The sequence below is a fragment of the Adiantum capillus-veneris genome, chromosome 3 (assembly GCF_014529385.1).
Source record: "Adiantum capillus-veneris isolate H3 chromosome 3, ASM1452938v2, whole genome shotgun sequence".
Lineage (NCBI taxonomy): Eukaryota > Viridiplantae > Streptophyta > Polypodiopsida > Polypodiales > Pteridaceae > Adiantum > Adiantum capillus-veneris.
Genome location: NC_140933.1, coordinates 31,639,763 through 31,711,851, shown reverse-complemented (window position 1 = coordinate 31,711,851; position 72,089 = coordinate 31,639,763).

Here is a 72,089-nt window from a genome sequence, read left to right as displayed (position 1 = left end):
CTGCCTACCGTATCCAATTCACCGGCCTTTAATGGTAGGGAGGTGCTTCTCAGTTTTGGAGGGTGGTTGAAACACTCTCCACCTCAGAGGTGAAACCTTTCTCTTAGCAGTGACCTCATTGGTGTATGGGATCTACGTTTCATTTTGGATGGCCTTCCAAAACCAGTGATAGAGCTCGGATAGGCTCTATAAGTGCACCATTAAAAGGGCTAGGTCACGTGAGGCTTCTCTGTAATTCTCTTGCCCAATTAACAGAATGTCAAGCACGCTGTCATGCCGTGGCACGTCCATGATGTGAAATGATGTGTATGATATCATTTAGTATGGATTTAGATGCACGGGACCAAGTGCCACAGAGTACTTGATGTACATATGCTTCTACATGGTAGCCATTACATGAACATATCTTATTGGGGAGTTGGAGCCCTGGTGCAGTTCTCTTTATGATAAATGCTTCTAGAATGTGCATAATGTGGGTTTAGAGTATGGCAAGTGTGTTTGGATCGTCATAGTGTACATACATCACCTACAAGCTCTATGTGGGGAAAAACTGCCAAAACTAGCAGTTGATGGGTGTCATCGTGGAATTGCATGGAGAGTGACCCAAATCGAATTTTGATGAAAACTAATGTATATCTATGCTTCTTATGCTTATGCAAGTGATCCCCAAATTTGAGGTATTTTTGTGATTCCGTTTGGGATTTTCTACATTAAAAATTGGCCTTTGGGGGTTAAAATGAACAGAAAATGACCTAGTTTTGGTCCAAAGTGGGAAAGTGGCCCAAAGATTAACACATGAACTCATATTGCTAAATGATTCTATGAAAGAGGTTTGGGTTTTGAATGGGATTTGTGCTTGTAAGAGAGTTGACATTTCATGGCTAAAACTTTAGTGCTTTTAATTTCTCTTTTTAAGTAAAATTGGATGTGAATTGGTGATCCTTCCATCATGAACTCACGTCCAAAACATGAACTCACGTCCAAAAACAAGACAATTCCAAGCACAATAGGAAAGAGGGTTTGTGATTGTTTTGTCACAACCGCTCTTAGACCTTAAACCATATTTAGGAAGAGGGTTAGTGATTTTCCATAAACACTTTTTCACAAAGTGTTTGTGATTCTCATCACAAGGCTCTCATAGCCAAAGGTTATGTACCGTCTCAACTAGATCACACACTTCTTGACATTTCTAGTGAACCCGATGTGAAGCTCCTTGGGTGAAGGTTTGTGAATTGATCTACACATTTTATGAAAACCTAGAGACATGTGGGATGCACTTTGATCCTACAGTCATGTAGATGTTTTAAGAATTTTCCATGTATACGTAGCAACAATAATCGGCAGAAAGAAGCCAAATTTCAACCATCAAAGCACTCTAGTCCGTTGTGAAGATATTTGATGAGTTTGATGGCAAGAACATCACAAAGTATCTACGGGATTATACAAAGGAAAGAGGAAGACATGGTCCAAAAGTTTCAAGCTAGTTTGTGTCCTAGAGATCAAAGACCGTATTAGGGGAATCCAAAATGCTGTTGGAAGAAATTGGGAGGAATTGAAGAATTCTCTAAAAGAAGACTACTTTATGGAGGACCCTGAGGGGGTGACCAAAGTAACTTTTTTAGACTGGGTCGCAAAGCCTAAAGAAGGATTTTTTTGCTATAGAGCTTCTCAGAGAGTTTGAGCGGCACTTCGCTCAGATATCACAAACTGAACAAGCTTTCTTGGATAGGGAGAAGGTAGAACTCTTCCTACAAGTAGCATGCAAAGAAAATTTAGAGCTTCTCTTGGAAGACAAATATACAAAGCAAGGTTTGAAGACGCGGTGAAATGATGTACAAGATTCAGTCTTCCTATTGGCAAAGAGGTAGTGAAGAAGACACAAGATGGTGGTGAGCAACGGTACTCCAGTTTCTGCTATTTTTGAAAGCTAGCCAAAACCTACTATTGTAGCTTCTAAGGATGATGGATCTATGCTTCTGAGAACTTGTAAAGGGCATGCTTAAGCAGAAATTAAAGCTAGCAAGGCTTGAGGGGAAAGGAAAAACATTTGGACAATTGTCAAGTCAAAGACCTCAAAAAGAAGAGAGAGGTTTGTAAATGGGTGCATATGGTGTGACATCCCAAACCATCCAAGTGGGTATTGTGAAAGCTTTGAAGATGCCTTGGGGAAAAGATCTTGTCTTCTTCAAAGAGGGAAAGATACATCTTAGTGAAATAGGAGAGCCCTTGGCAACCAACTTTGGCAAAGGAGGGATGGAAAGGCTAGTTGAGGACATGGAAACTAGTCATGCCATCTCAATGGTTAAAGCAGTAGCATTTGACTTGAAGGCCCATCAAGTCATGCTCAAAGGATCAAAATTTATTGAAGATGTGAATGAGGATGGTGAAGATGTATGGCCATCTGCGATGGAGTTAGCTACAAAGGGAAAGTTAACTAAAGAAATCTTGCACGAAGCTGGAGATTGTATCCGTCTTGAGACTGGGTGGAATGAACTTGTAGATGCCTTGTCAGTGCATGCCTATATTGCAAAGTGTCAAACCAACAAGGCACCTATTGAAGAAAAATACAACAGAGAAAACGGGGATGAAGGTCCCTCAAAGTGGGCTACTAGAGTTAGAGGAAGAAAGGATCCGTGTCCATCTTAGGAGTCCCTGTCAAGGGAACCCCCATTACAAGAAGTACCAATGAGGGATGTTGTACCAAAGGAAAAGAAAGATAAAGAAAAGAGCAAAGGAAAGAGCCCATCATACAACCTATACTAATTAGATGTTGAAGCTGCCACAGATCTAAAGAAACTTTTAGATGAAAGAATCTTAAATAACATTGGGAGAAGTCCTTGGCATTGGGAGAAGGCCTTGGCAACTCTCCAACAACAAATACATGAAAAATATTTCCACATTATGAAGCTTGAAACACCATCACACATTTCAAAGAAACACCCCTCAATGCAAGAGAATGCAAGCGCATGTTTTCATTCATTGAAACACTTGCACATACAGGTGGAGCACACAAATGACAAGTGACAACCACACGGTGACTTGTTCTTCACTTGCAAGAGACATTTCTACTTCACACTAATCATTAATATTTATATTTTTGGTTGCTAGAAACTTTATTCAGTGGTGGAACAAGCCAACATGATCAAGTCAACCTTCTCAATAGTTGTCTTGATACCCATGATGTGATTTCTATCTCACATTCACATGGGGGGAAGCGCATTAGTGATGCAATCACCAAAGACCTTATGCAAAAATTGACAAATGTGGTTAGTGAAGATGACCTGTGACAAGCTTGTGGTGAGGTCGGGATAAGTACTAAAGCCTACAAGACTATTTGTCAACTCCTAAAGGATGCCTTATGGTAGCATGGAATTGTGGAGAACTTGTTTTCGAGGGGGTCACTATGTATAAATTGTGTATATCGTGTGCATTCAAGGACTATTTTTAAAACTCCTTATCTGTAATTTTTTGACAGTTAAAATACACCCTAAGATCAAAGGTTAGAGAGGTTAAGTGTCCCTCTAATGAATGAAGCCATGTTGCAAACAAAGCGAAGGGATTCAATCAAGCCATCTCCCTGCACCCTGTCTTTTAATATGCAATCAGAGAAAGACATTTGGTGGTTAGGTTCTACTAAGGTTCCCAAAGAGACCAATGAGCGGTTCAATGATTCCATGGCAAGAGGATGGAGACAGAGCATTTGACAATTTCGATGTCAGAGATAAAGGTAGAAAATAGGAAGCGTCTAAAATGAGATGCCCCATGCTCAATGCCCCAGATCATGCACTAAAGGACAAGGCATAGAATCCCATCTTTCCATTTTCTCTATCTATTGTACATTGCACGTATTCATGTGCATTTTTGATAGACTACTGAAGCTCCACATTGACTTTGCTTTTACAATGAAGTCATTGCAAAAGTCCCAGGAGACGATCATTAGGTTGGAGGCACTTTTCAATTCCATTGAGTGTCACGATGAAAATGTGTCAGTTTGCAAAGAACACAGGGGAGGCCCATGAGATCGCTCAACAAGTGTCAATGAGTGGATAAAAATTTAGAAACTTCTTGAAGAAAGCAATGCAACGAAACCCATGCCAAGATGATGCTCAAATAGCTGCAATTACAAGGCAGCTAAGGCTTTGGGAGCTCTGGAAGGAATTATGCAAAGCTACTACTCACAATGACTCAATCGGGAGCTTGCAAACAAGCGCAATCAAGTTTGGGCGACTTTTGATAGAATGGTCAAGATGAGAGTTGAGGTTATACGGCTGAAAGTTTAGTGTTTTTAATTGCTCTTTTTAAGTAAAATTGGATGTGAATTGGTGATCCTACCATCACGAACTCGCTTCCAAAAACAAGCAAATTCCAAGCACAATAGTAAAGAGGGTTTGTGACTGTTTTGTCATGAACGCTCTTAGACTTTAAACCATCTTCAGGAAGAGGGTTGGTTATTTTTCATAGTGTTTGTGATTCTCATTGCGAATTCTCACAACCAAAGGTTACACACCTTTCTAGCCTGCTAGACCACACACTTCCCGACAATGCAAGATAGCGGCGATGAAAGAGAAGTCAGCTTGATTAATTTAGAAGGCGGCTGCTTCATTGAGGCCAAAAACAACAAACCTCTTTACGGTACTCATGAGTAAAAGTGGGACTTAAAGCTGATTTGATGCAATGCTCCTAGTGAAGCTTACCCACGGGCAAAAGGCACGAAGAGGCTGCCATGAGACCTACCCCAAACTCTTCCTACTGGTATTTACACTTAAATATTTAAATTTTTTGAGTATTTTTCAAGGGAATCCCATAAACTTATTAGATAATGGGTTGCATGATATTAAAATCATACATTAGTGAGATCCCCCCTCTTCCCCTCTACAAGATCAAAATCCATGTCAGCCTTCTATGCCCCGCTCTCTGCTCGCCCTCATGCTTCCATCCCCTCTGCCTGCACCATAGCTGCATGAGAAAGACCTTTGTCTCCTGCACACACACACACACACACACACACACACACACACACACACACACACACACACAGACAGAGAGAGAGAGAGAGAGAGAGAGAGAGAGAGAGAGAGAGAGAGAGAGAGAGAGAGAGAGAGCAGACAATCTCAAAATCGAGAAAACACAGAGAATCTCCTTGGGCATCTTAAATGGTGCTCCTAATTCAAAGATTCCACCTAAAAACAAAAAAAATGATGCATTAATCTATAGCATGTAATGACAAGCAATGACGAAGCACATAGATTTGCAACAATATTACCTAAGAAGATGAATACAACATTAAGAGAGAGAGAGAGAGAGAGAGAGAGAGAGAGAGAACGCTAAAGAGAACTTAGAAGAAAACGCTAAAGGAAAAATGAAAGAGCAGAGAAACACCTATTTATATGGACACAAAAGGTCTTTTGACTTTCCATCTTCATCTCTCTTTTGACTTTCCACGTTCATTCGTCTTTTGACTTTCCACCGTCATCTGTCTTTCATTTTTTAAACTCACCCTTCACTTTTGCACTTAATATGTTTTGAATGAATTTTTATTTTTCTAAGAGTGGAGAGACCTAGTCGGTCGAACCTGCCAAGATATTACAATTTTGAACCAGCAGGTTTTTTGCGAGCACACGATCTTTCCCTAATTGAAAATTGGCACGATCGCATCCCAAATTCCAAGGATAGAGGACTCAAGGAGGCCAAGCCTCATGACTAAGTAACACATAGAATTAAAGGGGGGGGGGGGGGGGTAAGGGGATCGAGGGCAAAGAAGTGCGCGTACAGAAATCAGGGAGATCACAACCGTATATATACACTTAAAAACTAAATCCGGTCACAAATTAAACCCGAGCAGCGCTTATGTTTTAATAATAAAACCCAATAAAAACGGTCCATGGTAACAACATGTGTGCACGGGTGAGATGGTTAGCCCATGAGTCTCAATATAGGCAACGAGGCCCTGGGTTCAAATCGAGTTGACATCTGGTCTTTTTTTCGCGTTGACCTGTCCCCATTTTGCCTCTCTTCTCGCTCGTCCGGGTTTAATCCGTCTCGGGCTTCCTGCGTCCACTTCTGGGCCGTCGATCACCTTACCTCCCCCTCTTTAATGCTATGTGTTAGGCCCCTGTCACACATGGCCGACGGCCATGACTGAACTGACAGCCTCTGGGCGGTAGTCCTTTCTCTTACGTAGATGGACAGTCAGGGATGCAATTCACACACACGCGACAACCATAGCCTGCACAACCAATCAGCAGTGATCTCAGAAGCGATTCTAGCTTTAGACGTGAGGAGGGCGGTGTGGGGGGGTCACTCATCATTCTTGAACAACGGTCATGAGTTGGCAAGCCAGCTCAGCTTTGCTGTGTGCATCCACCGGATGCATGTGACTGTAGTTCGACCATGGCGCCTATATTTATTGGTCCAACTCAGCTTTCGCAATGTCCATCCGCCTATGTGCGATAGGGTCTTTTACTTAGTGTTGTGGGAGGCCAAGCGAATCTAGCTGAGAGGTGACCATCGTGAAATATTTTACGAACTCGGTATTAATCCTACCTCCATTCAATAGGAGATTTCTGCACTAGTCTCACGTAACAGAGCCATCGCACTTGCTGACATTACTAACAGTAGCAATATGGCTCACAACCCTGCGCACGCAGCTAGCTCACCAGCCTTGCTGCAGGAGATAGCCCGCCCTAGCGAGCAGCTTGCTAATGCTTTCCTGAATCTGGCACCCGCGCCGCTGCAGTTCATCTCCCTGCCTCCCCATCAAGCCCACAAGCATACACTAAGCTTCACTGGTCCGTCCTCTGTTATTGTTAATGATGATGGTGATGATGATGATGATGATGGTGATGATAATGATGCCGGCGACGTCGACGAGGTATCTCACGATTGGCTTCCACCGTACGGAATTCCGGCCACTTCTATTCCGGCAGTGGAGGTGCCCAAAGTGGTGTTAGAATACCCCGTCCCGGGCACCCGCGAGACGCATGAAATGATCGCTGTGGGTAACGATCTGCTCTTGGTTACCCAGCAGGGCAGCAGCACTCTTATCAAAATCCAGCTCAGCCCCACCACCGGCCGCCCCCTCTCTTGTGCCCGCTTCCTCGTGGACGACTTCTGGCCGGCCTTCATGGCCTCGCCGTCTCTCAGATCTACCCAAACCAGGTCTGGGCGTCGCTGCAATTTAAGTCTCTCATCCTTCGCATGGAGCCGACCCTCACTTCGTCTGTGGATGGGCCGCATTGTGTCTGCGAGTGCGGCCCGGATGTGGCTGCAAGGATAGCTGTCATATTGTGCGCCTGGGCCATTCCGACCCTGTCAACGACTACTCAATCTATCCCTGCAGCTCCCGCCCTATTTTCATGGCTAGGCACCCTGCCATGTATGCAAGCCTGGACTCCAGCAGCAAGATCTGGCGCCTTGTGCGCTCCACTGGCCAGACCGAAGAGCTCGAGATCCCGGAAGAATACGGCGCACCACGCCGATCGGACTGGTGGCCGGCACGGACGGAGATGTGTGGTTCACGCTTCTGGGCGGCAGCTCCGGCGGCAACGGCAGATTTGCCCGCATCTTGCCCTCGGGGAAGTTTCAATGGTTTACTCTCACCACGCCAGTGGCCACAAACGCTGGCCTTATCCACCTTGCCTTCAATCTGTGGGAAAGGAAGGCCAGGGGGCCTCCCACTATCAGAGGCGCAGAAAGAGAACATTATAACTGTGTGTGTATTACATCGTGCACAGAAGGTGATGCAGGCAGTGTGTGTGTAAGAGAGAGAGAGAGAGAGAGAGAGAGAGAGAGAGAGAGAGAGACAGTACACGACGATGTAGGTGGGTAGGCGGTTATTGGATTGCTCTGATTGTAGCGTGATTACATGGGTGATTATAAAGGCTGGGAATAGCGGATTTAAACGGGTGTTGGTGCCTCTTGGTTTCTCGAGGCATGACAGCTGGAGTTAATTACTTTTGAATTCCAATATCCCCCCTCAGTTGAATGCCGAGAGAAGATTTTATTGTGCATGAGAAGTGCTTAGATGAGCTGGAAATTAGTGCTTTCTGTTTTTTTTTTTTTTTTTTGTGATTGAAGAAAGAGAAAACAAATGTTGGGTAACTGCTTGGGATACCATGCAAATTGAGGATTCTCTAGCTCGTTTAGAGCTCTGCATGTCAGAAGCCCTTTCTTTGGATGACATCATCCACATCTCAAAGACGTGCAAAAAATCCAAAAACGCTTTGTTCACCAGACATTTGCAAACACAACTTTCTTCCCATGGGCTCGAAACTTATGGATCACTTGGAAACTATCTTGTCCCAGTTTTTGTGCAGTGTGGAGTTGTTCCTGATGCATAACAGGCCTTTTATAAGATATCGGAACCAAATGACTATTCTTGGTTTTCTCTTCTTCTTCTTCTTCTTGTTCAAGGGTATGTTGAGAGCTATTAATTTACCGAGGCCTTTGATTTGTATGGGGAGATGAAGACAAACCACATTTATCCAGACAAGTATGCTTCAGTGGCTTTACTAAAAGCTTATGCCAAGCTGAAGTACACTGAAAGAGGGCAAGAATTATATGGGAAAATTGTTAAAATGGGGTGTGATGATGACCTATTTTTTTATAATAGTCTTTCGGATATGTGCGCCACAAGTGTGCGACTTGCGGAAGTACATGATTTATTCGATATATTGCCAACCCAAGACATTGTATCTTGGAATTGTTTGGTATCATGATACCTTGAACATGGACTTGGCGAGGAAGCTTTAAGTTCTTATGAGAAGATGCAAGAAAAAAATTTGGATCCCACACCTGTTGCATTCGTGTGCAGATTGAAAGCTTCCAGCAACATGAATGCCATTAGGAAGGGCTAAACGATACACTTTGAGATAGTTAAAGATGTTTATGAGCAGAACATCTTTATGTTGGAATAAATAAATAATCCAACTGTCATGCCTCGAGAAACCAAGAGGCACCAGCACCCGTTCAAATCCGCTATTCCCAGCCTTTATAATGACCCCATGTAATCATGCTAAAATCAGAACAATCCAATAACTGCCTACCCACCTACATCGTGTGTACTGTCTGTCTCTCCCTCTGTGTAATCTCTCTTTCTCTAATGCCTTACCACGCTGTCTCTGATAATGGACGCCCTCCTGGGCCATCCTGTCAACATGGTATTAGAGCTAGAAACCTGCCACGCACCTTGCCCCTGCGAATTAACCACTGCTATGAAGGAGAATCGATCATGCTGCCCCCACCTCCTCAAATCACATTACCCTACCCCTGCTGATCGCTTGACGACACCCTCCCTACTGACAATGGTCCTTTTGGAGACACCCGAGCCCGCGGCAGGTGTGCTGCTCGTGCAACCCCAATTCTAGTGTTGCCTAATTGGTCCATGGATACACCTGCACAAAATTATTATTAATTAGAACAAAATATCACAATTGGACAATACATTGAGCCAAAAATAGAGGATACTAATGGAGGAGTTGGCGGCATTTCACGTGGAACTCCTTGACTCTGCAAAACCATAAAAAAGAAACAATTAACACTTTGTTATTTTATATTTGATATAAAATCAACAATTTGATTATTTAGATAAGATTAAACTTACATGTTGCAGACTTCTGCACGCATTTTCGAACTCCTCTCGAGAGATCATTTGATTTTCAAACAACCAACACCAAGTTTGATACTCCGTATGGTTCTCTCTATATCTCTGCACATCTCTGGTCGGGCGACTCATGGTAATGTTATACTGACAAAAAATAGCAACCAATTAATTAAATGAAAAACATTAGATTTTTTACAATAAAACTAATATTTTTACTTACATATTTGTCTTTCCAAGCCGTTTTTCCTCCCGAACCATAATGCGTAGGAGTCTGATGGGATCTGGCCTCAACTTGACGCGTATACATCCTTGCACCCGTTGCCCTTTCATCCTCTTTCTCGCCCATAGCGGTCTCCCACTCCACATCATGGACATTTCCTGGCCAATAGCTATGCTCTGGAGACTCCATTGTCTTCTTTGCTGCTCTCCTCACACTAGATTTTTTGTCCTTCAGAAATTTACACATTGATTTTTTTCAAACATTGGAATTTTTAACATTGGATTCTCTATAGTATCCAATGTTGAAAGAATCCAATGTGGAAAGAATCCAATGTGTGTCTACAACCTATAAAAGAGTCTTGCAAAGCCTTGAGTGCTAATAAGATATTAGTGTGTGTATTGACTAGTAAGAGATTATTGTGTTTATGATTAGTGTGACCGATTGCGCGATCACTTGGACGGTCATTGGGGCCTAATACATCACCTATGACTTAATCATGGAAGTATGTTTCTGTTTTTGTATTGATTGTTGTTTAATTTAACATAATTAGTGTGTGTTTTAGTGCTGGCTTGTTTAATTGGCTTGTACCCACACTAATTAGTGTGTGTTAACATACACTAATTAGTGTGTGCATTGGCTTGTGTAATTGGCTTGTGCACACACTAATTAGTGTGTTTTAACATACACTAATTAGTGTGTGCATTGAATAATTGTGCACACACTAATTAGTGTGTGTTAACATATATACACTAATTAGTGTGTGCATTAGTGCATGCACACACTAATTAGTGTGTGCATTGGCTTGTGCACACACTAATTAGTGTGTTTTAACACACACTAATGTGTGCACACACTAATTAGTGTGTGCCACTACAAGAGGTTGTGTGCTCTTGTGACGCTGTTAGCGACGGAAATACACTGGGTTTTTATAACCCCCGGCGTCGCTAAAACCGTCGCTACGAGCGTCGCTATAGGCGTCGCTATATGCGTCGCTATGAGCGTCGCTATATAGCGACGCCTATAGCGACGCTCTCACAGAAGACTATAGCGACGCTCATAGCGACGCTACAGAGCCATAAATAGCGACGCTTATAGCGACGCCCGAGAGAATATTTTTTTGGTGGCAGGGGCATGAATGCCCTGCCACCCATCAACCATATTGTACTTGATTCACTTTTTAAAAAAAGTGCAAAGGTAGCCCACTGGTGTTTCAAGGTAAAGGTAAGGCATGGGTTTCATGGTATGAAAGTTGTAGGCAGGTAGAAATGGATTGGTGTTCAAGATGATTTTCTTCACAGGTTTCAAAGGGTGGTGTCAGCTATTGAAGTGAATACAAGGATCAAAGGGCTAGGATAGGATATAAGTGAAGATTTTTATACTTTTGAGTCACCCACAAGACGCATTGTTTGCAAAATTGACAATTGTACACATCATAGGCAAAATGAATTGATTGGCAAATGTAATAATGACAATTGTACAACATCATAGGCATAAAGAATTGATTGGCAAAAGGAACTGCGGTGACAAATGTAATAATATACATGGTTCAAAAAGACGTATAAAATCCGTCGCTTGATACATAAGCTATGAGAAACCCTAAACTAATGCTATCTAGCTACGCCTAAACTGACGTCGTCTAGTCAGACGTCTCATCGCGTCCAAGCGGCATATCTGTCGGATTCTGCAAAAAAAGACAATAAGACAGTTTTCAGTAAATATAAACATATAACGACATTTATAAAACAATACAAAAAATAAAAAAGAGTAAACCCTAATACTAACCATGCCGCCGCGAGAACTGAGAATGTCCATCAGGGCGTTTAAGCCCTTCCTGCCTGCGTACTCGCGCTCGTACGGTGTGGGATCACGTCCTGTCATCGACCACTGTCAAAACATATAAAGATTTCATTATGTTAGAACTAAAAAACTCATAAACCCTAAACTATTGAACATGCATAAAGAGCAATGTGAAAAGACTTACAAAATCGGCCTCAAATGATGCCCATCCACCGCTCCCCAAGTGGTGCGAGCTCCCTGCCTCTACTCGCGCTCTGGCTGCATCCTTTTGTTGCTTCCACTTGTCGGGATTCTCGCGCGCTGCTTTCTTCGCATTCTTCCAATCTTCTTTGGCCAGCTAATCTGGCCTATTCCACCCATTCTTGATTGCTTTTTGCACTTCGGAACGCTTGTGTTTGCAGTATTCGTGCATTCGAATCTTCATCAGGTCTTCATTGAAGCGCTGATCCCGTGTTGGAACGGGAAACTCATCATGAAGTATGCTGATGACTCTGTTTTTTAAATCACTTGGTACTTCACTCCATTTGTTTAGTATATAGTGTCTAAACAGCTGAGAGCAAAGACCACGCATGCGCAAGATCACCTTCTTGCCGTCATCATCCATGATGATACCGCCGCTGATGTCGACGGAGTAAGGCAAGCCCTCTGGCCGGTGACGCGTGAACCTGGGTGTCCCGGCAGGGGTCTCTAGCGGCGTGTCGATGGGGGTACGGACGTCAGGTGTCTCCACCCGCGTCTGGGCCCCGAAGCGAGGAGTGTCGAGTGGGGTGGCTCCTGGCGGAGTAGGTAGAGGTGTGTAGCTTCTAGGAACAGTCAGCCGTGCAAAACCTGGCGTAGATGGCGATGCTGTGGCTGGTGTGGGGACGGGCAAAGAAGGGGAGGGTAAAGAGCCTCGTCGAACACGAGGCGGTGTGGAGGCTTCGGTAACGGAATCCCCACAACAACGGCCACCGCCACCACTAGAGCGCCGGTGTCTAGACGAGTGTGACGCTCGTCTCGTCGACGCCGAAGCTTCGGAGCGCGCCGAATGCTCCGAAAGAGAGGGAGATGCGGATGGTGTAGGAACGCGCGATGATGTGCCAGAGCGATGACACTCCACGTACCACTGTCTCTGCTGCGGTGACAAAGAAGAAAGAAACTCCTCATCATCCATACCTGCATTAAACACACGATTATTTAAACTTAATATTGAATGAATAGAGTAGACAATGACGCAAAGACCATTAAATACAATGACGTAATGACGCATATAAATACAATGACGTAATGAATCGAGTGATAGAAGAGGCAAGTAGAAAACTCAGAATTTTCAATCAAAAGATGTGAGCGCGAGTAGAAAAGAGTGTTATACACCATGGAAGCTACTTAGAGAGCCAGAGCTTTTACAACACGGAGCAAATTTGTTCAAATACAATATTTGTGGCTTTAAGAGATCTCTCTCTCATCCTCGCATAACATCCTATATCTATATAGAGCTCTCCGTTTAAACACATATCCTCTGTTTCATTTTGTAGCTCCTCTGCATGCACCCCATATAGAGTAGTAGCATCTTGATGCTCGTCTGGCACCACCGCAGCGGCTTCTGATTGAACATCTTCTCTGATCTCCTCCATTGATGCCGTTGTGATTGGCACATGGTAGCCTTCATACGTCCTTGCACTACGAGGGGCTACCTCTATGACCTACCACCAGTTTGATGTAGACTTTGTAGGATGAAATACTACCTGCCAGAGCCACATAACTTACATGAGAGCTTTCAAGCACATAACTTGTAAAAGGGGGATGTTAACTATTTATATACTTACTTGTTCACAATGCTCGGGTAGTACGAAAGTGTCTCTTAGGTCAGTCCATTTCTTAGTAGAATCCACCTCAAGAAAACCAGACTCTCCTCTACGCACAGTAGCGTTGCGACCCTCCATGATTATCTTGAACCATTGCACGTCGAACAAGTCGACAAAAAATCCTCTGTAATCGATCCTGAAAATCTCTTGCAGCGTGCCGAAGTAAGTGAGTTCCGCCACCAAAGGATCTGCATCAGAGGAACGTCGTCGACTAGACTGTTCAAATTTTGCCATGATTCCACAATCTTGAGTAAAACGCTTTTTGTCGATTCGTTCCACCCTAAAATGTCGACCTTTACACCATGCTGCTGTGTATGACTTATACTACAACGAACAAAGATTATGAGTGGCCGTTCAAACGTTTATAAATAAAGTCACTTGCTAGTCGTACATTGCAAACTTACCTTGGTCGCGCAACCCCGAGAGTACTCCCACTCTTCTTCAGTCACTTCGTCACCGCATTGTTGTGCGCTTTTCAATTGGTTGTGCAACCATCTTAAGCTCATGAAGGTTGGTAGGCTCTCCAGAACCGCTGGATAGTGCATCGGTGGTCGTCTTCCCCATCTCCACTCGATTCGTGCCCTTTGTCGCTCTTGCTTTGCATCCTCATATTGTGAAATCCACTTTTGCATCACTGGATTGTGAAGCATGCAAAATCGGTTGATTTTAGCCTCTAGATCTTCCGTCATCTTGTTCTCAACACCGAGATTGCACATGACAATCCCAGATATGCGCTCATCATCTATGGTTCGCCATAGCGTGTCCCGGGATTTATCAAATCCGTCTAGCCACTCTCCAATGTACACTAGGCACTCTGATACCAACCAACCTTCTGCCATGCTACCCTCCGGACGTGCCTTTTGACGCACATATCCCTTAAGCGTTTTCATGAAACGCTCTAAGAAGAACATCCATCTGGAATGAACTGTGCCAGCTATTTCCACCTCATCAACTATGTGAACAAGAAGATGCACCTGAATGGTTAGCATTGTAGTAGGAAAATGTTTCTCAAACATGCACACAAGCTCCGCAGCATTTAGTTTGGAGAATGGTATGGAGTCTACGTCGATCTCCTTTTGTGAGATCCATTGCACCAGCTTTGCAAGTTTGTAGATTGTGTTACGGATGTCGAGAGACAAACATCCCTCAATGGCAACCGATAAAATAAACTGTAAAGTATGTGCAGCAATGATATTAAAGTCCACATTTTATGCAATGATATTAAAGTCCACTATGAACGTACCTGACACATTTTATGCCAATCGTGTGACTTCAAACCGGTAAGCTTTCCTTCTTTAGTAAAACACGTTCGGAGCGAGTGCATTACGCCAGTGGGGGTCCGCAAAGATCGAATGGCCTCTTTTACTTTGCGTTCTTGGGCTCCTGTGAAAATCCATGGTGCTTTAGGAAGTTTTATCGATCCATCAGACGCTGTTTGCGGCCTATATTGCTCCATACGATCCACATTTCTAAGGTCAACTCTGGCTCCCAAAGTATCTTTCTTGCCGGTCAAATGGTCCCATAGTAGATTACCCACATTCTTGAATATGTGCATTGGATCGAGCAAGTGATTGATCACGAGTCGGGGCCAGTATGGTAACTCGTACCATAGAGATAGTCTCTTCATCCCTGGAGGCAATCCGTCATCGCACATCTCCTTCTGCTCTAACCATGCTTGTGCAGACATCCTTGGTGGCTCTCTTCCCAAAAAGCCGTCGCGTAACACATGATTCTCTGGAAGATACGCTTGATGACCTTCGTAGATTTGCTTCTTCAGTGAGGGTGCCCTACGTGCATTCAGTCTAGGTCCACATGTGACACATGCTCTGTATCCGCTTGTTTGAAGCCCTGCATGTATACACATGATAATAGATCAACTATGGGAAAAAACAAGATTTACAGTGTCTGAGTGAGGAGTGTCAATAGATCACCTGAGCATTCTGTTAGCCCGGGATAGTCATGCATGGTCTACATTAGAATACCTCTGATCAAAGCATTCCGTCGTCCTGTGTGTCGGCTCATATCCACCACCTCTATGCCAATCCACAATTGTTGTAGCTCTTCCAATAGTCGACGAAGATACACATCCATATTCCCCACTTTATATCGCCCTGGCACAATCAAGCTTAGCCATAGGTGCCCCTTCTTCGTAGTCAACCACGGGGGAATGTTGTAGTTGACGATGACAACGGGCCATACACTGTAAGATGTTGATCTTTGACCAAATGGATTTACGCCATCCATAGCCAGGCCTAAGCGCAAATTTCGAGCTTCCCTGGCAAAATCCGACCATGTTCCATCTATATGTTTCCAGGCTGCGCAATCTGCAGGAATTCGTAGCACACCATTCGAAGATTTATTCTCCTCATGCCATGATGCTAGGGCGGCCATGGACTTACATTCGAAGAAATGATTGATGCGAGGAAGCAAAGGAAAATGTCGCAAAACCTTTTGTGGAATTTTTGTCCCGTGGAGATCTACTCGATATCTTTCGGAATCACATTTCGGACACTTCTCCATGTCTGTGTATTCCCCTCTGAAAAGAATGGAGTCATTAGGACAAGCGTGTATAGAATTGTAATCCATCCCCAAGTTTCGCAAAATCTTTCTTGCTTCATCTCGGGAATCTGGCATCACATTGTCAGCTGGTAGTATGTGCTCTTTCAGCAATCTACACAACATAAAAATATGATACAGTCGTGTAAAAATCTATCAGATCATTATACATTTAGAGTTCTATTAAAGTAAACTAATTGTAATAGATCACCTGAAAAGCGCTGTGACGATAGTGTCACTCCATCCAAACTTTGCCTGCATGTTGAGAAGAACCAGGAGTGCTTTCAATCTAGACATACGTGCTCCATTATACAATGACGTATCGGCTTCACTTTTCATATCATCATAGATAAGCCTTTCTGAATCCATGATCGTCTCGATCATTTCATCAATCTCGGGCTCAAACATTGCCTCGTTGGGAATGTGCTCTGCATGATCATCCCCCGAGCTGTCAGAGGCTACATCTTGTGGCCTCACATATGCTGCTTGACCAAAGCGCCTGCGAATACGTCTATTGGGTTGCAAGATTGCTGCTTGTTTGCCAGCGTCAGAGTCCGACGAGTTATAATTGGCAACAACTCGATCTATAATAGATGGATCGAACTCGCCAAATTCGCGAACGTGCTGCAAAGAAACACGTCTTGTCCGTCGCACAGCATGCTTGCATTGATTACAAGGACATAAGACCCTCGTTGAGAGATAGGTGTTTCGGTTGGACGGTCCCACATCCTCGTCGCTACTCATAATGAGGATAAAAAACTTATAACCTGGACAACAAATTTAATATTCTATTGGCATTCTTCGTCTTATCTCTCTCTCTCTCTCTCTCTTTACCTCACATTCTCTAGTCATGTCCAATCCGCGCACACCTCGGTCTAGAGGTGCACGGAGATCAGAACCACCGGGTTATAATCTCGTCTTTATTGGTCAATACCTATATTTGTGGGTACAAGAAATCTACACACCCACGTCTACATGATACTGCATGTAGTGGACAAAATCCCTTTGCCTCTTCTCTAGCTGTAGCACTTCACTTCATCTTAACATCTTTTCACAGTAGATCTTTTCACTGTTCGTCTAACTCTAAACCCTAAACCGTAAGTAATTCTTGCGTGGACTCGATCTAACGTAAATAAGCGTAAATCTAAATAAACGTAAATCTAACTAAAAATAAAGCTAAATCTAATTTAACGTAAGTCTAATGACTAGAGGTTGTTTAGATGGTCATTGTGTCGGGGATGTAGTGACTCTTGCCGCCCTGAAGATCCACCTTCTTCCCTATCTTCTGAAGACATTTCACTAGTACTTTTGGATCGACGGAGCCCACCATGAGTGAAGGCAGCAATACCCTATATTCCATTGAGGGCTTTCTTCACCCGCTTCATGCAGGCATCGCAGTCTATGGAGACCTAAATCTAATCTAATATAACGTAAATCTAAATCTAGCTTAAATAAACGTAAATCTAGTTAAAAATAAACCTAAATCTAATTTAATGTAAGTCTACATATAACCTAATCTTTAACGTCTTTTAAGATAGTTTCCTACGACGTTATAACTCTCTTCTTCTTCTGTGTGTGCGCGTGTGTGGATGTGTGTGCCAATAAAAAGAGATAAATGGTATAACCTTTCTATCACCCATGCCAAGTATGATAGATTGATTATGCCATTTCCCTCTTGAATAATAGGTCTTCAGTTCAACTCCTCGTCGGCTAGATCTTTAGGTCTTTTAATTTTAATTAGTTTCCTACGACGTTAAATTAGTTTCTCTCTCTTTCTCTCTCAATGTGTGTGCGTTTTTTTGGATCGTATGCATGTTTTCTCTCTCTTTTCCTCTCTCAATGTGTGCGTTTTTTGTTTATGCATGTTGTCTCTCTCTTTTCCTCTCTCAATGCGTGCGTTTTTTGTTTATGCATGCTCTCTCTCTCTTTTTCTCTCTCAATGTGTGTGTGCATTCTTTGTTTATGTATGTGTGTGTGCGTTTTTGTTTTTGTTTGTACTCTCTCTCTCTCTCTCTCTCTCTCTCTCTCTCTCTCTCTCTCACAAACACTATGTGTGTGTGTGTGTATGTGTGTGTGAGAGAGAGAGAGAGAGGGAGAGAGGAGAGGAAGGGAACATGAGAATGAGGAGAGGGAAGGAGCATACCTGGCTCTCCTTCCTCTCCTCGTGTGTGTGTGTGTGTGTGGAGAAGAAAAAGAGAGAGAGAGAGAGAGAGAGAGAGAGAGAGTGAGGGAGAGCGTTACCTGCTTCTTGCTTGAGGGCGCCGAAAAACTCAGATCTGAGATCTGAGTTTTTGGGCGCGCTCGGTTATTTTTTTTACCCCAGCTGGCGTCGCTATGAGCATCGCTATAAGCGTCGCTATGAGCGTCGCAAATTTACAAATAAATTTGCGACGCTCATAGCGACGCCGGGAATTTTTTTTTTGAGCGTCGCTGTGTGAGCGTCGCTAATATGAAGAGCCTCTTGTAGTGTGCACACACTAATTAGTGTGTGCATTGGCTTGTGTAATTGGACTAATCACACACTAATTAGTGTGTCCAGTGGCCAATTCCATTGGTCAATGCACACACTAATCACACACTAAATAGTGTGTGTATATTGGCCAATCCAATTGGCTTGTACACACACTAATCACACACTAAATAATGTGTGTATTGGCCAATCCAATTGACCAATGCACACACTAATCCCAAACTAATTAATGTGCGCATTGACCAATCACATTGGCCAATGCACACACTAATCACAAACTAATTAGTGTGTGCATTGAGCAATCACATTGGCCAATGCACACACTAATCACACACAAATTAGTGTGTGTTAACACATACTAATTAGTGTGTGAATTGGCCAATCCCATTGACCAATGCACACACTAATCACACACTAATTAGTGTGTACATCGACCAATCACATTGGCCAATGCACACACTAATCACACACTAATTAGTGTGTGCATGGCCAATCCCAAATTTAACATATTAGGTTATGCAAGTAATAAATTTAACAAATTTCATAAATCTAACAAATTTAGATTTTGCAAGTAACTAATAATTAACAAATTTAAGTTTTGGTGTGTCTTTACTTACACTAATTAGTGTGTGTAAAGAACACATGCACTAATTAGTGTGTAAAGAACGTACACGTGCACTAATTAGTGTGTGTGTATGCATGTGTGTGCATGCGTGTGTATGAGTGTTAGTGTGTAAAGAACGTACATGTGCACTAATTAGTGTGTGTGTATGCATGTGTGTGCATGCGTGTGTATGAGTGTATGCATGTGTGTATGCGTGTGTGTATGCATGTGTGTGTATGCGTGTGAAAAACTCAAAAAACATAACAACAAAACTTACATAGAATTGAAGCGCTTGTTGGGAGAGGGTAGGAGAGTGGAAGAGTAGAGATGGTGGAGAGTAGAAGAGTAGAGATGGAGGTAGAGCTCAAGGTTGTGAGGTTTGCGCTCTCGGCTTCTGTGGAGAAGACGATGAAATTCGAATTTTAGGGCTTTGAACTTCGTGGGGCACGCGGGTGTCCCTATTTATAAGAAAATTTGAAATTTGTTTTTTCGCTCCTATTACCGCGAGCATTACTGCGTGCCTTGCCGCGCTTATTACCGCACCTATTACCGTGGCGCAAATTCGAGCCATATAAACAGATGGCCACGTTCTGACATTATTACTATTGATCCTCAAAATCTATTGGTACTATGTTTTTTATAAAATATATATAAAATGAAAGTATTCCTAGTACTTTGAAATGACATTTTTACCTAAAAGCTTAATTTTTACTTTTTACTGATATTTTATTAACATTCTTTGGTAATTTGATTTTAATTAGTGTATGTAATTTATTAATGTAGGTTGCTTGGGATGATTTTGGCCCGTCCACTGAACCGGATAGATCACGGTGGTTGGCCGAGCGATTACCATGCCCATGCGTGCGGTGCAAATGCGCCATTACTCGACTTCGACGGATATGCTTGAGCCATGTAGAAGATTATGGACTATGGGATGATCCTCACAAGCGTGCACGGATGAAAACAAACGATCCGCGAATTGTAGCGGCTATTGACGTCACCCCTCATTGGCGTGTGGTTGGTGGAGGAGGGGAAAGGAGGGTGGAAGAGTGCATGCGCCAAGAATCCATTAGAGAGGGAGGAAGCACATCAAATAAGCCAAGTACTGCTGCTTCCTCTTATCCGAATGACCACATCCCATCTCCTTACGTGGATGTAGAAGACGACCATTTGCATAGAATGGTTAAGGATCTCTTTGCACGAGAGGAGGAGCATGAACCAGAGTGTGCATGCGAAGAAGCTTCCGAGCGAACGAGGAGTGAGCTACTCAATTCGGCACACACCGCACTATATGATAGATGCTCTTACTCCATTTTAAGGGCATCTCTCGAAGTCCTTAACCTTCAGGCGATGTTTGGATGGAGCAATGCTAGTGTCGACGCACTTTTGAGGTATGTATACAGATTGTGAAGGATGCTTGTGGAGTGCATAAATTAGCTTCTAATGTACTTTCTTCTTGTGATAGATTGCTAGGAAAGATACTGCCAGCTGGCAATCACATGCCAGAGAACAGACGAAAAGCCCGCGAAGTGGTGACCGCATCAGGGATGGATTATGATCGCATTCATGCTTGCGTGAACGATTGTGTGCTCTTTCGTAATGAGCATGCCGATTGTGACACATGTCCATCGTGCGGGGAGCCTAGGTTCAAAGAAGGAATGCAGAGCAACAAAATTCCACGTAAAGTTTTGCGGCATTTTCCACTCATCCCTCGCATCCAACACATGTTTAGATCGAAGGGTATGAGCGAGCTTTTGAGTTGGCATGCAAAAAATCGCTCCACAGATGGTATTATGAGAGTGCCAGCTGACTCACCAGCGTGGAAGGACATAGAGGACACATGGCCAGAGTTCAGGGATGAGCCTCGTCACTTGAGAATTGGGTTAGCTAGTGATGGAGTGAATCCATTTGGGCACTGCTCTACTTCATGGAGCACTTGGCCGGTGGTTGTTGTAAACTACAATATTCCGCTTTGGGAGGCAACAAAAAAGGGAAACATTTTACTATCACTTCTCATTCCAGGAAAGCACAAGGTGAAAAACATGGATGTATATCTGCAGCCTCTTATTGATGAGCTTCAAGAACTATGGAGAGGCATAGATGTCATTGACATTTCACAGCCACCACGAGACCGCAAAGCCATCATCAAGTGCATCCTCATGTGGACCATGCATGATTACCCAGGATTTGGAGAGGTATCTGGTAAGTATGCCCATGTTAATTGTACTCTTTGCTTTAGGTTTATCGTTTCATGTGTAACGTTTGTTTACCTCTTGGCAGGATTGGCAACATCTGGACTTAGTGCGTGTCCCACTTGTGGCCCTTCCCTTGTGACAGAGAGACCTCCTCTTCTTGGGAAGGTGATCTATCCCAACAACCATCGCTTCCTACCTCCTTCACATCGTAGATATGCTCCCCCTATCAATGGAGTGCAGCCATTCCATTGGAACATGGCTGATTGGGCGAAGCATTGGGAGGAGCATCATGGTACCTCACCGCCTCCCAATGGGTTGCCAAAGGGTATGTCGAGGTACTCAATCTTCTTGTCGCTCCCCTATTGAGCTTCGTTGAAAATTCAGCACTTATTGGACCCTATGCATGTATTCAAAAATGTTGGGCAAGCTATATGGGATCACATAATTGGCAAGAAGGATTCATTGGGTGCTAGGGAAGATTTAAGAGCCATTAGACGTCTCCCCCCTTCAGCCACGCCCCGCATAGGGGAGCGGGGAAAGATGATTCTCCCAAAAGCATCGTGGATAATTTCAAAGGCAGACCAAGAGCGGACAAAGCAAGTTATTGCATCCATCAGAACTCCAACGGGATATATGCGGTCAGTCAAAGGTGCTTTCACAAAAACCAAAAAGGCCAGGTGGCTCTACTCAATTGTATGGATTGAAATCCCATGATTGGCATAAAATCCTTCAGGTAAGAGTAGAACAGTTTGTGGTGTCTATGTGTCCTTATATATAGGTTGACATTCACTAAGATGTTTTATTGCTTGTAGTTTGTACTTCCCATAACTATTAGTGGTTATGGGGACACTAAGGTGAAGGCTGCAATATTCAAAGTGGGTGAGATTGTGAGGTAATGGGTTTTTCTCAAGTACTATATCATGTTGTGCATGCATGAACTTTGGAATTTTTTTTCATCTACTACATAACGTTTGCCCTGTAGATTTGTGAGCTCCAAGGAGATAGAAGTAGAAGCCATACCAGTAGCCCATTAGCTAGCAGTAGAGGCAGTGTGTGCTATTGAGGATGCATTCCCACGTACAATCCTTGTTAGCCAAATACACCTATTGCTTCACCTTGTTGAGGAGATTGCCATTTGTGGGGTGGTTCACTCTAGACGGATGTTCTTCTTGGAGAGATTCTTGAAGACTTTAAAGAATTTTGTTAGATTGAGGTCACAACCGGAGGTATGCAAAATAAATACAATATAGATAGCATTTATACGCTATGGAGTTACTAATAAAAATATGTGGTTTTAATGTTTTCAGGCGAGCATGGCAGAAGGTTGGGTGGTGCAAGAGGCATTTGTGTATGTCTCACAGTATCTCATCACAGTGGATCCATCATTGCCTCGTCTGTGGAGTGAAGAAGAGGATCCTAGGAAGCACTCAACCATTCCCAGTGGAAAAGGCTCACTCTTGGTCATGGATAGAGAGTTTCATGCCATAGTAAACAACTACTCTTTACTCAATGCCCCTATCATGACCAAATGGGTCAATATGTACTTGGAAGCCCGCGCAGCTAGAGAAAGGGATAGAGATGCATGGAAGAGGTCCCATGGAGGTAGACGTGCACCTCCTTTTCCTAAAGAGCTTGCAAAATATCCTGACTTGATTCAAGTAGAGTGGATCCATAATGCCATGACCAATGCCAAAGCACAAGGAGAATAAATAAGCCCTAAAGAATGGGAGTATGCGCGAGGATGCTTGCGCAAGGTGAGTGTGTATATGTTATGTATGCATGTATGCAAATCACTTAATGAAATGCGATGTAACCTCTTATGCATTGTGATTGTAGGGTCTCATTTTCAACTCCATTTGGTCCGAAGGCCGACATTTTCGCACCTGCAAGATAGATGAGCGTGGGACCACTAATGATTGTGGCGTGATGGGAAACTTTGACACAACAACAGATGAGGTCAGATATTGTGGTACTATAGAGAGAATAATCAAAGTGGATTTCAGATCTTTTCACAAATTCCTCTTTGAGTGTCGATGGTTTGCGGGTGAGGTCAAAAGACATGAAAATGGGCTCATTATGGTGGATATCACCCAATTCCATCGGGGAAAAACTAACAACTTGGTGTATCCTAGTAGTTGCGAGCAGGTAATTTAGGCTATGTGCAATTAACTCAAATTAAAAATTTAAGTTATGTATATCAGCTTATTCTTAGTGTGTGACGTACAGGTCTTTTATGTGCCATGTATATATCAAAGAAGACTTTGGTATGTCATTCCAGTCACGCCGCGGGGTAGATCTATCTTTGCAGAGACGGACATTGAGCCAATAATTGATCCCATCATACCATCACCGCAAGATGCAGAGGAAGATGTAGTAGAAGTTGAAGAAGGTCAGCCAAGCCTTGCAAATAGTCATCTTGAGGAGGAGGAAGAGGGACAAAGAGATGATGATTATACAGGAGGTGATGGAGAGGAGGAAGAATCTCTAAATTTGTTTATTGATTTGAATACTATGGGTCTAAATATGGATCCTAGTGCTTGTAGAGATCTTATACAAGATGAGAATTAATAAAGCTCTCCATTCTTTCACTTGGTGTAGTATATGATTAATTTGCAAATGTTTCGTTACGTGCTTATGAATAGTATTTGTAATGGTTTTGTTGTGAGTTCAATGATTTATGTATAGAATTTTTAGAGTGAAAGAGAGATTAAGTGAAGTGAGCAAGCATTCTGGAGAGTGTAGGAGTTGTATTGGATTTAAATGGAACCCGCGGGAGAGGGAGGGGGAAGGGGGCCAGCCTATCTTAGCGGTAATGTGAGCGGCAATAATCACGGAAATTTACGTAGTAATATTTGCGATAAAGTGCCGCTTCAACATCAAAAGGATTCTCTCTCCTCATTTTGAATTCCTCTCTCTTGTTTTGCGGTAATGGCCTGCGGTAAACACCACGATCTCTCATAGTGGTTCTTGGCGAAATTAATGAAGCGGCCAAGATCTTGTTGCCCCCTCAAACTGATGGCGCATATCAGTACCTCTCTTGCCCACTAGAAGACGCTTTCCATGCTCCATTTCCAGATGATGGACCAGCCGTGTAGTTGCCCTTAATAGACCAAGACCGAGTCTGTGAAACCACAGAAGTTCCAACGCTTCTTGGGTCGCACCAATGCGATGATGCCATCAATGAAGAGGCGGACATTATCTCTGCATTTCTTGGTGCCTTGGGATCAGATTCTGACGATGCTCCTGTATTTGCAGTCGAGCCTTTGCCCTCTTCATGGATGCACCATCTGCAATGCCTTGCATCGGGCAACTATCAGGTCTTATTAAAGGAAGCAGCGACGAAGATGAAGCAGACCAATGAAGGTGAAGCAGTGATTGCGAGTCCTTTCACTAAGATTTCGTCTTTGATGCAGTTGACACCAAGCCCTCCTGCTGCCATAAGGACGACCTTGTTGCTGACAAAAACCATCTTCTCATTGCTCATGCAGCGTTTAAATCTTGTTGATGGCCTGCCTGGTCTCCCAACTCTTGGGGATGTTCTCATTTCGGCAGATGACACCGGCCAATGCCTGCCTATTTTGATCCCTGCACTGGATATAGTGCAGATGACAAAGCCCCAATTTTTTGCTGGTCATGATGCTGCAGCTATTCATTCTGTATACCATGGAACCCATGATGATGACGCCATCCTTGCAGCCAAAAGTATGGCCAACACACTTGCTGTGGACAATACTGCAGCCAACTCTCTTCAATCAAACCCTGTCGAAGTCAAGCATGCTACACTCGTTGCCACAGTTGCTACTGCAACAAATGTTGCCCAGATTGCTGCTGAAACAGAGGCCGAACCTGATCTAGAAGTCGTTGAAGATGAAGACAAACTGAGTTTGACCTGTTGCTACAACAAGCCAAATCATGCTAGTTTTTCCTTATTGGCAGTCGATGTTCAAATCTGGCTCCTGTACGAGCCTAATCCCGACGCCATGCATGCAATCAATGATGCCGCCACTCCAGCAGATGACGCAAATAACTTGCAGCTTCAAATCCAGCACTTTGGTGCACCACCTGCTGAAGAATTCATTTTGACCCATAAATGTGGGCCTGTAGAGACACTATCACTGGTGGTAGACGATGGCCTTTATGGTAACCGTCTGCAAAGTGATAGCCTCCATGAAAATGTAGCAGTACAGATTTCAAAGGTAGATGTTCTTGAATGCTATAACAGTGTCTCCTTTTGCAAATACTGTAGTCAAGCTCCTCGCAAACGAAAACCAACCTTGTACCGCAATTTTGGAATTCAAAATCATTGGCGTGAAGATCCGTTCAATGATGGTGTTGCTCTTTCACTCGGATACAATTTCAACATGATGGAACTTTACAATGCTTGTGACGGTTTATGCTATGCTCTTCTACTCTTACTTTTGCATACTCTTGCCGATGAGTATGGACGCTCATGTCAAGTTCGAAAGGGGGGGAGTAATGCTAATGAAGTGGTTCGACCTCAACATTCGCAAGTTATCAAGTCATGCACATTTGAAATGAAGCCACGATGGAAGATGAAACCTCACCATCGACTTTTCACATTCAACAACTTCTTGATTGATCCCGGATGACACCAAATCCGAGATACAAACCCAAAATTTGTTTTCTCCTTCTTGCACTGATTGCTTTTGCAATCACAAAAAAACAGAAAGCACGATCATCTCATATAGGCACTCCTACATGCACTTGTATTAGGATTGAGATGTAATCAACACCTCTCTCTCGGCATTCAGCTGAGGGGGGATGTTGGAATAAATAAATAATCCAACTGTCATGCCTCGAGAAACCAAGAGGCACCAGCACCCGTTCAAATCCGCTATTCCCAGCCTTTATAATCACCCCATGTAATCACGCTAAAATCAGAGCAATCCAATAACCGCCTACCCACCTACATCGTCGTGTACTGTCTGTCTCTCCCTATGTGTAATCTCTCTTTCTCTAATGCCTTACCACGTTGTCTCTGATAGTGGACGCCCTCCTGGGCCATCCTGTCAACACTTTATTGGTAGCACAATTATTGACATGTATTCAAAGTGTGGGTCACTTGAAGAAGCCAAGGATGTGTTTGATGAGTTGCTGGTAAAAGACGACGTTGCATGGATTGCATGATAATTATCTTATCTGCAGGTTCAGTCTTTGCAAGTCTGAATGAAGGTGAAGGTAGGCGAGTGAGCCTCACCGGAAGGGATTCAACATTCCAGTTATGCCATGTATGTGTATGGCAGCCATGGCATGCAGATCATTAATGTCGCCGTGCGCTTCATTGGTATGCAGCAGTACTACATGTCAGCCAGCCTCTGGTGAGGCCCGTCGTCAAAGCTCACCACCAGCCATATTCGACGACAGCCGGTGGGGGTGGTGGCGATGGCTGAAATGGAGGTTATGTTAGAACTGGTGGGTGTGATGTATATATATATATATACCTCAGAGAATGACCATGTCCTCTAAACTCAGCCCAACTGATGCGAAGTTGTTCACGAGTTGCTTGATGTCGAAATTGGCACTAGGGAGGCGCCCTGCAAGTTTGCAACAGACCCTGTGCTGGACACTCTAGTTACTGTGAGCACACAACGCTGCTTGCCCAAGTACATGCATGTACGTGCGTTAGCACACATGGAAACATCTTTGAGCGGCTGGAGGTGAGCCACTGACCCGAACAAATTTGCCGGCCACCCATTCTGTTACACACTCCCGCCTTGCAACGGGTATCTTTAATAGCCGTTATCCTCCCATGCAGGCTATATAAAGCCTTGTAGGCTACTGTACATGAGTGATGCGAACAAAGACCTGAGCAGATGTGTGCACACTTGCAGCAGTCAGGTAAATTCCATCTGTGTACACATCTGCAAACAGTCAGGTAAATTCCATCCGTGTACACATCTGCAGCAGACGATTGAATTGCAGTTGTACTGTGCTTATGTCAAATTGGGTGAAATCATGTTTAGATAGTACCACTTTTTGCACCTTTTGGTGGTACCACCAATAACACCTAGGTGAAGGAAAATTCAACGCTTTTCAAATTTGAAAAAAGAGGGAGTGGGAAATTCTAATTTGCATCCAATATAATTTATGTACCTATAGTTTAGATGCATGCGAGCCATTATGGCGTGGAGTGGGTCCTCTTTTTTTGAACTTACAGTCATCATTGCCTAAACACTCCTTGTCCTCTTTCTCCTTTCCTCTCACGCAACTAGCTTATCACTCAGACGCCTGCCTGTACCTGTGTGCTCGCTCTACTCCCATAGCTCGTGCTCCCCCCATTGCATGATGTAGCCGTCACGCTCTGCCATAGCCCTAGTTGAGCTCTATCCCCATTGCCCTCGGCACGGAAGCATAAACGCTACAGCAGCACCCTCTGCAGAGATGACTCCCAAGAAGAACACTCCCTGCAGGAAGCGCAAAAACCCGACTCAGAGCACGGAGGTGGTACAGCAGGCGGCCCCTGCAACAAACACCACAACACAACAGACCCTCACAACAGCCACGACACAGAAGACCCTCGCAACACATTTGACATAGCAGACGCCTTCAATAACCACGACACAACACTCCTCTGCAACCAACACGACGCTGCAAACCGCAACAACAAACACGACCGCCGAAACTTCCCTCTCCAAAAGCATGTTGTTGGCTGAAAAATATGCTCAGAAAGGTGAGTTCTACATTGTGTTTTGGTAGTGTCTATGAGCCTCGTGGCAATGCATGGCAAAAAACCTATTTTTTAGCATTGGCTGCAAATTATTTCTCTCCATGGCTTTGCTTGCTGTATCGGTGGAGTATCCGGTACTTTCCAAGTTTTGCTATTCTGCATTGTAGTTGCATGGGGAATATGGATTGAGCATGGAGGGCAAGCTGCCCAAGGATTTAATAGACAAGGACCTGCCACCTGTACAATGGTCAATAGTGTTCAAGGTGCCAGAGAAGAAGAAGACTAAGATCTTCCTCCACCAGGTGCATGACCACCCTTATGATGCATGCATGCTTCTATATTAGAAGGTCTACTAGGCTGCCCCCTCCAACGGTGAGCTCATGATGAGGTTTACGAGGGGGTTTGCATATGAATACTACGATGATGCCAAAGCACACTACAAGAGGTTGTGTGCTCTTGTGACGCTGTTAGCGACTGAAATACACTGGGTTTTTATAATCCCCGGCGTCGCTAAAACCGTCGCTATATGCGTCGTTATATAGCGACGCCTATAGCGACGGTTATAGCGACGTTTAAACAAAAGTTTATAGCGACGTTACAGAGCCATAAATAGCGACGGTTATAGCGACGCCCGAGAGAATTTTCTTTTGGTGACAGGGCATTGAATGCCCTGCCACCCATCAACCATATTGTACTTGATTCACGTTTTACAAAAAGTGCAAGGGTAGATAATAGACCCAAAATAGTCACCCACAAGACGCATTGTTTGCAAAATTGACAAGCGTAAAATTGACAATTGTACACATCATAGGCAAAATGAATTGATTGGAAAATGTAATAATGACAATTGTACAACATCATATGCATAAAGAATTGATTGGCAAAATGAACTACGGTGACAAATGTAATAATATACATGGTTCAAAAAGACGTATAAAATCCGTCTCATGATACATAAGCTATGAGAAACCCTAAACTAATGCTATCTAGCTACGGCTAAACTGACGTCGTCTAGTCAGACGTCTCATCGCGTCCAAGCGGCGTATCTGTCGGATTCTGCAAAAAAAGACAATAAGATAGCTTTCAGTAAGTATAAACATATAACGACATTTATAAAACAATACAAAAAATAGAAAAGAGTAAACCCTAATACTAACCATGCTGCCGCGAGAACTGAGAATGTCCATTAGGGAGTTTAAGCCCTTCCTGCCTGCGTACTCGCGCTCGTACGGTGTGGGATCACGTCCTGTCATCGACCACTGTCAAAACATACAAAGATTTCATTATGTTAGAATTAAAAAACTCATAAACCCTAAACTATCAAACATAAAGAGCAATGCGAAAACACTTAATAAATCGGCCTCAAATGATGCCCATCCACCGCTCCCCAAGTGGTGCGAGCTCCCTGCCTCTACTCGCGCTCTGGCTGCATCCTTTTGTTGCTTCCACTTGTCGGGATTCTCGCGCGCTGATTTCTTCGCATTCTTCCAATCTTCTTTGGCCAGCTAATCTGGCCTGTTCCACCCATGCTTGATTGCTTTTTGCACTTCGGAACGCTTGTGTTTGCAGTATTCGCGCATTCGAATCTTCATCAGATCTTCATTGAAGCGCTGATCCCGTGTTGGAACGGGAAACTCATCATGAAGTATGCTGATGACTCTATTTTTTAAATCACTTGGTACTTCACTCCATTTTTTTAGTATGTAGTGTCTAAACAGCTGAGAGCAAAGACCACGCATGCGCGAGATCACCTTCTTGCCGTCATCATCCATGATGATGCCGTCGCTGAAGTCGACGGAGTAAGGCAAGCCCTCTGGCCGATGACGCGTGAACCTGGGTGTCCCGGCAGGGGTCTCTAGCGGCGTGTCGATGGGGGTACGGACGTCAGGTGTCTCCAATGGCGTCTGTGCCCCGAAGCGAGGAGTGTCGAGTGGGGTGGCTCCTGGCGGAGTAGGTAGAGGTGTGTAGCTGCTAGGAACAGTCAGCCGCTCAAAACCTGGCGTAGATGGCGATGCTGTGGCTGGTGTGGGGGCGGGCAAAGAAGGGGAGGGTAAAGAGCCTCGTCGAACACGAGGCGGTGTGGAGGCATCGGCGGCGGAATCCCCACAACAACCGCCACCGCCACCACTAGAGCGCCGGTGTCTAGACGAGTGTGAAGCTCGTCTCGTCGATGCCGAAGCTTCGGAGCGCGCCGAATGCTCCGAAAGAGAGGGAGATGCGGATGGAGTAGGAACGCGCGATGATGCGCCAGAGCGATGACGCTCCACGTACCACTGTCTCTGTTGCGGTGACAAAGAAGAAAGAAACTCCTCATCATCCATACCTGCATTAAACACACGAATATTTAAACTTAATATTGAATGAATAGAGTAGACAATGACGCAAAGACCATTAAATACAATGACGTAATGACGCATATAAATACAATGACGCAATGAATTGAGTGATAGAAGAGACAAGTCGAAAACTCAGAATTTTCAATCAAAAGATGTGAGCGCGAGTAGAAAAGAGTGTTATACACCATGGAAGGTACTTAGAGAGCCAGATCCTTTACAACACGGAGCAAAATTGTTCAAATACAATATTTGTGGCTTTAAGAGATCTCTCTCTCATCCTCGCATAACTTCCTATATCTATATAGAGCTCTCCGTTTAAACACATATCCTCTGTTTCATTTTGTAGCTCCTCTGCATGCACCCCATATAGAGTAGTAGCATCTTGCTGCTCGTTTGGCACCACCGTAGCGGCTTCTGATTGAGCATCTTCTCTGATCTCCTCCATTGATGCCGTTGTGATTGGCACATGGTAGCCTTCATACGTCCTTGCACTACGAGGGGCTACCTCTATGACGTACCACCAGTTTGATGTAGACTTTGTAGGATGAAATATTACCTGCCAGAGCCATATAACTTACATGAGAGCTTTCAAGCACATAACTTGTAAAAGGGGGATGTTAACTATTTACATACTTACTTGTTCACAATGCTCGGGTAGTACGAAAGTGTCTCTTAGGTCAGTCCATTTCTTAGTAGAATCCACCTCAAGAAAACCAGACTCTCCTCTACGCACAGTAGCGTTGCGACCCTCCATGATTATCTTGAACCATTGCACGTCGAACAAGTCGACAAAAAAAATCCTCTGTAATCGATCCTCAAAATCTCTTGTAGTGTGCCGAAGTAAGTGAGTTCCGCCACCACAGGATCTGCATCAGAGGAACGTCGTCAACTAGACTGTTCAAATTTTGCCATGATTCCACAATCTTGAGTAAAACGCTTTTTGTCGATCCGTTCCACCCTAAAATGTCGACCTTTACACCATGCTGCTGTGTATGACTTATACTACAACGAACAAAGATTATGAGTGGCCGTTCAAACGTTTAGAAATAAAGTCACTAGCTAGTCGTACATTGCAAACTTACCTTGGTCGCGCAACCCCGAGAGTACTCCCACTCTTCCTCAGTCACTTCGTCACCGCATTGTTGTGCGCTTTTCAATTGGTTGTGAAACCATCTTAAGCCCATGAATGTTGGTAGGCTCTCCAGAACCGTCGGATAGTGCATCGGTGGTCGTCTTCCTCGTCTCCACTCGATTCGTGCCCTTTGTCGCTCTTGCTTTGCATCCTCATATTGTGAAATCCACTTTTGCATCACTGGATTGTGAAGCATGCAAAATCGGTTGATTTTAGCCTCTAGATCTTCCGTCATCTTCTTCTCAACACCGAGATTGCACATGACAATCCCAGATATGCGCTCATCATCTATGGTTCGCCATAGCGTGTCCCGGGCTTTATCAAATTCGTTTAGCCACTCTTTAATGTACACTAGGGACTCTGATACCAACCAACCTTCTGCCATGCTACCCTCCGGACGTGCCTTTTGACGCACATATCCCTTAAGCGTTTTCATGAAACGTTCTAAGAAGAACATCCATCTGGAATGAACTGTGCCAGCTATTTCCACCTCATCAACTATGTGAACAAGAAGATGCACCTGAATGGTTAGCATGGTAGTAGGAAAATGTTTCTCAAACATGCACACAAGCTCCGCACCATTTAGTTTGGCGAATGGTATGGAGTCTACGTTGATCTCCTTTTGTAAGATCCATTGCACCAGCTTTGCAAGTTTGTAGATTGTGTTACGGATGTCGAGAGACAAACATCCCTCAATGGCAACCGGTAAAATAAAATGTAAAGTATGTGCATCAATGATATTAAAGTCCACATTTTATGCAATGATATTAAAGTCCACTATGAACGTACTTGACACATTTTATGCCAATCGTGTGACTTCAAACCGGTAAGCTTTCCTTCTTTAGTAAAACACGTTCGGAGCAAGTGCATTACGCCAGTGGGGGTCCGCAAAGATCGAATGGTCTCTTTTACTTTGCGTTCTTGGGCTCCTGTGAAAATCCATGGTGCTTTAGGGAGTTTTTTCGATCCATCAGATGCTGTTTGCGGCCAATATTGCTCCATACGATCCACATTTCTAAGGTCAACTCTGGCTCCCAAAGTATCTTTCTTGCCGGTCAGATGGTCCCATAGTAGATTACCCACATTCTTGAATATGTGCATTGGATCGAGCAAGTGATTGATCATGAGTCGGGGCCAGTATGGTAACTCGTACCATAGAGATAGTCTCTTCATCCCTGGAGGCAATCCGTCATCGCACATCTCCTTCTGCTCTAACCATGCTTGTGCAGACATCCTTGGTGGCTCTCTTCCCAAAAAGCCGTCGCGTAACACATGATTCTCTGGAAGATACGCTTGATGACCTTTGTAGATTTTCTTCTTCAGTGAGGGCGCCCTACGTGCATTCAGTCTAGGTCCACATGTGACACATGCTCTGTATCCGCTTGTTTGAAGCCCTGTATGTATACACATGATAATAGATCAACTATGGGAAAAAACAAGATTTACAGTGTCTGAGTGAGGAGTGTCAATAGATCACCTGAGCATTCTGTTAGCCCGGGATAGTCATGCATGGTCCACATTAGAATACCTCTGATCAAAGCATTCCGTCGTCCTGTGTGTCGGCTCGTATCCACCACCTCTATGCCAATCCACAATTGTTGTAGCTCTTCCAATAGTGGAAGAAGATACACATCCATATTCTCCACTTTATATCGCCCTGGCACAATCAAGCTTAGCCATAGGTGCCCCTTCTTCGTAGTCAACCACGGGGGAATGTTGTAGTTGACGATGACAACGGGCCATACACTGTAAGATGTTGATCTTTGACCAAATGGATTTACGCCATCCATAGCCAGGCCTAAGCGCAAATTTCGAGCTTCCCTGGCAAAATCCGACCATGTTCCATCTATATGTTTCCAGGCTGCGCAATCTGCAAGAATTCGTAGCACACCATCCGAAGATTTATTCTCCTCATGCCATGATGCTAGGGCGGCCATGGACTTACATTCGAAGAAATGCTTGATGCGAGGAAGCAGAGGAAAATGTCGCAAAACCTTTTGTGGAATTTTTGTCCCATGGAGATCTACTCGATATCTTTCGGAATCACATTTCGGACACTTCTCCATGTCCATGTATTCCCCTTTGAAAAGAATGCAGTCATTAGGACAAGCGTGGATAGAATTGTAATCCATCCCCAAGTTTTGCAAAATCTTTCTTGCTTCATCTCGGGAATCTGGCATCACATTGTCAGCTGGTAGTATGTGCTCTTTAAGCAATCTACACAACATAAAAATACAATACAGTCGTGTGAAAATCTATCAGATCATTATACATTTAGAGTTTTATTAAAGTAAACTAATTGTAATAGATCACCTGAAAAGCGCTGTGACGCTAGTGTCACTCCATCCAAACTTTGCCTGCATGTTGAGAAGAACCAGGAGTGCTTTCAATCTAAACATACGTGCTCCATTATACAATGGCGTATCGGCTTCACTTTTCATATCATCATAGATAAGCCTTTTTGAATCCATGATCGTCTCGATCATTTCATCAATCTCGGGCTCAAACATTGCCTTGTTGGGAATGTGCTCTGCATGATCATCCCCCGAGCTGTCAGAGGCTACATCTTGTGGCCTCACATATGCTGCTTGACCAAAGCGCATGTGAACACGTCTATTGGGTTGCAAGATTGCTGCTTGTTGGCCAGCGTCAGAGTCCGACGAGTTATAATTGGCAACAACTCGATCTATAATAGATGGATCGAACTTGCCAAATTCGCGAACGTGCTGCAAAGAAACACGTCTTGTCCGTCGCACAGCATGCTTGCATTGATGACAAGGACATAAGACCCTCGTTGAGAGATAGGTGTTTCGGTTGGACGGTCCCACATCCTCGTCACTACTCATAATGAGGATAAAAATCTTATAACCTGGAAAACAAATTTAATATTCTATTGGCATTCTTCTATTGGAAACATCAAGTGTTGGGTTCTCAAGAAGTATCTTTTTGATGCATTGGTGACACCGGTTCTTCTTTATGGAGTTGAAGTGTGGGGTGGGAGCATCTCAAAGTCTACTTGGAAAGAGTTTGAGAATGTCCAAAAACGTTTTCTTACAAACTTTCTCCAAGTTAAGACACAAACACCATATATGCTCCTACTTCTTGAGTCGGGATCTCTTCCAATTGAGGTTATGGGCATGGAAAGGGTTGTGGAGTACATGATAAAGATGCGTCAAAACCCCTCACATCGACTTCCTACAATTGCATGGGAAGCAAGCAAAAAAGTTCAAAAGACGCATAAAAGCAAGATCTTGAGCACGGGATGGATGCAAGACATAAAGAAGTGGTTTGGGAGATGGGATGCATTACACTTGCTACATGATGCTTCAATTGACTCTCAAGTGAATGAAGCTTTTCTACAACGCCAATGTATTACGGCTTGGGAGAAATCCGGTGGGTCACGCTTCATACATTACACCACCTATATTGCCCCCAACTACAAAACCATGTTCTTCGCTGAGAGAGGAAACCGTACTCACACTTACATGCTTGAGCCTATTCCCTTGTCCGCGATACGCACTATCGCAGCAATTCGGCTTAGCTCCCATTTCCTTCGATGCGAGATAGGGCGTTGGGGCAATGGAGAAGAGTCAAATCGATTGTGCACATTATGCTCACTGCAAGTTCGAGAGTCTGAGTACCACACACTACTAGAGTGCTCAGCTTTTGATCACATCCGAACTTGCTTCTCTCACATTTTCAGCCATAACTTAGACCGACACACTTTCCTCTCCCAGCCAAAGTGTGGGCTCTCCATTGCGACTCTCATCACTACAATTTTGGAGCATCGAGAGTCACTCATCAGCCATACACATACTACATCACATGTAACTTTGGTCCCATAGGTCATATTTGACCTCCGAGGACGATAATAAAATCTATCTATCTATCTATCTATCTCTCTCTACCTCACATTCTCTAGTCATGTCCAATCCCCGCACACCTCGGTCTAGAGGTGCACGGAGATCAGAACCACCGGGTTATAATCTCGTCTTTATTGGTCAATACCTATATTTGTGGGAATAAGAAATCTACAGACTCACGTCTGCATGATACTGCATGTAGTGGACAAAACCCCTTTCCTTCTTCTCTAGCTGTAGCACTTCACAGCATCTTAACATCTTTTCACAGTAGATCTTTTCACTGTTCGTCTAACTCTAAACCCTAAACCGTAAGTAATTCTTGCGTGGACTCGATTTAACGTAAATAAGCGTAAATCTAAATAAACGTAAATCTAACTAAAAATAAACCTAAATCTAATTTAACGTAAGTCTACATCTAACCAAATCTTTAACGTCTTTTGGGATAGTTTCCTACGACGTTAAAACTCTCTTCTTCTTGTGTGTGTGTGTGTGTGTGTGTGGGTAAACATAAATAATCCTAAGTCTAATCTAATATAACATAAATCTAAATCTAACGTAAATTATGTTATATTAAAAACAAAGAACTAAACTAACAGGGATTATAAGAACCTTAAAACTTATTTTTCACATAACTCGGCAAGAGTTGGCATTCTCATCACTAAAGATGTGAGAGTTAACTTTCGGCGGTGATGCTGCCTCATCTCCATCCACATCTGACGACAGCAATTGGCCCTTTGGACCGTTCTTGCTCTTGTTACTAACTTTGAAGTTGCTGTTGAATGACTAGAGGTTGTCTAGATGGTCATTGTCGGGGATGTAGTGACTCTTGCCGCCCTGGAGATCCACCTTCTTCCCTATCTTCTGAAGACATTTCACCAGTACTTTTGGATCGACGGAGCCCACCATGAGTGAAGGCAGCAATACCCTATATTCCATTGAGGGCTTTCTTCACCCGCTTCATGCAGGCATCGCAGTCTATGGAGACCTAAATCTAATCTAATATAACGTAAATCTAAATCTAGCGTAAATAAACGTAAATCTAACTAAAAATAAACCTAAATCTAATCTAATTTAACTTAAATAAACCTAAATCTAATTTAACGTAAGTCTACATCTAACCTAATCTTTAACGTCTTTTAGGATAGTTTCCTACGACGTTATAACTCTCTTCTTCTTGTGTGTGTGCGTGTGTGTGGATGTGTGTGCCAATAAAAAGAGATAAATGGTATAACCTTTCTATCACCCATGCCAAGTATGATAGATTGGTTATGCCATTTCCCTCTTGAATAATAGGTCTTGAGTTCAACTCCTCGTCGGCTAGATCTTTAGGTCTTTTAATTTTAATTAGTTTCCTACGACGTTAAATTAGTTTCTCTCTCTTTCTCTCTCAATGTGTGTGCGTTTTTTTGTTTATGCATGTTTTCTCTCTCTTTTCCTCTCTCAATGTGTGCGTTTTTTGTTTATGCATGTTCTCTCTCTCTTTTCCTCTCTCAATGTGTGCGTTTTTTGTTTATGCATGGTCTCTCTCTCTTTTCCTCTCTCAATGTGTGTGTGCATTCTTTGTTTATGTATGTGTGTGTGCGTTTTTGTTTATATTTGTACTCTTTCTCTCTCTCTCTCTCTCTCTCTCTCTCTCTCTCTCTCTCTCTCTCTCAAAAACACTCTGTGTGTGTGTGTGTGTGTGTGTGTGTGTGTGTGTGAGAGAGAGAGAGAGAGAGGGGAAGGGAACATGAGAGTGAGGAGAGGGAAGGAGCATACCTGGCTCTCCTTCCTCTCCTCGTGTGTGTGTGTGTGTGTGTGTGTGGAGAAGAGAAGAGAGAGAGAGAGAGAGAGAGAGAGAGAGAGAGAGAGAGAGAGAGAGAGAGAGGGAGAGCGCTACCTACTCTTGCTTGAGGGCGCTGAAAAACTCAGATCTGAGATCTGAGTTTTTGGGCGCTCTCTGTTATTTTTTTAGCCCAGCCGGCGTCGCTATGAGCGTCGCAAATTTACTTGTAAATTTGCGACGCTCATAGCGACGCCGGGAATTTTTTTTTTGAGCGTCGTTGTGTGAGCGTCGCTAATATGAATAGCCTCTTGTAGAGGCAAACCCCGACAACCATACGATTGCATGGGCTTTGGTTGGGGATCAAGTATTAGAGAATGTCAAGAGCCAGAAAGGGGGGATCAATCGGAAAATACAGAAGTTCATGTCCGATTATGGTGTGAAGGAAGCCCCCACATTTGAAGGATTGATAGAGAATGTTGTGGACGGTCCTACGGCGTCCATCCTCCCTCTACAACACATGTGGATAGCCTCTCAACCCCTCTACACAGCATGGGTGGATAATCTTGCCGATGACCTTGAGTAGCAGGTAGTGAAGGCAGAAGAGAAGGTGAAGTCTGCAAAGACAGTCCTGGTTGCAAAGCGGGACTTATGGTTGCGCAACGAAGGTACCTCCTCACCCTGTGCACCCATCACTGCAGAGGTGGAGAGCCTCAGAGAGGAGGTGAAGAAACTGAAGCCTCTCCAACAGAAAACGCAGCTGCGATTGCCAAAAAGGAGGTTGAAATCGGAGCCATGACAAGGGTACTCTCCAAGTCCTGTGGATCCAATGATGCTGCAAGGATGAAGGGGGAGGTGTTAGCCATGCAGGTACTCCAATATTGTTTGTCTTTAAAGTGTATAAAGTGCTAAAAGTGGTTGAGAGTGCTCACCTTTTAAGCAAATTTAGCTACCTACAGGCTCTTTTAAGCACATGCAAACACCTGGAAATGCTTACAAGTGCTTGCACGTGCATAAAAGTGGTTAAAAGTGCTTGCAAGTGCTAAGAATTGCTTGACTATTTAGCACTCGCAAACACTTCAAACCACATGTAAGCACTTTTGAACACCTACAAATGCCTGCAAGTGCTAAAAAGTGTTAAAAAGTGCCCAACTTTTATGCACATTAAAGCACTTTCAACCACTTGCAAAGTCATGCAAGTGCTCGAAGGTGCTTAAAATTGCTTCAAAATGCTTTCAAATTGCTTAAAAGTGCTTTTTGCAATCACTTCATAGCACTTTTAACCACTCTTAAGACTTGCAGGAGTTTGCAGGTGGTTGAAAGTGCTAAAAAGAGCTTCCAAGTGCCTTTCAAAGTGATGCAAAGGGAGAGATTGAGCATTTGCAAGCACTTCCACGCACTTTTAAACACCTACAAATGCGTAGAAGTGCTAAAAAGTGCCTAAATTTTATGCACTTGCAAGCACTTTGAACCACTTGTTGCAGGCACATTAAAGCACTTTGAAGCACTTTCAACCACTTGCAAAGTCCAGCAAGTGCTTGAAGGCACTTCAAAGTGCTTATAATTGCTTCAAAATGCTTAAAAGTGCTTTGTGCAATCACTTCAGAGCACTTTTAACCACTTTTAAGACCCTGCAAGCATTTGCAGGTGGTTGAAAGTGCTTCAAAGTGCTAAAAAGAGCTTCCAAGTGCTAGCAAGTGCCTTTCAAAGTGCTGCAAGTGGACAAATATAGCACTTGCAAGTGCATTAGGGAAAGTTTAGACTCAAATTTTGTCCTTTTAGCGCTAGAGAGAGAATGAAACGCGACCAATGGATGGCGGGCTACCGTAACGGTAGCTCGGATTTTTCTTGTTTTTATCTCAAATTTCAATATTTTCAAAAAACAATCTTTAGTTGCATAAAAAACTTTAACACTAATATACGTTGTGATTTGCTCGAATCTTTCTTGTCAGGACCGAATAAATGACAAATGTACCATAACTCACACTCAATGCAGTTGTGCGTACTTTTTTGATAGGAGAGACTTCATCATAGTATTCCCGCTCATTTTCATTCATTTACGCTCAACTAACTATTCTATTCGCATTTGTCTGTATTGTATTTGCACTCAGAAACACTCCCCCTCTCACATCTGTGCTATGCACCTTGCCATAGAAGAATCACTAATGGAGAACAGAAAACCTCGATGACCATCCTCAAGTATTAAGTCTGTCGAAATTTTCAATAGCTTCGATTTGGACAATGGTCGATGGCTTTCCACCACCATTACAATTGGAAGATGGGTTCTCCTATAGACCAAGAAGAGAAAGCGCACGTGCAACGAGTTTGTGACCAATTATAAAGATAGGGTGAAAAACTTTGCTTGTCACAAACTGGCAAAACAGTCAAAGAGGTTCTCATTGAACACAAACATATGCACTCAGAGTTGCATCTACAAACAACGCCGACAAGATTTCCAACAAACCGACCAAATTGTAAGTTTTCTTACATCCACAATAGATTTTACTCTTCATTTGTGTATTGTGTGTTTAACATGCCAGTTGCAGATATTTATCCTTCCAACAAAGAAGACTGGTAGCCGGTGGATTTCATTATTGGCATTTTTGATGCATTCCATGCAATTGTGGGAGAGCTACTCTATAACACTAGCACCAGAAGAGCGTTGGCTGAAAGGGAGATTTTCTTCTTCGATCACTTTTATAATGCTTCGTGTTCTGCGTTTGGCTTCGACACTCTAGAATATCTCCTAGTTTCTTCAAAGGATAGTCCAGAGTGGCCAGTCCCTTCATCTAAAACCGCTGAGTGTTTCAGACTAAAGCTCCATCAGGAAATACAAAAGTGCTTAAGACCAAATATTGTTAGTCGACTGGTACATGTTTCAATCTCCATGTCCATGCATGTGTTCATCGAATTTTTCCATGATGAAGAGATTAGGAAGACTAGAACTATGCTACTCTGCAAGACAGAGAAAAGCCTTGATTTTTTGGATGAATCTTGGGATGTCTATGATTCTGATGGCACCTTATGCAAGGTAAATAAGAAGTCTATTGTGTGTAAGTGCATGATACCTTCTCCAAATTTCATAGCTTCCTTCCACTACATAAGGTGGCATTGAGTGAATGGTGATCTGGTAGATTTGGACCAAGATTTAACTGATGACCTGAACAATCCTTTGAGAATGCTTGAGGTATGGTGTGGACCTGATATGCTAACTGTTCTTAGCATTCGAGGTAGTGTGACACTACAGAAAGTGCGCGAGGATTTGAAGAACGAGGTTGACCTCAGCCTACCTCCAAAATATCTTTTCCAGTGCAACATGCAAAAGGTAGTATATTTTGTATGTAAACATTAATGGAGTGTTAGTTATTTTCCTCTTGGTTATCATCACCAAATATTGGTCTAATCTAACTGTTCGATTAACTGTCGTATAGGTGCCTCAGAGAAAGGAGAAGAAGACATTGTGCGCAGAGATAAAGGATGACCGACTGTTTCTAGTGAAATGCAACTCTTGATTGAAGAAGATGGCTCACACAGTATATCACATTGCTCTGAACTGCAAATATCAAAGAAAGCTGTTGAGAGCAAGCTTGCAATCTATATTCATGCGAAAATCAATTGTTAAGGAGGTTCTCGCAAATAAAGTGTGAGAACATTTATCTTTTCAAAATTGACTCAAATTATCATTATATTGCGTTTAATAATGTACACAGTAATGTCCAATTAAATCCATTGATGAGTAGCTCTCATTTACAATTGAGGGGAGCTCTCTCGGGCTTGATTATCATGAGTGGAATGTAAAGGCTCTGGAGATGGTCTGGGAGTTGGGTGAGGGGTTTGGGATTGAGGAAAAGATTGTGTAGTGGCCTCGTCTTCCTCGGTAAATTTGGGTATCACAAAAAGACTATAGGTTGAGTGGCCAGAAACACGAGGGGAGGTAGGTCTAGGCGCTTTTTCTGTCATTGGTTGAGGTGCTGCTTCGTACCTCCGAGGTGGAGGCCAAGGTTGTGGTCGTGGCGGTGGCACAACAATTTTTCTTAAGGGAACCAAAGACCATGGAGCCCTGATGTATGCTGATGTTCAAGGGAGGACGAGTCTCCACAAGATTGATCATATTCTGGATCATCGTTGTCCTAAATGCCTCCACATGAACGTTTGAATAATCTGCCAGGTTCCTTGCCTGCAAATGAATTCCCTAGCTTTTATATGTAATTCAAAGAAATCATGTGTGCAAGAATTACAAAAGTGAAACATTGCACTTACACTTCTATGCTCCTCGATATAAATACGTTCCAGAATTCGAAGAAGCTCTGCATTTGCAAGAACCTTTATGCACAAGAATGCCAGTCGTCTTGTTTTTGAGACATTGCAACTCAAAATCAGCATATCTTCCCAAACACTGTCTTGGGTTAATGCTTCCCATGCAGCGATAAGTTTTTAAACAAACCTACAAGACATAGCATATGGTGACCACACGTTGTATGAAAATCGCAGTATCTTCGGACATTCCCATGAAAACCATCCGCAAAATTTGCAAGGTAGCAACGCTTGCACTCAACGTTTAGTCCAACAAGGCTCCAATGTGAAATGATTGCACAAAACAAGGAATTAGTTTGCTATTTATAGTATACAAAATATTTAAAAATAGCGAGATAAAAAACACTTACTTTTTGTTGCAAGCTAAAAGTAAAACTTTTGTTGTGTCCATGTTGACTCGTTGAAACCAATCAATGACTTCTATTAGGAAAATAGTCTCCGAGGTAAGCACGACTGACAGCTCTGAATACAAAACGGCTATCTCGAATCGTTGAGTCCATGAAAGGTTGGAAACCAGCATGCTGCAAATTGAGAAAATTAATTGATGAGGATCTCTAGTAAGCCAGAATCAAATAAATACCTCTGAAAAAATAATATAATATACCAGAGACTGAAATTTATAATTTGGTCCATAAGCTCCCTCTTACTATTTTGAAAGACAACTATCTTGTGAGGGTTGAAACGAAAATACAAATTTTGATCCCATACCAAAAGTGCTACTCGTAATTTGGGCCAAGAAAATCTAGGTTCTCAGTGTTAGCTTGGTCAATTGTTGCTAACATCTTCTGTTCATTTGACTCGGCTGAAGGCTCTTCCACAAGTAGCTCTTTGGCCCGCTCCACATTCAAATGTGTGGCATAGGTGTGTTGTGTGGTGCTCTTCCACAAGTAGCTCTATGGCCCGTGACTCTTAAGAGGTGAGAACAGAGGTCAAACAGCAGTGGGGTATACAGAAATAGAAACGTTAAATAAGCGCAAGGACATCATCATCATTACTAATATGCATGTGGCGGTGGCCACACTTAATTGAGTTTCTCATCTATGATTGGGAAGGGTGCATCACCGCATGGAGGATAGGTGGCATACTGCATGTCGACTATGTGGTTGTCACGACACAACGCGATATGGGATGGGCCTTGATCAACCAAGCCCCCTCCTCGCATTGTGTCGTGACAAGGAAAAATATAGTGTCACAACGCAAGAAGGGAGAGTGTATCACAACCAGAACTCCTTATCGTGTTGTGTCGCGTCACTCTTAATGGCATGCAACAACGCGATAAAGAGTATCGCACCACAATGCGATAGGGACCACCCATATCATGGACGCACCTCCCTATCACGTTGTGGTGTGACATTTGGATGTCACGTCACAACGTGATAGGGACCACCCATATCATGGATGCGCCTCCCTATCACGTTGTTGCGTGAAATTTGGTTGTCACGTCACAATGCAATAGGGACCACCCATATCGTGAAGAGAGCTCCCTATAGTGATGTGACACAATATTTTTTTGTCGATGCAGAGTGCGAGTATATCAACGGCTTTGTGACATAAACCTCCCACTCAGAGTGTGATGTGACACATTTTGATAAAAACTCTTCCTTCATAATCAATAACCAAAAAAAGAAACAAAGAGGCAGAGACAAAGGAACAAGATATTTGGACATTTGCATTATCATCAAGTACTCCATTACACAAGACTAAGAGGTGATAGATGCACTATCTTGTTTGTCCATTACAATTATTCTTCTTCCTCCTTTATTGTTGGTGGTTTATTGTCCTCGATCTTTGCAGTGTTGGTTTTCCCAGCCTTTGCCTTGGTTTCCTTTGTTTTTCTTCTTTAGATCCTTTCGAAGAGCTTTTGCCTCAGCTATCATTTTCTCAACCTCCTTCATTTCCTCCATCATCTTTTGGAAAAGCTTCGCCTTTCCTCTCTTCTTGTCCTCCATACGTGCATTGTGTAGATGTGAGCGAGTTCTGGCGTGCGAGTCAAGGTGCTTTATATGGCTACGGTACTCACCCAACTGGGACACGTGTCATAGGGATAGTTGAGCTGGCCTCCGTCTTTGTGCTGCATTCATTGCACCATTTCTAATGCAATCATAAGGGTGGCTGTAATAACCTGGCCGAGTTTGTTGGAATTAGGGTTGTAGAGAAACGCACACAGCTTGGAGAAGAAGAAGGAAGCTCAAAGCACACAATAGAGAGTGTGTTACTTAGTATTCAATGGAAAGATAGATAGACCTAGAGTGATGGGCGTCTATACAATGCTCGGGGGGAAAAACCTCCTAAAGAGGGAAAAAATGCCCCGGCGGTCGTAGTGTGTTCACACACATCACTACCACATGTATATGGTAACAAATCCCCCCTGGGAGTGATGCGGTGAACGAGAGCTTGCACATGAGTAAAGGGAAGTGCCATGCCCTGAGCACATGATCAGTCCACAAAGGGGAGTAAGCCCAAAGCTTTGCGTAAAGCTTCAAGCTTCTCATGAGACAATGCCTTTGTGAAAAAATCTGCAAGGTTGTCCTGTGTTGGCACATAAGCCAAGCTGATCTCTCTTGCTGAGAGCGTCTCCCTGACATAGTGGTAATGCACCTCAATGTGCTTTGTGCGAGCATCAAAGACTGGGTTCCTCGCAACTGCCAATGCACTCTCACTGTCAGTGTAGATAGTGTTGGCAGTATCCTATCAAACACCCAAATCAGTCATAAGGCGTCTGAGCCATACACACTCAACCGTAGCTGTGAAGACTGCCCTGTACACAGCCTCACAACTCGAAGTGGCCACAGTAGGTTTCTTCTTGCTCAACCATGATATACATGAACTGCCAAGCATGAAACAAAAACCACTTGTGGACACTCGCGTGTCAAAACAACCATCCCAATCTGATTCTGAAAAAGCATGTAAGTCTGGCGGCAATGATCCCCCCTTGGATAAAACAAGCCAAGATGTAAAGTGCCACTAAGGTAGCGGAAAATCCTCTTGACAGCCTGCCGATGCTTAGATCCTGGGCTATGCATAAATCTGCTAACCTGTGACATTGCAAACTGAATATCCGGCCTCGTGTTGCATACATATATGAGGCAACCAACAACAATTTGGTAAAGGGTGACATCAGCAGGATCGCCAGCATCATGTAGTCTCAACTTCAAACCTGTTTCCATGGGAGTGGCAATAGGTTTGCAATCCTCAAGTCCAAACTTACATAGCAATGTCTCTATGTAACTTTTTTGACACGAGGCAATACCACCATCAGACTTCTTAAACTGTATACCCAAGCAATGATGCAACAGCCCCAAATCTTTCATCTTGAAAGTAGCATTCAAATCAGCCTTAAATTCAGCAATATGTCTCTCATTTGGTCCAGTGATCAGCAAATCATCAACATAAAGAACCACAATGAGAAGTACATCACCCTCACACTTTACATACAATGTGCTTTCTGTTGGACTGTTACGAAAGCCTTGTTTGACCAAATGAGTGTCAGCTTTCTCATACCAAGCACGAGGAGATTGCTTCAACCCATACAAAGCCTTCTTACATCTGCACACTTTGTCCTCTTGTCCTTTTATGACAACCGCGAGGCTGCGTTACACAAACTTCCTCAAATATGTCACCATTTAAGAAAGCAGTAACAATGTCAGATTGATGTACATCCCAACCAAAATGAGCCGCCAATGCACATAGAAAACGCACAGTAGTCATACGACAAGTGGGAGAAAAAGTCTCTTCATAATCTATGCCTTTTTGCTGTGCATAACCCTTTGCAACAAGTCGAGCCTTATCGCGATCGATCTCATCATCCGGCTTGCGTTTCAACTTGTAAACCCACTTTGTACCAATGGACTTTTTTCCAGAAGGCAAATCACATAAAGTCCATGTGTCATTTTCCATAAGTGCATCATATTCTAATTGCATGGTAGCCATCCAATTTTTTGAATTCTGTGCTTCATCAAAAGACAGAGGCTCCTCAACATCATGTAAGCTAGACACAGCCAAAGCATAACAATCTGATGCATAAGATGCATGGCGAGAGCCTGAACGAGTATGACTAGACAAAGGTGCATCCAATTTACTATCACGCAAAGTGTGCACCAGCCATTTTGGCATACCTCTAGCCTGCTCAATCTCAGCCCTTTCCTCATCAAGTACATCTGCATCAGTAATAGGCTGATCTGTAACATTTTCAGAAACCCCCATAGGCTGTACATTTTCCTCATTGGAACTTACATTTGTATTTCCACCACTGAAAAGAGGCAACAAAGTGTCATAAATGTCCTATGAGCTTACATTACTGTCTCTAGACATGACAGCAAGGGCTGAATAGAGTCTTCCACAAACACTACATCCCGAGAAACCAGAATACGCTTTGTTTGTGGCACCAAAGCCTTATCATCCAATTTTCTGCGCTGTGTTTGTGGCACCAAATCATATGAACAGCCAAAAACACGCTTGTGCTCAATGGAAGGCTTTCTATCATGACATGCTTCATATGGAGTAATAGACTTCAAAGCTTTCGTAGGACACCTATTAAGTACATAAGTGGCATACATGATGGCTTCAAGCCAAAAAGAATGCGGCAAAGCTTGACTTTTGACCATACATTGTGCCATTTCCGTCAGTGACCTGTTTTTGCTCTCAGCAACACCATTTTGCTGAGGTGTATAAGGAACTGTACATTCGTGTTTTATCCCACGACTAGCCAGAAATGCATTAAATTCATGAGACATATACTCCCCCCCTCGATTGGAACGGAGGGTGCCCATAGTACATTTCGAGACATTTTCAACTATAGCCAGAAATTGTTTGAAGCACATAAAAAATTCGGACTTCGCTTTAAGCGGAAATACCCATGCATGCTTGGAGTAATCATCGATGAAAGTCACGAAGTAACGGTAATTGCCCAAGGATGGAGTTTGCATGGGCCAACAAACATCACTATGCACAAGCTGCAACCTGCATGTGGCCCGAATTGAACCATCCTTTGGAAACTTCGAACGCTGCATCTTACCCAAAATACAGCCTTGACAAACATGTTTGACAGGTGCTTCAAGAGGCGGCAAAGAAGCAACCATATCAGATTTTTGCAACGTGGCAAACTGGCAAAATTCAGGTGACCAAAATGGGCATGCCAAAGTTTTGCATCTGAAATAGCCCTTGAATCTGCAACAGCATCTGCAAAAGTTTTTCCACACTTGTCATACAAAGTGAGCTTATACAACCCACGGCACAAAAGGCCAGATGCAACAATTTCATCACCAAAACTGAGATCATGAATTGTACATCTTTCATCCACAAATTTGACTACAAGTCCAAGTCTAGCAAGTGCGGATACAGACAAGAGATTCTTCTTGATCCCATGTACATAAAGTGCATCAACAAGTGTGAAGGAACTGCCATTTGCAGCAGTAAGCACAATCTTTCCAACTCCCTGAACCGGATAAGAGGCATTGTTGGCACAAGTGACAGAATTCCCATCAGGGACAGACTTGAGAGAGGTGAACAATTCACGATGTGAGGTAATTGTGCTTTGTAGCACCACTATCGAAATACCACACATGTGAATCTGCAGAAACTGACAAGCATGCATCATGGACAGCAGGATTGTAAGTACACTCTGCGCTAAAAGCCCATTCTACGTCAACATCAACAACATAGTCTCCTTTCACAGAAGACTCAACAATGGCTGTGTTTGTAGTGGAACCAGCATTTGCAGTGGAACCACCGTCTTTCTTCTTAGCTTCTTTGGCCTTCAACTTAGGACACGATTTGATCAAGTGATCATTATCTTTACAATAATGGCAATGCATCTTCTTTTTGATTTTGTCACCAGAATTGCCCGACGAAGTGTTGCCAGTAGAAGCATTAGGAACAGAATTTTTGCCACTCACAGCAGAACCATAAGAAGTGGCTGCATTACTGTTACCACCCTTTCTTTGAGAAGCAATAAAAGCCTGTTCAACTGCACGCTGTCTAGTCCTGTTTTTTCTAGAAAGTGACTCTTGCAACAACAATGGACATAATGCATCAAACTTGACAAATTCTGGATTTCCTTGGGTCATAAGTCTCCAAGTACTAGCAAAAGTCTGGTAAGAATCTGGTAAGGCATCAAGAATAGTCTGCACAAGGGAACTGTCTGAAATGACTTCACTTGCAGAAATAAGCTGCTCATTGATATCCTTGACACTAGCAAGGAAAGTGTCCATATCATCTTCCTCATGCATAATCTTCGACTCCAACTCTTTACACAACAAAACAATTTTAGCCTCATTGAGGCTTGCATAAAGACCTGCTAGAATATCCAAAGCTTGTTTTGCAGATTTGGCTGAACGGATGTGAGGAGCAATGGTGCGCTTCACAGACAACACAATCAATGCATGAGCCTGCGCATCCTTTACATCCCAACGAGCTTGTTCTGCCTAGGCAAAACAACTCTAATAGCAGCAATCCTTGCAGCAAGACCTACAACATCCTCAACATCACCTACATTCTCAGAACCAGACCAGGACGTACATCAATGCCCTGCACAATATTCCAGACGCCCTTTGACACAAGAACATGTTGTGTCATATAAGCCCACATAGGGTAATTGTCCCCATCCAACTTGTCCTTAGCAACAAACATCTTGAACACATCTGTGTTGTTGTTGTCAGCCATGGTAAATGCTGTACCTGATGTGAAAACTGCCCGAAAATCGGAGAAACGGAGTGGGAACAACACGTGCTATATAGCACAAACCATAGAAGACTATAAGGCACCTGTTATGCAAAAAACAGCACAGACAAAAATTCTACACAGAATGACGAAATAGCCTGTGCAATACTGCCTGTAGTGGAAACGAAGGCCGAAATGAGCCCGAATAATAAATCTGAGTAGACTGAGCTCTATGAGCACAACCCAAATATTTTTCGACCTGCAACAACAAATGCTCGCCAAACCTCACTGTAATCGAAGAAAGTGAGCAGGCGTGTGTTGGAGCAGCTGGCGACTAAGTCCGGGAGAACGCAACCTGCTCTGATACCAATTTTTGGAATTAGGGTTGCAGAGAAACGCACACAACTTGGAGAAGACGAAGGAATCTCAAAGCACACAATAGAGAGTGTGTTACTTAGTATGCAATGGAAAGATAGATAGCCCTAGAGTGATGGGCATATATACAATGCTCGAGGAAAAAAACCTCCTAAAGAGGGAAAAAATGCCCCCGGTGGTCCTAGTGTGTTCACACATATCACTACCACATGTATATGGTAGTAGAGTTCCTGAGGAGTCTATGTATAGAAGGCCCATCAGTTCCCCATTTGTACTCCCTAGTGTTAGTTAGTGTCTTCCTACCTTTACCCTAACCAACAACCCAAGTTTTCTTACCTCTCTCCACAAATGGATCCCTTTCAAATCGAGGTAGAGGAGGAGTTGCCTTGCTCTAACGAGGCACCCAAAGACAAGCTGTACCATTCTCTCTATAGAATTGGGCTTCAAAAGCGAGAGCAGGAATTCAAGCTTGTTTTCAACCTTGCCTTCTCATTGCAAGAATTTTTGGCTTATGCAACACATTTCCTTGCAGAGTTTCATTAGACATACGAGCAACAGACGATCAACAACACATTTGATTTTGAAGGTTGTTGATATGTTCATATGAAGGATATCAGTTTTGATCATTCAAAGAAAGATATTTTCTACAGGAGAAGCCTCAAGTTTCCACTGCAGTCTCACAAAAATGACATTAGATGTCCCATATGTAATCAAAAGTGTCGAGTTGTAGAATACTATACTAGGTTCATAGTCTTTTTGAATGTTAATCTGGACGATCACCGGGACACAACAGAGGAGGTTGAGAGTAGTTAGTGTTCGGTCACTGGTGATGAGTTGGTGCAACCACCAAGTGGTGCTTTGTGTGTCTTAGAAGGTGTTTAGTTGCCAGAGGGAGCTTTGCCAACAAACGTTGTCGTTCTGTGGCACGTATATAGTGGGAATGGGCATTAAACGATTTATCTTGTGACTTTTTGATGCATAAGTATACTTCATATAATACTCATATGCATAAATAAAAGCTTTCTACCATACTTTAGTATTACCTTTGAAGTAATATAAATGTACATTACTATTAGAAAGTACTGCAAGAGAAGTATCAATGATTGTGCCTCTTTTTGTTTGGGGGAAAAGCATTTGTATATTTCTTCTAATATCTCAGATATACCCTACCATATATAAATTATTTTATTCTTTTCACATTTATTTAATAATATAACCCTTCAATAATGCATACCTTCTTGGATACATACAAGAGGGAAGGGCCTACTACAAGACTTTATGAAAAGGAAGATCCAAAGCTTCTTGGACCATCCCAAATTGAAAATCCTAACCTAAGGGCGTGGAGAAAAGGCCAAAACCAAGTCAAGCTCTTTTAGTAGGCCAATTTTTCCTTTTGAAGCATGTCAATCCAAGTTACAGGTCAAAAGTTACAGGGAAAAGAGTGAAAAATCCTCTCACAACTACACTGCAAGAAGAGATGGTAAACATGTGAATCAAGTGAAAAGAGGTAATCTTGGTCTTTTTCCATAAAATAAGATATTTGGAGGATAAAAGACACAAGCATGTGAATGTGACACCTCAAAGATGCCTTGAAGGACAAGACACACAAGTTGGGACCCCCTGCTGGAGCCACACAGAAGATGCCTAGGTGGGGCCCACATACATCATGCACCCACATGGAGCCTCAACGACCAAAAATGCTGAATTTCATGATATTTTGAGTCCTAATATTGCCCATTTTAAGAAATATCCAAAGAACATTTGATTTGGGGTAACTCTTTAGCCTAATCAAGTGATTATGTAAAACATGGCTCCCTCACCTATAAAAAGGGCAACTTTCTCTTCATTGGGGCAAGTTATGAGTGAGTGAGAATAACTCAATTCCATAGTGACACACTCATCTTAGTGCCACACTTTCTCTTGAAGAAAGGCTGAAGTCTTGCCTCATCTTCTCTCCCCATTAAGGTGGTGGCGATTGCTCTCATGTAAGATATATGTTGCTAATTTTACTTTCATTTGCATATCTAGTCCAATACTTGTCTCTAACTCTATCTCCATATCTCATTATCTATCTTTAATACCACCACCACACTTAGATCTATCTCTAATTCTATCTTACTCCTCCTTTGATCTCTCTTGTTGTGTCCTAATTGTTTCATTGGAAGGTATTCAAGCAGCAACCTTGTCAATGTAATGAGTACAACCTTCTTGCGGGAAACAATTATGAGCGCAAGGTTAGTAACCATATCTTCATCTTCCACAAGCATCTCTCTCTCTTAAGGTTCTTATTCTCTTCCACTAACTCTAGAATATCCTTGTTACAGGTACTTCTCTCCCTGCAGTATCCTTATTGCCTAAGGGCAACCTTCTCCTTTCACTTCTTTCACACCTTTATCTTTGAATATACTAAGTATATCATTGATGAATAACCATAATCCACATAGAGGTAATTTCTTTCAATTACATTTAGTGCAATCTATTAGGATCAACATTTGGATTAGTCGAAAGATTCACTTTCAGCAACGCGTAGTGTTTCTATTTGGTCCTAAAAGGCTCAACAAAATACTTCTCTCACCAGATCCCATCATACTACCTATTATTGACTATAACTTCTCTTTTGATGTGAGTGTGGTTATTTTATTATGAATCAAGAGGATTTGTACTCACAACTAATCCCCATCGCTAGACAAAACATATACATTATAGTAAGCACAAAGCTACAGTTCCAAAGAGAAATCCGTAGCTTATTTGGACAACAAATATTAAATATCTTTAACTCATCCATTAACCCTTTTATCCTACCCATGATATGATATGATCATAATCTCGATGTTTTCATTTTTGTTTTGTTCTGACTCTTTTTCATGAGATCTCTCCATCACGTGTGTGTTTGTAAGGAAAAGTGAGCGGCTTCTTTGGCTACATTTCTTCTTTAGCTCTAAAAGCTATGTTATCTACATCTTAGCTCTTTCTCATAACCCTTGAGCTTCCTCACAAACTCTCACAGCAGGAGGCCCAGTGCCTTCCTGGCAAGACCGCCTACTTCTTGACAACGTGCTCCCTACCATCCCCATCGGTGATCATCATTATGTAATGCTTAATGACATCATGGAACTGTTTGACTTGAGAGAGGACTAAAGCCTTTCTATAGTTTCTCAAAATCTACAAGAGAATGATAGTATAATCGACCCTGCCGATGACAAGTATTCTATCATGGATGCTCATGTAACAGTGGGTGAGTTTATTGAACCAACAGAGGCACTAGCAATGATATGCAAGGATGCAGCCGCATGTGCCGCGATGCTTCCAATGGAGTCAGAGTTCAGGGCGGTACAGGAAAGGCTTGGAATCATAGAGATGGGAAGAATTGCTCCATCAACAACATTGACACCTTTCTCATCCTCTGCAAACGAGAGTACACTTGACTTATGGAATGCTGCATTACTCAAAGAAGATGAAAATCAGAAGGTATACTACTGTGTAAATATTTTTTTGCTTCCCCATATGAGAGTTTCATGTGTATATATCAACACTTGGCTTTTATTTCTCGTAGCTAGTAGTCTATGATGATAAGTTCATTCCTTGTCCCCGTGGACAAGATATAGGATACTTGGGAAAGAATTCCTCCCTTGGTCAGTAATTGGAGATTTGAACGCACCAAACTTCCTCTGCTCCCATTCCAGTTTCTTTGAGGACAAGGCTAAATTCCCTCTTTTTGTATTGAAGACACTCTCAAGATATCTAGGAGGCGCGACCATCAGATGGAACGCAGACAAGGTGATGCTTCTAGACAAGCAAGCAGCGGTCTCAATTTTTGGTGTAGGGCCTGGCATGTATGGCTTGCTCAGTTGTTACTTTTTGTCACATGCTACGTATGGTCTAGCTTGTGGAATCACAGACCCACTCTAGTTGCCACAATATGGAAAACATGATCTACTAAAACAAAAGCAGCCAGTCATTCAACTTATAGAAGAGGCCCCGCAAGTTGAGGCATCTGAGGAGATCTAATTACTAGATCTCAATGTGCTTGTGACGGATGTTGATGACCAAATGAGTCACTCAAAGAGACCAAGGCATGAGGATGAGGGTCCTTCAGATAAGGGTAAGAGGCCATAATATTTTGTATCATTTCCGCATGACTAGAAAGAAATAGAATGTATATGTTTTTATGCATCAAAGTTAGATTGATTATGTAACAGTGACTTGCAATGTACTTTTTTTGTTGCAACCACCGTTCACATTATGAAAAGTTGAAATGATAAGAGTATCAATGTCTTGCCACATTTTTAATTTTGTTGCAACCATCATTCACAATATGAAAAGCTGAAATTACATTGATTCTTCTAGATACATTAAGTTTGGTGTTTGGATCTTGCTATGGCTAATAGTTATGTCATAAATTGGAACGGTGTTGTCCAAACCCTTCCCACGCGCTATTTTCGTAGCCACGAATCCGCATGTTGTCTAGCCATAGACGATAACTCCTATATCTCCTTTCTTCGTCGTTTTTTTGGCTAATCTCACTGCATGGCCAATCTGACTTTGTTTGACTTGTTCTTTGCAATGTGACCTGTGTATTAGTTTTTGATACGTCCATTGGTGTAGATCCTCTAAGCTATTTTCTTTGTCTGCACCACCTCCATGTCGAGTGTGACTGAAATAACTAGTACGAGCTTGGTGATGGGTTTTTTCCCTGTCCTGTGTAGACCAAACACCCAAGCTTCCATATGCGGCCTTGCAAACCAAGGCATGTGATTACAGATAATGCGATGCACACAAATCATGCAGAGATTATAAGGATGAGTATTTGTAATTCAAAAGATTATCATGTCATCAAACCAATTACGGTACCATGTGGTGAGTAATATGTTGATTTATCTATGCACTTATGAATGTCTTGTGGAAGGTCAGCTTCTTGAAATTTTGTATAGTTGCCATTAGTCCATGAGTTCAATTCATAGAACTTAAATATTGCATCCAAGTTTTTCCATACCTTCGCTTTGCGAGTCCTTGCTGCACCATTGTCTGCATGGTCAACTACAGCATTGTGCAGATTTTTCCACATGTTATATCGTAGTGCTTGTATTTCTTGTGCACTCTGGCTTTTGCGTTGTCGTCTAGTTGTGGGAAGTGAAAGAAAGAGCCAGGCTTTCACACCACCAATGGATAGCTTCTTTGGAACATCCTGACCATTTTTCGATCTCTTCTCATCTTGCTCTATCTTGACATGTCCTCCGTGCAAATCCATTTCTGAGAAGGCTGTCTCTACTAAGGCTGAGATTGCCCTTTGCTTCGTAGAGAGAGGTCGAGTGATCCATGCAAAACAGATGTAGAGAAACATTAGTTTTTCTATTATTCTACAAAGTGCATGCATTGTGCATATGTGTACTCTAGATAGTGGCATATCCAAAATGGGTCGAAAGTTAGGGTCGTGAAAATGCCTATTTAGAGCTCTTCTCCAAAATGGTTTGTCAAGAATGTGAACCCCTCCCATGCAATACAAGCAAGGGCTTTTGCTTGTTGCTCCTTTGGAAACTTTGTACATGCAATTCAAGGTTTTTAGATTTCTAGCCATGTGCCACTCTACATTGTAGGATCTCATGCCCTCCACATCCAATTTCTTTCCATTTCTCTGTTCGCTTATTGTATATAGATGTATATAGATGCTAAGGAAATGGGTAACACTATCCCCATTGTACATACACCAGCTTTCAACAAGTCAATAAAGAGCTCTATTTCCGTGTACATGATTTTTGTTGAAGATTCTCAAAATGAACCTAATGCTTTAGCAAAAGAAAATAAAAGCAACCAAAAGGAATTAGAGTTATCCAATTTTCTCAAGGGGTTTCAAGATGTTTTTATTGACGACATCCCTTGTGAGCTACCTCCTAAACGAGGTAATGATGACCATGCAATTGAACTTCTTCCAGGAAGTTCACCGCCTAACAAACCTCCTTATAGAGTTTCTCAAGCTCAATTGGAGGAGATTATGCGGAAAGTGCATGAGTTAGTTGAGAAGGGCATGGTTAGGCCTAGCTCATCTCCATTTTTCTCACCTGTGCTATTAGTGCAAAAGAAAGACGACACATATCGTATGTGTGTCGACTATAGAGCACTAAATAGGATCACTATCAAGAATAGGTTTCCCGTTCCACGGGTAGAAGACCTATTTGATAAGCTACAAGGATCGACCTACTTCAGTAGGATTGACCTAAAAAGTGGCTATCAAATAAGGATAGTTGATCAAGACATTGTAAAGACCGCATTTTGCACCACATTTGGTCTTTACGAATACATTGTCATGCCTCTTGGCTTGACCAATGCACCAGCCACATTCAACCGCTTGATGGAGAAGCTGTTCAGGCCTCATCGAACCTTCACTGGAGTGTTCTTTGATGATATTATCATCTACTCTAATTCATTAGACGAACACAAGCAACACCTCCAGGTAATATTTCAAGTTTAAGAGAGAATAAAATTTATGTTAATCGAAAGAAAAGTGAATTTTTCTTGCAAGAGATTCAGTATTTAGGTCACATTATCTCTCAAGATGGCATCCAAATGGATCCATCAAAGTTAGAGATAATAAAAGGATGGCCTAAACCAAGGAATCTTCATGAACTAAGAAGCTTTATAGGTATGTGTGCATACTATAGACGCTTCATAGAAAAGTTCTCACAAATTGCGGGACCATTACATGACCTAACAAAAAAAGCGTTAGGTATACACGGTCTGCTAAGGAGAACAATGCTTTCAAAAAGCTTAAAGAAAAACTTATCTCTCAACCTGTGCTTACACTACCGGATCTCTCAAAACCATTTGAGGTCCAATGTGATGCTTGTGGTGATTGCCTTGGAGCTGTTTTGCTCCAAGAAGGGCATGCCATAGGCTATGAGAGTTGAAGGCTCGACTCTGTTAACCAAGATCTAGGCATATACGAAAAGGAACTCCTTGCAGTTCTACATGCCTTAGACTCATGGAAGCACTATTTATTGGGACTCCTTTCATTCTGCGAACGGATTACCAAAGTTTTAAGTACTTCAGATGCAGACCAAGCTCTCCGACAAACAAATGAGGTAGGCAAATTTCCTTTTTCAATTTCATTTTGATATTGCTCACATTGCTGGCAAGCATAATCAAGTAGCTGATGCACTCTCAAGACAGCCGAGAGTGAATGCGGTTTCCATAGCAACTCACAATGATCTATCTTCAATGATAGATGAGTATGCTATTAGTCCCGGTTTTAGAGATGTGATTTCAGCCCTTGCATTAGGGAAGAAAGAAGAACCATTTACTTTACAAGATGGTTATCTTCTCTACGGCAATAGACTATGTGTTACTAACTCACTACGTGAGAAAGTAATGTATGAATCTCATGGTCCACCTTATGCGGGGCATAGAGGGATTCAGTGTATCTTAAAGGGAATTGAAACATATTTCTATTGGCCTACCATGAAAGTGAACATACAACATGTTTCTAAATGTGTGGTATGCCAAAAGACAAAATTTGATAGAGGGAAGCAACTTGGATTGCTTCAACCCTTGCCAATCTCTAATTCACCATGGGAGATCATATCCATGGATTTCATCTTTGGATTGCCTAAGTCTATCCATGGGAATACGGGAATATGCACGATAGTAGACAGGTTCAGTAAACAAGCTCATTTTATACGTGTCAAAAAGACTATCAAAGCACATCAAATGGAAACCCTCTTCATTTCACAAATTTTCAAGTACCATGGCTTGCCAATGTCCATAGTGTCGGATAGAGATCCTAGAATGACCAGTAATTTCTGGAAGGGTCTCTTTGAGAATTTAGGGACAAGGCTAAAATTTTCTTCGGCCTGTCATCCACAAATGGATGGCCAAAGTGAAATAGCGAACCTAACCATTCTCGATCTACTAAAAGCCTATGTAACGGAAGTAGATCAAAGATCCCAATGGGAGAAGTACTTACCCTTAGTGGAGTATGATTACAATAACACTGTACATACTTCCATGGGAAAAGCACCTTTCGAGGTAATTGAGGGAAGATCAAAAGGTCCCTTGCTACTTAAAGTACATGGGAAGATCTTCGCTGCAGATGAGTATAGCCAAGACCTACAAGAATCTTTTCAAAAGATTAAGGATGCTATCTCTAGCTCACAGCAAAGGCAAAAGGCTGCTACTGACAAGCACAAAAGAGCCCAAGCCTTTAAAGAAAACGATTGGGTCTTGTTAAAGTTTCCCAAGGCTCGATTAAGGCACACGACGGGCAAGAATCCTACGGGCCACCAAAAGTACTATGCTAAACTAGAAAAAAGGTACTATGGTCCCTTCCAGATTCTTAGGCCAATCGATGAGATGGCGTATCAACTCAAGTTTCCCAATCATGTGATCCTATTAAAGCCTTACAAATGAGAGCCACCTCAAGACTAAACTATTGAAGACCCACCGGAGATCGAGGACCAAGAGGAGGTGCTGCAGCCCCGACATGAAGACAAGGTATTAAGAGGCGGTAAGACTATCCGTTGATGATATCTTATTAAGTTTAAGAATTATCCTTTTGAAGATGCTAGATAGATGCAAGGCATACAATTAAAGGATAACCTAAACCTTTTGAGGATAACCTAAGCCTACGGGCCACCAAAAGTACTATGCTAAACTAGCAAAAAGGTACTATGGTCCCTTCTAGATTCTTAGGCCAATCGATGAGATGGCCTAAGAATCTGGAAGGGATGAAGGCATATAATTATCCTTTTGAAGATGCTAGATGGATGCAAGGCATACAATTAAAGGATAACTTAAAACTTGTCAATGCTTACAATGCTTCCCAAGAGTAAGCAAATGTACAAAATGTTAAAAATGAACAAACTTTTTGTCTTACAAGACTCTCTTTTTCTTTATTGTGCACAAAAATGAAGTAGTATGCATGCTTAGATCAAGTTTGCGGAGACAACATCTCCCAAACACCAAGTAGAGCTTGTCACTCTACTATGGAAGATTGATAGGACTAATGTGCATACATGCTTGCAGCAGCCTCAGGCTCTCAAGAGCCAAATGAACTAGTCATCCATTGTGGAATGATGTCGTAGGGTAACATAGGGATCCTCTACCCGCTAAGAAAAGGACTCATGAATATGCTTTATCTTCTCTTCATGTCCATAGTCGAGGACGACTATGATTTCAAGAGAGAGATAATGTCATAATAATCAATATCTAATTCTCCTAAATGATTTTATCATGTTAAACTGATCATTTAATATGGGGATGTTTCAGGGGAGAAAAAGCTAGAATATTGGTTAAGCTAGCAGACCGGCCATAATAGGGATCCAAAGGTGGGAAAATAGGGATCCAAAGGGGGGGCCATCTACAAAATATCCATGTGAAACAATGGGCTAAAAAGACCCTAAGGTTCAGCCCATTAAGACTTCCAAAATGATAAGGTTCCAAAATTCAAAGGTTGTGTCCAAAGGTCAACCTTAAGGGAATTGGATGCTTTGTGTGTGACCAAAAAGTCTTTGTACATCCCTACAAGGGAGGGTGCGATCCTTTCTTCTAGGGGATGAGAGAGAAAGCCACACACACACACACACACACACACACACACACACACACACACACACACACACAAGCTCCCTTTACACAAAGGGAATGAGGGACACATGTCAGCTCCCTAGGCCACATGCCCACAAGGTGTACCCAATTCCTTTTGGATGGCCTTGGAGGTGGACCAATCCGAATTAGGCTAGAGTAAATCTAGTTTAATTGATTTAAAAACACTTAATAAAAGAATCAATGAGAATTAAGTCCTCTAGAATACTATTGGACAGTCTCCCAAGGGGTCCAATGAGCATTCAACAGCCCAATGGCTTGCCTGATTCCTATTGGCCAGGAGGCAAAGGGGTCCAATGAGAGTTTAGTTGAATTATTAAATTACCTAAAGCTCTCACAAAAGGGGAAAGGGGGACACATGTCAAAAGGCTATCACTTATGCTGCTTAATAATCATTGGCTTGATGTGGGGAGGGCCAATGGGGAGATAGCAAGAGTAAATAGCAAGAGGGCTCGCCCCAGAGAGAGAGGGGGCTGATTTTTGCAAGGCATTATCACACACACACTCACACAATCTCATGTGTGAAGAAAGAGAAGACTATCTCTTCCCAAGCTTTAATGGAGAGCTCATCACCTACTCCAAGCTTGTGAGATAGAAGCCTACATCAACACACTCTTGGCATGTGGATGCAAATCCAACCAAGAGCCAAGCTTCAATGCATGCTCATCTCCTCTACCAAGCTAATTACTAAGCTAAGCTATGCTAATATGAGTGAATATGTGAGGAGATGTACATCTTTCTCGTAAGATACTCCTTCCTCTCAATCTACTCTCATACCCTGCTAGCTCTCACCATCTTCGAAGGTGTGTGAGGTCTTGGGTCTGAGACCGGGGATAATTAAAGTTGTGTTTGCTAAGTGTTTTTCTTGGTGCATGAAGCTTTCATCTTCATTGCACTAGCTAGTCTTGAAGGAACACAAAGAATTGTATTGTACAATGTCTCTCTTGATGGGAGAAACCATAATACAAAGCCTTTTGGAGGGGGGACCGGCTCCATGCAAATTCGGTCCTCAACTGTTGTCAAGTTCTTAATTTCTCTCTCTTTTGAAAGTATTGTTCATTCTATCTAACTAGGTGTTATGCTTTTTGTTGCTCTCTCCACCCAAGCACTCTTGTAATTCTCATTAGGAATCTATTCTAATGAAATGCCCATTATGTTCATGCTAATTTTTGCTACACATAAGTTTTTAGACCATTAAATGTTACATATAGAGTACCAAAGCCTACCGAGAGTACTTAATCTACAGTACCGTATTTGGAACTTTTTGGTACTGTTGAAGTTGGGTGCATGTCTGTCCACTATTACAGTACCAAATTTGGTACTTTTTGGTACTGTTGAAGTTGGGTGCACTTCTGTCCACTATTACATTAGCAAATTTGGTACTTTTTGGTACTATTGAACTTGGGTGAACGTCTGTCCACTATTACAGTACAATATTTGGAATTGTCTGAAGCCAGTTTTGGCACTACTGCAGTAGTGGAATTTTACCAGTACCATGAAGTTGGTTTTTTTATGAATCGTTTTGTTTTTGTGCCACAGGTTGAGCTGTATCAAAGATTCAAGAAGGCTCACCCAACAGTGGTACTATGTCTTAGATGCTTTGAGGCATTGAAGCCATACTTTGTACGGAAGTTAAAGGATAGAAATACATGTTGCTGTGTGGTTCATGTGTAGATGCTCTATTTCAAAGAGGCCCTTAATCAAATGCGGCAGAACAAGTTTGGGCACCACGGGAAAGGTCACCTTTGCACTTGCTCTGTTTGTTGCAGAGGTGATGAGAGAGGAACGTGTTTTGCAAACCAAGTAGTGTGTCAGAACATCACCGTTATGTGGGAATCCATCATGTGCCCAAAGCCTCAAAAATGTGAATACCATGCAAAGAAATGCTTGATGGGGGACTGCTCACAATGTGGAGTACGGAGGTTGAGATAGCAGAGGATAGCAAGGAGGTGTCTGTGAAGGTTTTCATGGAGGTTGGAACAGGGCAGGTTCACGAAGGTGGGAGTGAGAAGAAGAGAAAGGACTTGATTGTGCAACGGATGAAAAGTGGGACTTTTCTTAGCCCATTTTCAGCCCATCTGACAGGATTCATCAGGCACAACTTTGTCTTCCGCTGGCAAGCCCAACAATTCAAGGACTGCTTGCAGTATTTTCCTAGCAACGTTGTAGTATTTGTTATTGACTTTGAAGAAAATTATTCCTTTAAAGTTTAGAATGAAATTCACTGAATGCATTGGTGGTCTACCCAAGTCACAATACTTGTGCACATCACTTATTTAAGAAATGCAACAGGTGGTACACAGAAGACGCTACACTTCTACATATCGGATGACAAGCAGCATGACACATTGTTTGTACAACATTGTTTCTTGCTGCATGACAAGTGGATGAAAGAACGAGGACATTCTCTGCAACAACATTGGGATTGGTCAGATGGCGCGACTTCACACTTCAAGGCCTGTAGACCTTACTATTTTGTGGCCAGGTACTATCAAATGACAGGCTTGCACATGATGCATAACTTCTCTGCATCCGGCCATGGAAAAGGTGAGCATGATGGGGCAGGGGCAGTCATCAAGAGAACTTTGACGCATGAGGAATTGAAACCAGATAGCTGGCGTATGAAGTGTGCAGCCGATGTTGTCAACTTTTTGAAAGCAACTTTTCAGCCAAGAGAACAGTCTCATAGGTGTAATACGCAAAGAGTCTTTTGGCTTATTGGCGCGGATGAAGTGCAGTGCAATCTGCAATGGGACTGTGAGCGCATCGTTTGCTCCTGCTCATTTCATTGTGCTGATGGCTATTCACATAACAACTGCATCGTCATACGCTTTCCATCACTTTCATGCTTTTGTGATCCGTGTATGCGTGGGTTGTGGAGAAGATGCAGGAAGAGAATGCACATCCCTTATCCACCTGAGCAACCAAGGCAAAAAAAAGTCCAGCAAGTAAAACGGGTAATCGGTTCCTACTACCATGTGATGCATGGTTTTTAGGACCCCTTCTGAAGATGCAATAAAGGCATAGTCAGTTGTTGGGGAGATGAGGATACTCTAGTCCAAGGGATCTCGAAAGAGAAGAAAAATCTACTTCACAAGCACCAAAGAGTAAAAAGTGCCATGGACAGAAGATACGTGGGAACGAGCTCTTATGCATGCCTACAACCTATATCTTACAGAATAGCCCATTCTAGGTGTGAATTTCTAGTGAAATTTACACGAGGATGTTCGTGTGGACTCACAGCACAGCATACTCCGTTTTCACTTTTTTACCGACAGTAAATATTTTTTACCTACATGGTAAATACAAATCACTTTTTACCTACAGTAACTTTTTTTACCCATGGTAAATATTTTTTACTGCACCATAAGTATTTGGTAGGTAACAGTTCACTGTTACTAGAAGCAGTGATTGGGCATCAACAATGCAGTTACAGGAGGAGAAAAGGGGAAAATCTTATGGTAAAGGTGAGTCAACAAGGATAAAGACTTTTGAGTTGAAAAGAGACATGCTGATTTTTTCAAAGAACACATGTCAAAAGAAGCCATGGTTGAGGATTTTTTGAGAATTTGATATTCAGGAGGACCCAGCTGCCACCTCCGCCCCGCAGGTCCCCCCCTGACATGTGCAAAACCTCCAGTTTCAACAGCCACCTTATCTGCTCTTAAATGCTGGTCAAGGCCTTATCCCCATGTGTCACAATTAGAAAAATCAGCATTTACCCTCCCCTCTCACATCACTCTAGAGAATATCTTGATGGTGACATATCAGGTGACCTCAATCTGTTGACCACCCTAAGCAAAAAGTAACCCCAATCAGCGGATTTAAGCATGTTTATCCCTAATCCTAAACCCTCTCAGAAACCTATATAAGGAGGCCTTCTCTCACTCAAAACCAACACTTCACCCACTTCACATCCTTGGCTTGCTTCTCTATATCCTTGTTATGTATGATCAGATGCCGTTGTATTGTTAAGCTGATGTCTTGTGTATATATATGCTACATAAGGTCCCTAAGCTTTGTTTCTATGTGTTTTGCCATATGTTTTGATGCCATCATAATTCCAGAAGTCTCACTTGCCTATGTGCACTATGTGTGAGGTCCCTAAACCTCTTAATTTAGGGTGGTGCCCCCTTTGTTTTGTTCTTTGCTTGTTTGCAAGAGGCGTGGTTTGTGGAGTGTGCACGAGTACAGAGGACACCCGATTGCACTGCTCTTTTTCCCGCTATCATTTTGGTGTCCCCACTGAGGAGGGCTACACAGACCTTCAGTCCACAAGCAATGAAGATATGCAATCTACAACATGGACGAATGGCGTGAAGAGTTTGCAAATTGGGGAACAGAAGAGGAGGAGGCTTTAGAGGCCTTAAAAGCTTTCATCGAGGTCTTGTTACCAGGTTTCCGTGTCATTGAAATTCAAGAAGTAAGTTCTTCTACATGCCTTGTTCGTGATCGTCGCCAACCAAGGAGAGTAAGAAGAAGAGCTTGATATACCTCTCCTCTCAACCTATGAGTGCTCCAGAAACCTCCAACGCACACGAGCTTGAAATATTCTACATCAACATACACGAAGGTACTGTGACACACATTAAGGGAAGAGAAAGCATCACCAGACCTCTCTTTCCTGAGGAGCCGACTAAGAGGAGGAAGATCACCTCTACACCTAAGTGGCCCAAGGCCGCAGCGCGTGCTCAAGCGTAAGGTAACATTTGGCTTAATCTCATTAATAAGGGATTACATGACCACTACAGGCAAGAAAAAGGCTAGTGAGCAACCAAATTCAACCTCCAACTTGCAACCACGACTCTCACCCCTAAATACTCCTGAAGCAAAGAGGGGAAGGCTTGCCTACAAGATTGCCGCCCGTCTGCGAGTGCTCCCAGTGCACTTTGTGAATCCAGACACCACCAATCCCAAGCCAACCTCCTGTCCGCGTGAAGATCACTTTGGATATTGTCCAAAGTGCTTTGGAGACCGGGTGAAAAGCCTCCCTGCCCTACCTTTGCTGCTAATTTTCAAGAAGTTATCTCAATCTAAGGAAACTATCTTAGTTGATGATGTGATGCACATTAATGGTGTCACTTTCATTCGTCATGTTGATTATGGTAATAGCATCCAATTGTTGCTTGCTAAAAGGCTCAGAATTGTACAAAGTGTTGCCATCACGCCTTACGTCTTCACAGATGCATCAGGAAGAGTCGAAGTGATCCGAGGTGCTGACCTTCTGTGGCTGATCAGGCTCATTGGTCCCAAGGTGGTGCAACTAAGCTAGGCTCTTGTGTGTAAGTATGGATGCCAATAATGAGAATGATGATCCCCGCATGTTTCCTTTCCATTTTGTGCGTCATATCCGTGTGAATATTTGTATTGATAGAAAAATATTTTATCAGCAAAGAATAGCCCTGTTGTTTGGAGCCGAGAGACTTGGGGAAATCTTGCGCTCTCCTCATCCTGTCATTCTACCCTTACTAGACTATTACCATTCCTTTGATGTGTCGATCTTCATCCTATTTTGAGCTAAGTTGTGCTAAAGCTCCAAATTGTAATCACCATACTCTATTTTAAAATAAATTGGAGCTGTTTGTGTAATTGTTTACTCTCTCACTTATGGCCTTCCCTAATTTATATGGTATGCCTAGGGAGGTTGCTCCAGACTTTTTGGATAATTTGGAAATGGCCTTTCTGGTATCGGGAAGGGATGACGAAGCTACTAAGTTAAGGGCCTTTCCTTTGGTCTTGAGGGAAGGTGCAAAATTATGGTATCAAACTTTGGCACCTGAAGAAAGAAGAGACTGGGAGTCCTTAAAGATGGCCTTCATCGAAGAATTTCGCCGCCATGAGCCTCCAGAGGAGATATGGAGACAGCTCTTAGAGCTACTCCAAACATCACCCAATGACTATAGAAGCTATGAAGGAAAGTTTTCCAACCTGTGGGAGAAATGGTGTGCATCACTAGGTGAAGGAGAAAGGGAGCCAGAATGCCTAAAGAAGGACTGTTTCCTGGCAGGGCTTTACCCCATCCTTCGAGAAAAGGTAAAAGGTAAATTCCCAGATACCTTTGATAAAGCTATGACTTATGCAAGGGAGAAGGATAGGAAGTTAAAATTCCAAGCTCAACTACAAGGGGGAATGGAGCCTCCACTGCTAGCTCAACCTACGATAAGGGTAGTAGCAGGGACAGGAGCAACAGACCAAGAGTCCTCTCAACAAGAATTACTTCAACAAATCACCAATCAACTAGAGAGCCTGTCCATCAATCTGGTTCAAGGTGTAAGGGCTCCCCAGCCAGGAAATGAATGAAATAGACAAGAAGGACAAAGGCAAGCACGTGAGTACATTTGCTACAACTGTGGAGAGGTAGGTCACGGCATGTATTATTGCCCCCATCCACGACGCTATCAAGGAAATGGTAATCAAAGACGGCCTCCTCGCCAGCAAGTCACTCCTCCTCGAGCTAGGCCACTAAATGGACAAAATGCACACGTGGCTCCACCAATCCAAATATTGAGACCCCCTCCTCCACCACCACAAGCACCAGTAGAGATCCCTCCACTACCATCGGGAGGGGAGGACAGGGCTGTCTCTGTCATAAGGCTTGACAATGGTAAGGACAAAGGGAAAGAAAAAATGGAGGAAGCTGTTGCCATGCCAATAAAGAGAGTTAGGAGACAAAGAACTGATGAAATGGAAGCTTCAGAGCCGGATAAAGGGAATGAGGGTTCCTCCCAAGTGATAGGAGACAAGAAAAGGAAGAGTAGTTAAAGGAGGCACATAGGAGTAGAAGACTTTCCACTTGGGGTAGGATCCATACCTTATGACCTGGTAGCAGATGTGAGTAAGCAAGGACCAAAGATTTCATGGCAGCAACTCCTCCACCTTTCCCCAAAGATGCGTAGAACCTGGTCTAAGATGGTCAGCACCAGGAGGGCTAAGGCAAAGTCAGTTGGGTCTACTAGTGCAAGAGGCATGAAGGATATCGTGCAAGTCATTGATGCAGAGATTAAGAGTCAGCGAGTCTCCAATGTGTACGTAGATGGTGGATCCGAGATTTGTGTTATGATAGAGAAATTAATGCACAGGTTGGGTTTGGAAGTAAATGAGCAAAATTCCTTACAAGCTAAGATGGAAAATAATGTAAGGGTGGCTTGTGTGGGAAATGTTAATGGAGTGAAGGTTTCAGCTTTTGGTGTGGCAATCTCAATTGATGCTTATGTGATCCCAAGTAAGGGGGAGGGCTATCCGCTAATCCTTGGAAGACCTTGGCTTATGGCTATGAAAGCTAGGTAAGATTGGGAGACAGGTTCCCTTGAGTTGCGACCAAATCATAAGGTAGGTGGCAAGCAACAAAAAATTGTGTATGACATGAAGCAGGGTAGACAACAAGACCTAGAGATGGAGACTTCTATGGATGAATGGAGCACAAGCAGCTGCTCTTCATCTGAGGATGAGTCATCTGAGGAGGATGCTAGCTCTTTGGAAGTCATGGGTATAATACTGCGAAACCCAGAAGGAGAAGGTGGTCAAGACTCTCTAAATAAGGAAGAAGCCACAGGCTTAGAGGAGATGCTAGCTAAGGACCTACTATAAGAGGAGAGAGAACCCTATTTGCAGGTACTAAAGAAGCATGCTGGCCTCTTTATAACTGATTACGAGCACATTAAAGGAGTGACGGTAACCCAACACCATATCCAATTAAAGGAAGGTGCCAAACCAGTGGTGCAAAGGCTAAGGAGATTAGGGCTAGTGCAACAAGATGCACTCTTAAAAGAAGTAAAAAGATTACTCAAGGCAGGATTTATCTACCCAGTGGAAGATTCTGAGTGGGTGTCTCCAGTTGTGGTAGCACCAAAGAAAAATGGGAAGTGGAGGGTATGTGTGGATTACAAGCCTCTAAACACAGCCACAAAAAGGGACCATTTTCCTTTGCCTTTTCAAGATGAAATACTAAATGAAGTGGCTGGTCATGAAAGGTACACAGTGTGTGATGGGTACTCAGGCTACTTCCAAATCAGAATTGCAGATGAAGACCAAAGAAATACTACCTTCATAACACCTTGGGGGTGTTTTGCTTATAGAGTTATGCCTTTTGGTTTAACTAATGCCCCAGCTACTTTCCAGAGGTTTATGAACTTGGTGTTTCAACCTTACTTTGGTAAGTCCATACGAGTCTTCATTGATGATTTTTGCATTTATAGCTCTAGGGAAGTACATCTGTCCAAGGTTGATGAAGGTTTCACCCGTCTGGACCAATTGGGTGGGCAATTGAATAAAGACAAGTGCCACATAGGTGAGAGCAAGGTCACTCTACTAGGCCATGTTGTGTCTCAAGATGGTATTGAGGCTGACCCTGAAAAAGTAAAGACATTGTTAGCTTTACCTACTCCTTCAAACGTGAAGCAACTAGTCTCCTTCATTCAAAAGGTTCGCTACATGGGACGATTCATACATCTCCTTTCTCAGGCAATCTATCCTTTGTAGCAGCTCACTAAACACACTACATTGACATGGAGTGAGGAGAGTGAAAGGTGCTTTCAAGAAGTTAAAACCATTTTGAGCTCATTGCCTGTCGTCCTACAACCCACATGGGGTGAATTATTCTATGTAAATCCTAGTGTAGGTCCAGAAGCTCTAGGAGCTGTCTTGATGCAAAAAGACCCAAAGACATCTCTCATGAGACCAGTCTACTTCTCTAGTAGAGTGATGACAGCTGCTGAAAAGGGTTTCAGCGCAACTGAGCAATTGGTGCTAGCTCTTAAGTTTGCAGTGGAGAAGTTTCGGGCTTACTTACTTCCGAGACAATTTGTGGTGATCACAACTGAGGAGGTTTTTCCATATGCCCTACAACACATGGAATTGTCTCAAAGAATAGCAAAGTGGGTGGTGCAGCTTCAAGAGTTTGACTACACACTACAAGTAGAGGATTCCACCCGTGCTTGTTTGGCAGATTTCCTCACACAAAGGTGTTATGAGAAGGCCAAGAAAGAGGCACCTAGTAAGGTACCGCCTATCCCGGAGCCTGAAGTTCTACTGGGAGCACACAGTCTATATTTTGATGGGGCTTACAAGAGGACCAAAGACAAGGCATCAGCAGGCATAGTAATATTAGGTCTAGAGAAGGAGAAGATCTTTGCAAAAGGGTTTCATCTAAAAGAGGTTCATTCTAACAATGAGGCAGAGTACCATGCCCTTGTTTTAGGGTTGCAATGTTGTCTTTCTCAGGGCATCACAAAGCTAAATGTTTTTGGTGACTCCATGTTGATTGTTAAGAAAATGGTTGGTGTATGGACCTGTAAAAATGACAAATTGTCTGTTAAGATGAGGGAAGCAAAGGACTTGTTGAAGGGTTTTAAAGAAGTTCGAGTGCACTTTGTACCTAGAGATCAAAATCGAGAAGCAGATGCCTTAGCAGGTGAAGAACTACAAACTCTCATAGTAGGTGCTATCCTTGTGAAAAGTCCTTTATACCAGGGAAAGGAGGAGCTGCATGATTTACTTTACTTTCTTGAGCATTGTGAAGCACCCTCTAGTATGAGTAAAAGTGAACGTAGGTGGTTGGCAAAAAAGGCTACCAGCTATAGCTTAGTGAATGAGGACTTGTATTGTAGAGGGAAAGATGCTGTCTTAAGGAGAGTTCCTGCATCCCAAGAGATAAAGGATATTTTGTTTATTTGTCATGAAGGTGTGTGTGGTGGCCACTTGCACAAGAGATTACTAGCAGAAAGATTTTACAAGCAGGGTTCACGTGGCCAAGCCTCCATCGAGATGTACAACATTGGTGCCGCACATGTGAGGTTTGCCAAAAAGCTGGACCAAGGCGTCTTACCCATGAAAATCAGCATCCAATCAAAACCTATGGGCCATTTGAAAAATGGGGGATAGATGCAATAGGGCCACTACCTTGCACTCAATCAGGGAAGGAATACATCATTATGGGGGTGGAGTACATGACCAGATGGGCAGAAGCTCGTCCCACAAAGCGCATCACAGCCAAGGACGTGAGTGATTTCATTTTTGAATGCCTTTGTTGCCGTTTTGGCACACCTTTGGAGATTCTCTCGGATAGGGGACCGGGATTTCGAGCTGATTTAGTCGGGCAATTGATGAGCAAGTTAAAAATCAAGCGCAGGCACTCTACACCATACTACCCTCAGTGCAATGGTCTTGTGGAAAAGGTAAATGGTCTTATATGTAAAATCATCACTAAGCAAGTGCATTTACATCCTAAGGCATGGGACAAACACCTAGATGCAGCACTTTGGGCCTACAGAACATCCTTTAAAACATCCTTGGGGTATACACCTTTTCACTTGGTTTACGAGCAAGAGGCACTATTGCCTATAGAAGTGGAGCTAGCGAGCCTCCGAGTTCTAAAAGCACATCAAGAGGATAGTCAAGAGAAGCAGGTGGAAGGAAGAATCATCGATTTGGAGAGGTTAGGGCTAGATCGAGAGTCAGCAGTGAAGTACTATGCAGTCCAGGCAGAGAAGAAACGAAAGAAGTTCAATCGCAACCTTGTCAAGAAAGGTATCAAGGAAGGTTCTTTAGTGCTCAGATACGACAATCGCTTTGATCGCAGGAAGGATGGTAAGTTCTTGCTTAAGTGGGAAGGCCCTTTTGTAGTGATACAGAGGTTCTCAAATGGTAGTTACCAACTAGGTGACCTAGATGGTAAGGTACCTCAGACCCCGATAAATGGTTGGCGATTGAAGGCCTACCAATGTCGTCTTTCACAGCCATATGTTGGTGAAATCAATGCTAAGGATGGTTCAGAGGAGAGCTCATCATATTCGAGCTCCAACTAAGGTAACAATCATGTACATAGTCGTTTCAAAAAAAAAAAAAAAAAAAGGAAAAAAGAGAAGAAAAAAAGAAAAAAAGAGAATGCTACCAATGAAAGCGGATATTGACAATGGATGGGGTATGGCTTTCAAGGGTCTAGGAGACTAGTTGTTAGTCATGGATGGATATAATTATTCATCAGAAAGGACTAAACAGGGTGCATCAGCCAAGAAAGCAGTAAACATGGCAAATTCAATTGGTACCAGGTGGGTAAGTATTCAAGAGAACCCTATTGTAGCACAACCTACAGCTAGAGGCATCAAATACCTCTAGCTTAAGGGGGAGGGCTATATGATGCATGGTTTTTAGGACCCCTTCTGAAGATGCAATAAAGGCACAGTCAGTTGTTGGGGAGATGAGGATACTCTAGTCCAAGGGATCTCGAAAGAGAAGAAAAATCTACTTCACAAGCACCGAAGAGTAAAAAGTGCCATGGACAGAAGATACGTGGGAACGAGCTCTTATGCATGCCTACAACCTATATCTTACAGAATAGCCCATTCTAGGTGTGAATTTCTAGTGAAATTTACACGAGGATGTTCGTGTGGACTCACAGCACAGCATACTCCGTTTTCATTTTTTTACCGACAGTAAATATTTTTTACCTACAGTAAATATTTTTCACCTACATGGTAAATACAAATCACTTTTTACCTACAGTAACTTTTTTTACCCATGGTAAATATTTTTTACTGCACCATAAGTATTTGGTAGGTAACAGTTCACTGTTACTAGAAGCAGTGATTGGGCATCAACAATGCAGTTACAGGAGGAGAAAAGGGAAAAATCTTATGGTAAAGGTGAGTCAACAGGGATAAAGACTTTTGAGTTGAAAAGAGACATGCTGATTTTTTCAAAGAACACATGTCAAAAGAAGCCATGGTTGAGGATTTTTTGAGAATTTGATATTCAGGAGGACTCAGCTACCACCTCCCCCTCGCAGGTCCCCCCCTGACATGTGCAGAACCTCCAGTTTCAACAGCCACCTTATCTGCTCTTAAATGCTGGTCAAGGCCTTATCCCCATGTGTCACAATTAGAAAAATCAGCATTTACCCTCCCCTCTCACATCACTCTAGAGAATATCTTGATGGTGACATATCAGGTGACCTCAATCTGTTGACCACCCTAAGCAAAAAGTAACCCCAATCAGCGGATTTAAGCATGTTTATCCCTAATCCTAAACCCTCTCAGAAACCTATATAAGGAGGCATTCTCTCACTCAAAACCAACACTTCACCCACTTCACCAAGCAACGAAGCTATGACGACATTGCTCACAACAAGGAGCTATGGATGGAGCTCTACCCTCTCTCCCTCTCTCTCTCTCCCTCTAGTATGCTACATTACTAGCCCTAAAACCTAAATAAGGAGTCTTCTCTGATGCTCCATGGCCACCATCCTCGCCATCATTCTCTAAGGTATTGATGTGTTGCTAGTAGGATCATACCTACTTGCTGGGTTGATTGTTTTTGACAAGGGATTATGCCATCCTTGGCTTGCTTCTCTATATCCTTGTTATGTATGATCAGATGCCGTTGTATTGTTAAGCTGATGTCTTGTGTATATATATGCTACATAAGGTCCCTAAGCTTTGTTTCTATGTGTTTTGCCATATGTTTTGATGCCATCATAATGCCAGAAGTCTCACTTGCCTATGTGCACTATGTGTGAGGTCCCTAAACCTCTTAATTTAGGGTGGTGCCCCCTTTGTTTTGTTCTTTGCTTGTTTGCATGAGGCGTGGTTTGTGGAGTGTGCACGAGTATAGAGGCCACCCGATTGCACTGCTCTTTTTCTCGCTATCACCATGGGATCGTATGATCGGATTGCAATCAATTTTCATAGTCATTTTTAAGAAACTTGTGTCTACAATCATCTACAAGAATAGTGTTGCTAGCATCGTACTTCGGGTGCCTTGTCCACAACGTCCGTAGCTTCTTCAGGAAAACGGGCTTATCGCCCATGTGTTTGGGCACAACCAGCACCTCTGACATACGGTGCCGCCATATTTCACAGTCCTCTTGGGAGAGAATATCTGCTAATGCCAAAAAACGAGGTTAGAGGTATGCGTAACTTATGTTCTGCAACATTCAAAGCGGGCATGCTTTACCTGCAAAATATTTTTGCCTTCTATGGTTGGGGAAGCACGCGTTCACCATGTGTAACAGTTTTTCCTTCTACAACAGGACCACAACACTAGGCTGGCTTTTTGTTTAAGCCGTAGGATGAACTGCTCCGCATCTGGCCTTACAAGACAAATTATATCCTTTTGGAGATAGACTACCCGTGGCGTGTACTCCTTTGGCAGGCACTCAAGTTCCTCAGGGATTTCACTGTAGCAGCTGGTTAGTAGCATGACATTAAGATCAAGCACAATCATTCGCCCGCATCTAGCTGCCACATCAGGCTGTAGCAATGTGCTTGTCGGTGTCTCATCTAACCACCAACTTACTACAACACCAACAAACATAATGAGTGGGGACAAATACACAGTGCAAACATCATATCTAAAATAGAAAACTGGTCCAAAAACTACCAAATTTGGTACAATATTGCACAAGTGATAAAAACTATCCAAAACAGCAAGTTCAAGAAGTACCAAATTGGTACTGTAATAGTGGACGAACGTGCACCCAAGTTCAATAGTACCAAAAAGTACCAAATTTGGTACTGTAATTGTCATAATAATCAATATCTAATTCTCCTAAATGATTTTCTCATGTTAAACTGATCATTTGATATGGGGAAGTGCCAAGGGACAAAAAGCTAGAATATTGGTTAACCTAGCAGACCGGCCACAGTAGGGATCCAAAGGAGGGAAAATAGGGATCCAAAGGGGGGCCATCTGCAAAAGAGCCATGTGAAACAATGGGCTAAAAATACCCTAAGGTTCAGCCCATTAAGACTTCCAAACTGCTAAGGTTCCAAAATTCAAAGGTTGTGTGCAAAAGTCAACCTTAAGGGAATTGGATGCTTTGTGTGTGACCAAAAAAGTTTTTGTACATCCCTACATGGGAGGGGGCAAGCCTTTCTTCTAGGGGATGAGAGAGAAAGCCACACACACACACACACAAGCTCCCTTTACACAAAGGGAATGAGGGACACATGTCAACTCCCTAGGCCAGATGCCCACAAGGTGTACCCAATTCCTATTGGATGGCCTTGGAGGTGGACCAATGAGAATTAGGCTAGAGTAAATCTAGTTTAATTAATTTAAAAACACTTAATAAAAGAACCAACGAG